We start from the raw sequence: 72,089 nt of genomic DNA, 5'->3' as shown, positions 1-72,089 counted from the left end.
TGAAAGCAACACGGGAAGGACATATTCTACATGAATCCCAAAGCCAATAAAACCATACATCATGAAATCACTCAACCAGCCTCAATCTGAGAGTTTGGATTCTACATGAATCCCAATGATGTAACAAGACCAAACATCATGAACTCACTCAACCAGCGTCAATCTGAGAGAATGGATTCTACACAAATCCTAGCGTTCACGAAACAAAAGCAAAGGTCTAAAAGAAACAATAACACCAGGTAACAAATCACTCAACCAAACACAAAGTTGAGAGTACAGGTGGGACATGTATCCTAATGCAACAAAAAGTGCAATAGTGGTTTGATTGATATCCAAATGGATAATCTAGGTCCATGACCCACATTGTGCCAAGAAAACTCGAGAAAACAGGGTGAGACACAAAACGAAGTAAAAACCCCAATTTTTGGAAAACTTCAAAATTAAAACCCATTTCGCCTTTAGGTTCAAAAACCCCAAAAATCAAAAAATAAAAGGAATCAAACACCGTATGCAAAAATGGATAGCATAACGGTGCAAAACTCCAAACCCTCATCCCAAAAAACATGGAAATATTCATACTTGCCCAATCAAGTAGAACTGACATACAGAAACAGAGGGGAACACTAGTTCTTAGCCTCCAAACAAACAACTATAAAAAATAGAAGTAGAAATAGAGCCGAAACAATAAAACGAGAAATCCCTACCTCACAACCAAAAGGGCAAAATGAAAAATTGAACCAAAAAATAAAACGCTCGCAAAAGTGGCTGAAAATCATAGCAATCCAAGGTTTCTCCGATTTGGATCCAACGAGCTCAACCTTGCGATAATCCCATGCCCATAGCTCCCACAACGAACAAAATAGTAAATCCTCATGAAGAGGATTTTGGGTTTTTCTCTCCAACTTTCCAATTCAAAAGTGAGAAGTGAGGAATTAAATTCCTTTTTGGATACTTATTCACTTTTTGAGTGAATAATCGATTAGGGAAAATAACCAGCCAAGCTAGTTAAACCCCGAATCGACCCAAACAAAAATAGGCTATTCCTATAAATAGGAATTCATTTATGGAAAAGCTGCCAAAATTAAAATAAAATAATTCAAAAGCCCAAAAACCCAAAAACACATAAATCTCCTTAATAAAAAACTTTCTTAATGCACAAACACGCTTACTGGTCTAATCACATAATGCAAATGAGTTCAGATTTAATAATCACCGAAAGGTTTAATTTAAAAATTTAATAAAGGATACGTTGACCATATAAGGATGACATTGGTAAAATATGAATGGCTGAATTACTAACTCCATGTGCCACTATTAGGAATATAAATCCTGCACACTAAACAACACGATCAAGTGCAATTGTATATAATAACATAGTCGAAGCAATAAATGCATTAAATCACCTAATTTAACTATTTATTTAATTATATTAAAATAATTTATTTACATCACTCATGTTCACATAAAGCATAACAATGCAGGAATGAAGTAAATAACCATAGCATTAAATTCATCACATAACGAAATCAGAGGTATGTCCAAAAAGAAGATAACCAGATATCATCATAAAACACACTGTCATCTCAAAATGGCATCATCATGTAGTATGATTAACTGAACAACATAGTAGTCTAATATCTATGATACTAAAATCAAGGTATAACATCTGACACTCGGGTCGTCTCAAATGTAAACATAACATGAGTAACAAATATCTCTCTAATCAGAAATATAACAAGGTAAATGTCTGCAATACATAACCAAAGAATCCAACATGAACAATCCCTTTAATTACTTAAGCATTTAATAATGATTGTTTACTTTGCATTAAAAAGGCATTTAAAACACATAAACAACCATAGTCATTAACATGACTAACCACTGGTACAAGAACCTAGTCCAGTGTAGCATGGTAATAGTACATAGTGCAATCTCTGCACATATCTCAAGGTAATCATGAAACAACCTCATGATACCACATTGATCCTGGTAACCACTGGCACAAACCTCAGTGAACCATAAATCACATCATAATCTCATAGATCAGACAAAAGCATAATCAAAGCAACTTATATAGAAACATAAATCCAAACACCTCGATGGTGTATACCACTCAGAGTCACAATCATGATCCCATCTCAACAAAAGATCAGCAAGGTTGCATCCATAAGGATGACTCACAAAAGTCAAATGGGAGAGGCACTACACCACATGTGTAGGTTTGAGGAGAAGAAGACACAGTTTTAGGATTCCTTTTCTTTATTTCCCATATGGAATTTAAAGAGTAACTTTAACATAGTAGATATACCAAATAAAATTCTAAAATAAAATCAAACTTAGGATTTAAGTCACTAAACATTAGCTTATTTTTTATCACCAAGCTTTTGTTATGAATAATAAATGTTGACATAGTGCTCACTAGCTAGATTATCACAAGGATATCAATATGATTTTTTTCTTTTGTTTGTATTTTGATGTTTATGAATGTTGGAAGTAGACATAATCATCAAGGCACAAGTATCCGGGATGAGTAGAATGTTCTTTTCTTTTTATTTAGCAAGCTAACATAAACATCAAGGCATAGATTCCAAGATGAATGGAATATTTCTTGCATTAAAGAACATTAGGTACACTAGAGTTATTTCTTTTTCTATGTAACTTTACTTTTTCTATTGTAATAGCCTTTTATTGTTCATGATCCAAGACAAAATTTAGCTTTATCTACCCATATGACCCATACTTTCACATCCTAGGGTAGTATTTGGATCATAATATCAATGAGAAATCACTCAAATAGAAAAGTAGTTCTAGCCTCACCAAAGTGTCCAAATAAAATGAGTTGAGGTATGCATGGCCATCCAACATATGATGAAAGCTCTCATAGTGGACAACCAATTTACTTGGACCCTAAGGTTCATGCCCCATGTCATCACTCCTCTAGTGAAGATAGACATCTTGAAGTCATTAAAGGGATAATGATAAGCAAAAATTAATACAAAGAAAATTCTAATATTTATCAAGCATATATTTTTTCTGTTTCATGTTGATAGGTTTGATTGCCTATTGTGTTTGATGTTCAAAGTTTCAGTGTACAAAAACCCTTTAGTGGTTAAGAGGCAGGTAACTAACTCAAATTGGACAAACATTAAATAACAAAAGGATAATCAAACTTAGATGCTTAAGACATTGCCCATTAGTACATGTTTGATTGTCCCATAATTATAACATTGATTGGTTTCAATCCATGATTATCTTAGTAGGGTCACAAAAATGACTGGAAGTTATGCACAAGCTAAAGAAGAAGATGAATATGTAAATGCGTGAAAGAAAAGTACTCAAAATAAAACAAGACCAATATGTAAAGGAAATTATTTTTTATGTTGTCAGGATGCATGTTTGCCAGGTTTTCATCAAGACAATTTTCACATTTTTTGTTTTTGTTCTCTCTCTTTTTTTTCATTTAAATATTTTGACTTAAAAAAATTATTTTTCAAGACTTTGTAGCATATACAAAAAATCCTTAGAGCATCATCTATAGAACTTCTTCAAATGAAGGGTGTTGATGGGTTCTAGATAATTTTACCTTCCCTTGTTGATAATTGATATGCACACGACCCAAAGACCTCAGTAACAATGTAAGAAGCAAGCTAGTTTGGTTCAAATCTAACCTTTTGAATTCTTTCTTGGTCAAATGATTGTTCTAGAAATTAGAGCTTCATGGTCATGGATTGGACATCCAAAGTAGCATCCAAATGTTTCATTGAAGTAATTTAATTATCAACTAGGGACATAGACTTGAAATGATGTCTACAAAGCATATGCTCTAAACCCTCTTAATTGCCATTTCTAATCTATTGAGACAAGAATGCTTGAATAAAGATTCTATTTCTAAGTGCAGGTTTGAATTAACTTAATCTAGAATACAAAAATATAATTACAAATAGGATTCTACATTTTTTGTCTTTGTTGAAGGAACAACCAATGGTTTTGTTACCAATGATGCCAAGATAAACAAAGTTCTATCTAACCTTAATAAAAATGAAAAATAATCCTACTAACTAAATTCACTTCCCCAAGTGGCTCCCTCTTGTATAAGTGAATGAGTATGAACTTAGAATGAAGTTCTAAAAAATAATAGTATCATCTTTGTTGAGATAAAATCATGAAAAGTACAAACTAGAAATAATAACTATATTGAATGTTGTTACATGTTACCATCCCTCCTATACCATGTGAGGTGTGAGTTCACACCCTTATTTATAACATTTGAAAGAAACAAACTTCCTAAATCTAGCCTCAACAATAAAGAATTTAGTAGCATCATAAATAAGTTACATCAATGTGAAACACATTATTCTTATTTGAGAAAGTCTTCAACAAATGTAGTGCACCTTAATATATGGATTTGTGCAAGAAGTTAACAATTATGAAATGTGTTGACCTTATCTTCAGTTTACTATTGGTATAAGGTGGCTACATGATCATCTCATTACTTCACTTTCCCATGCTCTTCCTTATTTTCTTTGACTTGTTCCTACAACATATTAGTACATATGAAATATATCAAAACATATATTAATTCCAATAACTCATGGAAAATACTAAATGCGCACATAGACTATTTCTTTCTCATAGTACTTGGATGCAGGATCCTACCCATTAAAAGTTTAATGGAAGAAAGTATATTATTTACCAATACGCACATAGGATTTCATTTATCACATATAAGTTCTAATTATACCATTATATCTATAAAACCATATGATGCCTTCAACCATATAAAAGTAGAGTTATTATAGGTTTATATACAATATATAATAAAATGTCTTTGAACATTTAAAAGGAAAAAACCCTACAAATAACTATACAACCCATAAAATTTATACTATTTCCTAGTCTCATAAATCCTATTCTATTAATTTTTTGGATTCTCCCTTAGAAAAAGATCACCAACCTAAAATTCCCTCAATTGCACTATATTTTTTTTAGCTCTTTGAGATTCTCTTTTGGTCAACTCTTAAGTGATCAAATGCCACTTGGTGATGTTCATCCACTAGTTCTAGTTGTTGTATCCTAGATATTCAATACTCATTATTAGTGATACGACCTTTTAGAGAGACCCTCAAAGTGGGAATCTCAACCTCAAAAGGTAGTACATTTTATACTCCATATACCAATGTAAAGGGTGTTTCTCCAATAGGTGTTATAATACTTGTTTTATATGTTCAAAGTCTCAAATTAAGTTGAAGGCATCAATCCCTTCATATTTTGTTGAGTGTTCGATGCAAGATCTTGTTAGACTATTCAAGATAATTGGGGGGGGGGGGAGTGGATTAGTTACCCAAGGTCCAGATGTAACAATTAAATAAAAAACACTTAAATAACTTTAGATCTTATCATTCAATACCTCAGTCTTTGTAGTATACATTTAGTAACACCAACTAGTAGTTTACCTTCCTAAATATAATAGACTTGAAGAATGTAAACATTAACAATAAATCATCACAAATAACATCCACAAGTTTGACACTAGGATTTAACATGGAAACTCAATTTGGGAAAACATGTCACCAATTTTTCACTATTACAAAGTGAGCTCTATTAGGAATCAACCTTGTTAAAGGTTTCAAAACACACTATTAAGTGTGACCTTGTTAAAGTATTTAATCACCCTATTAGGAGTGGCCTTCTTAGAAGAATTTAGAACATTCCCTTAGAATGTCACCTTGATCAAAGGATTTACATATTATTGTTAGGTCAACCTTCGTTATAGGATTTCAAATTAATACAATGGTTAGAAAGTAACATTAGGTTTGATCTAGAAAATAAAACTTATTTTGCAATTAGAGATCTCAATTTTGCTCAAATAAAGATTCACTATTTGGCCTTCATTTTCATCTTAGTCTCTATTTTTCTTAGAAATCCTTCAAGCAATCACTCTTCACCTCTTCTCAATTCAACTCAACTTTTTTTTTAGGTTCTTTGGTCAATAGCATCAATAAATGCCCCAACCTTCAACAACATTGAAAGTTGGCCCTTGTACCTCCTTAAATAGGTAGTTCTAATCTTTTTCTACTTAATCATCACCGTAGATATTAGGTTTAGGTCAGATTCATCAAATCCTTCCAACTTTTCATCTCTTTTCTATTCTAGAAACTTCTCTAATTTTTTTTTTTTTTTTTGCATAAAAATATGGAAACACGGTTTCCCTTGATTTAAATTTTCCAAGTCATCCATCCTTACCTTCAATACACTTTACATATCCCAAGGAATCAACTTTGTTAGCTAGAAATTACAATTTCTCAAAAATATTAAAATGATGTCCCTTGACAACTACTGTGTTCTAACACTCGATCATCATTGGATTACTCGATTGCTACTAGATTTCTTGTTCAAAACATATACTTTCACTCAATCAATATTGATGCTCGGCTAACACTATTTATTGTTGGCACTTACTATGGCTCAGTTAACACTAGCATCACTCAACATGTATTGCAAGTTCCTTAATCTTCTACTCTATTTCCTGGTCAAGCCTATGCATTTGATCTATCTTTGATTGCTTCTTCGGGACTTCAGTATAACTCTCTTCTTCTCTTCTAGTACAATTAAACAATCACTTTATCTTATCAATTTCTAACTAATCAAGTGTCCATTTTTCAATTTCTTCTTCATAACTCAACCTTTCCTCTAGGTGCTTTTTTTATGACCAACTTCTCAAATCCTCTTCATCAATCAAATAGATATGACACTCAAATCATATAGAAAACCATCTCACCAATAAGGTTTGACATCAATGAAAAAATAACAATTATTCCAATTGTAGTTTCCAATAACCTCCCTCTTTGGCATTGATGGAAACACCTCTAGTTACCATATAATCCAAAAATTGTATTGAATCAAGAAAACTCCCTCTATGCATAGTATCTAATCTACATTAATATCCTTAAGTTTCATTGTAATTTTTATGCATTCAACACCTTTAGTTCTATGAACTCTAGTTTAATTCTTTCATCTTCTCCCTCTTTTTTTATCAATATCTCCCTCTTTCATTTTCTTTGGTTGCCTTATGGTGAATTTATCAATATCTCCTTCTTTGAAAACAATTCCAAAGATAGTTTTTATCTCATGCATGCATCTTTACTATGTAGATATTTTCATGTAAGTTCTGAATTCATCATATATCATCTATATATGACTGATACAACTTTCTATCCTTCTTCCTTATTACTACCTTAGGAAATTCCTAAAGTAGGACTATTTGTATCAACTTGTAAAATAGTCTTATCAACACATTTGATGTAGAATACCATTGCAGCTTAAGTAACCTTGTTTAGGGGAATCATCCCTAATTTAGCTCTTAGATATTCATGAGCATATTTAAGTAAATCTTTAGTGAATATATCATTTATTTTCTTCTTAATATTTACATACTCCAATTTCACTTCTTTTTCTTGATCTAGATCTCTCAAGTAATGATACTTGATAGCAATATGCTTAGGCTTTATGTGCATTACATGATTCTTTGCTATGTTAATAACACTAGTGTTATTATAGTAGATATAAATAGGATCATTGATTTATTCCTTCATACCTTTCAACAATTGCTTGATCCATATAATATTTGAACAATTCAATGTTGTGCTATATATTCAACCTCAACTACAGATTGAGAAAAGTAGTTCTTTGAAAGAATTCACCTCCACTTATTCTCTTTCAACTATCATCAACATTTACTTCCTAATCTGAGTTAGTGACCACCTTTAATTCAAACTTATCACTCTTCTTATAATAGAATCCATAGTCTTCCGTTCATTTTAGGTATCTTAGTATCCTTTTCATTGTCATCATATGATTCTCCTTAGGACTTGCATAAAATCTTGCAACTATCCCAACTACTAATGTAATATCAAGTTTTCTATGAAAAACATATAGTAGCTTTCCAATCATCAATATGTATAATGTTTGGTTCACATCAGTAGAATCATCATTCTTAGATAGCTAATGTCTAGTGTACATAGGTGTACTAACTGGTCTTGAATCTTCCATTCCAAAAGTTTTCAATATCTCCTTGATATATTTGGATTGATTAATGAAGATACCTTGCTTCATTTGATACACTTGTAATCCAAAAAAAAATTGATCTAAGCAAACATTGACATTTCAAATTCCTTCTTCATTTCATCAACAAATGATTTTCACAATGCTTCCTTGCCTCTAAATATGATATCATCAACAAAAAATTTAGGTAGCAATACCTCATTGTTCTTACCAGTCTTTAGGTATAGATTATTGTTACCATTTATTCTTGCAAAACCAATCTTCACTAGATAATTATGTAGCTTTTCATACCATGCTCGACGGGCTTGCTTTAAACCATATAAAGATTTTTGTAGCTTACAAACCATTTTCTTCTTGCTAGGGTCAACAAATCCTTTAGGATATTTTATGTATAATTCTTCAAGTATCCCATTCAAAAATTTATATTTGAGATCCATTTGAGATCCATTTAATATACCTTAAATCCTTCATAATAAAAACACACAAGTAGTGTTCTAACTCCTTCAAATCTTGCAACAAGGGAAAATGTTTCCCCATAATCAATACCTTCTTCTTGTGCATGTCCTTTGCATACTAGTCTAGCCTTGTTCCTTGTGACTTCACCTTTTTCATTCAAATTATTCCTAAATACCAACTTTTTTCTAATAAAATTTTTATTTTTAGGTCTAGGTACTATTGTCCATATTTTATTCTTCTCTATCTTCTCAATTTCTTCATTCATTACTTGTATCCAATCCTCATTTTCCAATACATCTGTCATTGATTTGGGCTCAAGCTAACTAATTAAACAAGTTTCACTTCTGGGTCTCTTTCTTCTCATAATAGTAGATTATTTATCTCTAATAATTTTCTTAGGTGCATGCTATCTTCTCACATATTTTTCTAGTACATGTTATTTTCTTCTTTTTTCTTCTACAAGTTCATCTTGAAAAATGATTTGAAGTTCATTTTCTCTTTCTCTTGTTTGGTTTATGGTTCATGTTCTTCTTCCTCGACATTGTGCTCCTAATTTTTGGTTCCTTTTTTCTATGACTCTATATCATTTTTCTAGTGCTCAACACCCATAGTCTATTGTTCAACAACTAGCTCTTGTAGCTCGACATTTCCAATTTGTCATTGACTTGCAACTTTGTCTCTTATTTAGGTAGGGTGTAGGGAGCTCCTTCATTCACATATAGCAATGTATTGTAGTCTTCAACTTCTATTTTACAATCAACTTCATTGTTTTTTGCATATTCATCAACTTTCACATTTTTTCTTTTCACAAATTTATTAGTGTTAGAGTTCAAACACTTATAATATTTGCTCTTAGTGGAAAAGAATACAAATATGCCTTCACTTTTAGCATAAAAATTTATATTTCTATTATATTAAGTATATAAAATTTTCTTCCAAAAACAATAAAATAGTTGACATCAGGTGCATACCCATACCATGATTCAAAAGGTGTAACATCTGTACATTTCTTGTCTTGTACTCTATTGAAAGTATGAATAGGTTTTCTTACAACTTCTCTCCAATATTTCTATGATACTTTCTTCTCCATCATCAATGGTCTAGAAAAATCCATGATTTTTCTATTTCTTCTTTTAGGTATCCCATTTTGAGGAGGGGTCCTAGGTGTTAACATCTATCATTTGATTCCTCTACCAGGTCTCAAACATTTCAGCTTGTTTTCTATTTCCTTTTCAACTCTAGCCAAATACCATTTAAATAACTAAAAGGTGTTGGAATTACAATAGGAAAGGTAAACTCTTGGTGGTGGTGGTGGGGGGGGGGGGTGGTGAATTAGTACTTCAAAATTTTTCCCATAAAAACATTCACCATATATCCATCTCACAATTTAACAAGTAAACTGAGACACCATATAAAGCATATATATCTAAAGTATGTAAACAAGTGAGCATTCACACATATATGACATAAGATATGATTACCCAAAAAACCTCCAATGAGAAGGTAAAACTGAGGTGGGAATGACACCCACAAATCTTCACTAATGTAGTAATAAAGTGTATCCGATGAAGGTTACAATGTTTGATCATGAAACATGATCTACCCTATGAAAGGTCTGCCTTAGTAAAAGCTTACCAAAACTTTTAGGTCTTACCCTATTAGAATGTCATAGCAATGATCACATGATTAGCACTCTATTACTTGATGTCAAATCACCTCTATACTGATGTGTGCTTGATCCTTTCTAATCAAATATCTCTCTGTTGTCCATTGTTTCCTTCCTCTATTCTCCTTTAACTAATTCTGTAATTTAATTCAAATCATAATACCTTGGTCACCATGAATTTCCTATTCTCCCATGAAATCTCTCCTTCTCTACATAGAACATTTAGGGTTTGTCCTTCTTAAGAAGACCTAGGTGACTTAGGATTAGGTATGAATCAATGACTATGTTTTACCCATATTGCTACTTAAACCTTCCCTTTTTCTAATTGGATGCATGTAATACATAGGGATTCACACTTAAGATTCATCCTTATGAACAAAAGATCATATTTTAATCCTTAAGTTGGCTCAAAAATGGTTTACATAGTAGTTTATGCCAATACAAACAACTATGTCAAAATTGTGTTACTCAACATTTGAATGACTTGACATTTCACTACTTTCTTGGAACCTAAATCACTTGGCCCACACTATCTGCTCATCACATGAGTGACTCAACACTCACTATTTACTCATCATGCTCTCACTTACATGTTGTGCTCAACATATGTTACTTGTTTGGCATGAACTAAGTAAATGACTTAAATGTGTAGACACTCACTTGTGAAAACTAATTTAAGATCAACAATCTTCCCCTTTAACATGAGTGTCAAAAACACTTGGTCATGTATTAATGTTCTTATCCTTATGAGCATAACATGGATGGTTATTTGGATTCTATACAAATTTTCAAAAATATCAAAATTTTGCAACACATGACTTACACCTCAAAATTTCATAACTCCCCTTGAATTGAATATTCATTTTTGTTTTGTATTTGTATCAATTGATACACTTACTCTATGCCTATCTGAACTAATGTTTTTATTGTGTTTTTCTTTTACTCCCCCTTTTTTCTTTGTCTCTTATTACCCCTTGGGTATAGATATCTCTTTGCTTTCTTTCTTTGCTTTCTCTTCCATGTTCTCCCATTACTCTTACTCCCCCTTTTTAACACTCATGTCAATGGGTTATAGACTTATATTGTATTTTTCTAGAAAATATTTATGGACCTCAAGTATAATCTTAAGAGCTACATCCCAATTATTAGAAGCTACCTCAAAAGAATTTATTTGGAAGACCAACTCAATAGCAAGGTGGACTAAGCCATCCAACATAGAAAGATTGGGGTCTTTCTTGATAAGTGTTTCTACATAGCCTAGCTCCTTATGTAATATCTCCATGTGAGGAGTCAATTTCATTTGAATGCTAATTAGTTTTGCCCTTATGTTGGCTTCATCTTCTTGTAATAATGCTAACTGACTTTGGGATTGCAAGAGATTCCTGAAATGTTTCTCACTTTGAGTTGGAGACTTGGGCAAGTTAGCACAAGATGACTACACATGGTTCTCCAAACTCAAGATGTGACTCCTTGTGTGAAGAGTGTAGGATTACATAGTTTTGTGTACAAAGAGAAAATGTTCTCTAGTACCTTCTTCAAACTTTCTGTCTTGGTTTCTAGCTCAACTTGTGTTAATATAATAACACTCATATCCTCTTGTTTACCTTGTTTTAAAACTTCCTTTCAAAACCTTTCCACTATATTGGTTAATTCTTCAATGATTGACTTGTTTTGATTTGGAGTTAGCAGACTGAATGCATCTAGGAAAATCTCTTTGATGTTAATCAAAGCTTGCTTCTACCTATGCTCCCTTTTGAGTAGTTCTTGATTTTTCTTGCTTGTTAGGTCCTCTTGTAATATACATATTTTCTCAATTGTGATTGTTGCCAAATCAAACTTAGGCAATACAACCTCTTCATCTAGGTTAACATCTCCATAAGTAATTATGTCTTCTACCTTAGATGAGCTAGGGTTTGGCCTTGAGAATTGCAATGGTGTAGCATCTATGCTCGGCCTTTGAAGAGTTTGATTGGAAGGTGTACCAAATTTTAGTAGTGTCACTAGTGCTTGAATTTATAGTATCTCCTTTAGCTTGGGTGTCAAACTTGACTCTTTAGTCTTGTCCTTTTCTCTCTTTGAGGCTTCAATTGCACCTTGATCTTGTGCTAGAGGTGTAGGTGTATCTACCTAAATTTTTTGGTAGTGAGTGCCATCATTATCTGGTGTTTTTATCTTATCTTGTCCAACTATCTCATCATTTTCTTTATCATTTTCTTGTACATTCACTAAGATTGGAGAGTCTTGAATAAGTGTATTGATAGTGAAACTTGTTGTCTCCTTCCTTTGATATACCACTATTGGTTGTGAAGGTTGTGCATGTGACTTGAGGAGTGATTATAAATGTTTCTTGTGTTTTCACTTCCTTGTAGTTATTGTTTCTTTCTTCTGAATTTCATCTACACTCACCAGTACAGGGTTGTCACATAGTTTAGCCTAGAGAGTGGACTAGACAAGTATCCTTTTCAAATCATCCTCTATATGGGGATTGATGTTCTAATAAATAGTCTTAGAAACATCCTTTACTTTAATAATTTCAACATTTAGACTTGTCTCCTATAGAGGGCTGACATTTGGCATTTGTATGTCTTGAACACTTTGTTATGTTTGCTACTCTTCCTTAGCTAGTGCCTAGTTATCAATATTCATATTTGTGCCTCCCTTAACTATTCCTTGTTTAGTATCATCTTTTTCATCCTCTCCTACCTCAATAGGTGTCTGCTTAGCTTCTCTAGATGTTGATAATCCATATGTTATCTTCCACATTTTTTTGGACTTGTGTATAAAACATGCTTCTTAATGGCTTTAGACATTTCAGCCTTACTAAGTTTTGGCATAACTTGAGAAAGGGTTGTCTCTCTAATTTTTTTAAGTGTCTAAACAATGATGTCATTTTTACTCAACTCTATCATATAAACCATTAGGTATGGAGTTGGCAATTTCTAGAGGAGTCTTTTCAAATATAGCCATCATGGCATATATTGACTCTTCAACTTGGTTCTTCTCAATCTTCCCAAGACTGTCAAACTCAATGTGAGAGAATCCTGATAAGTCAACATTGTTCCTAATGTTCTCACATAAATTATCTAAATATAAAGAAGGGCTATGACTTACCACTTGAAATTGGTTGTTGTCATCTAATTCAATCTTTTCTTCATTAGATTTAGCTTGAGAAATATACTTCCACCTTAGTCTGTTATGTGCTCCAGCTTTCTTCTCTTTATACTTGAATACTTCTTTTGCCTTTTGTGTAGTGACTCTAGTACTGGCCCTTGTGGTAGGTGTTGTAGGTTTGGGCTGATTAGGTTTTGCAACCTTCTTTGGTTTGTTTACTGCTTGAGTCTTTGCTTTTCTCTTTTTCTTCTTAGTAGTATAGGTGCTTCACTGACTTCTTCCTCAACACCTACAATTTGCACTTCATCTTCTTGTTGGTCTTCTACCTAACCTTGTGTCAATGCCAATATTACTTGAGCTTGTGTTTCCTCTTCTTCCTCTGTGGCTCCTCGACCAAATCTTTCTTTCAATATCTTTACTAGTTTGTCCTTTTTCTTGATCACTAAAGTAATCTTCAATTCCGTAATGATCTTTGATTTGGCCAGGTCATAATTTCCAAATTCTTTGGCTTCCTTATCCACTTCTTCTACAAGTAATTTTATGATTGCTAGAGAGGCCTCATCAACATTTATTTCATGTCCTAATGGCCTTAGCCATCTCACTTTGGGAATTAATGCTTGTACATATGTAAAATCAATATCAACTAGGAAGAAAACATCATCAAAATGTTTCTCCACTAGTGTGACTGGTATCCTTAATCTTTTCTTCATAGATTGTTTGAAATCTTCTAAATAACTTGTCATGATAGATTCAAAGTTATCACCTAATTGCTCAATAAATTCTCCTATGTGAACTTCAATAGGTCTATTCACCTTCTATGTAACCTTACCAAATGTGGGAAATATATTCCGCACATAAAAGAAAATGCATACAAGAATAGATCTAAATTTACACTATGCACTTTTGGTCTTCCTTATATCTCCCAAATTCTCAATCAATTGTTGCAACTACAACCCAACAAGATCATAAGTATGATCCTTCTTCACAATTCTGTAACCCATATCAATTGCAATATAGGGTACACAATTTAATCTGCTAGATTGATAAAACATGTGTCTTATGACTCTCATTGCAAAAACTATCAGGGGCTCTGCGATAGTATCAATTTTAATTCCTATTTTATTCCATACAACCCCTATGTTCCTTTCAATTATTTCCTTTGCTTCACTTCTTATTTTCTTTGGCCAATCTAGGGTTCGATACTTTGTTGCTCTATGAACAATCTTTTTAGGGATTTTTATTGGCCCATTCTTAACCATATAGAGCTATCATGGATTCTACTTAAATTTTTTTTTATCCACTCTATGTTAAATAAATTGGGGAAATCTAGGGCACAAGTAAACCCTTTCTTCTTCATAATCTTAAACTATTCCTTCAACAATCTATTTTCACATAGTTTCCCATAGATTTCCCTAATTTCTATATCTCCTATGCTTCCAATTTTGCACGAGTAACAACTTTTAACATCTTGAATCATCAAGACTTGTGGTGGTGTCATGGATAATGTACTGGAGGGATCCTATTTATAAGCTATATCTAGGATAACCTTAAAAATAGGTTTGATTTCATTACTTATAAAATGAACATTTAAAACCTCTTTTCCTTCTACAACTTTGGCTGCTAAAGAACTAGATGTCATTACATGAAACTAGTGTTTGCAAAATTTAAAACTACATAGCTTGGCACATGGTAAATACCTTGTGGATCTTGCTAGAATGATGTCGAACAACCTTTTAAATCTCTTACAAATGCTCAGATCAAATTCTCCAAATCTCCTTTATCTCTTCACACACTTCTTCAAATTTGAGTGATGTCAAATGAATTTTTTTTGATCAAGTAGCCCTCAAGACACTGCATTGAATGTTAATTGCTTTCATAGTTATAAGCTTGACTTCAATTGAATTTCTGGCTCACTCTGCATTCATGTGTTTTTCCATATGATTGACAACCACTATGAGCTTGACCTTAACTAATTTTTTTTATAGCTTGACATCTACTAATATTTCACTCGACAACCATATGAAACTTTGCATACTCAACAGTAACATGAAAACTAACAAAACTTAAATATTTATTCTTGATTCCTAAAAACACTTTGTATCTTTATTCATTCATATGTAATCTTTTCAAAACTAAATCTTTGGAACTAATGTATGGTATATCTTTTAAATATTAGTCTCACATACCTCTTGATTGCTTAATTTGATGAGGTGTGATCACTTGACCCATTGGGTGAAGTGATCCCATCTACACTTGATGTGTTGAAATCTTCCTTTCTCTTCCATGTCTTGTTCATCTCATCTCTAAAATTTTCAATATCTACCTTTCATTTTCCTTTGTTTAACTCACAATTTGGTGCTTTTGACTTTGTTGGACAATGTTTGCTTATGTGACTAGTCTTCAAATAACTAAAACATGTGGTTTGACTCAACCACCTTTTGTAATCACTTTTTAAATGTATTCTAATACAATTCTTAGGAATATGTCCATACTTTGATAGAAATGATAACTACATGTTGTATTATAATCCAAATTATAAATGTTGTCATTGTTCTTTAGCTTTGTTTGCTTGTTTGATGATCACTTGGGTTTGGATTTGTATTCAAAATCTCCATGTCCATACTTTTGATAGTTATAGAAGTATCCTTCAAATCTTTGATTGTGCATGGTCTTGGTTTTATATTCATGTATATGATGACTTTGTTTGTTGCACTTATGGCCGTGACCCATATTCTTCTGCTTAACATTCTAATTTATAGTCTTGCTCCTGTACACATTAGTAGTATGTCCTTTCTTACCACAATTATGACAGGCGGGTTTTTAGTTCTTACCTTTTTTAATTCTTTCTTTAGCACTTTTGGATGATTCTTCTTCTCCAATATTAGTGCATCCTAGTCTAGATGTATCATTGTTAGATCTAGAGGATCTCATAAATTGTTCAAAGTACTTGATGTCTTCACTAGGTTTATTGAAACATTTAGTAAACTCCTTTTCCCTTCTTAGATCATTGCTGAATTATTCATTCTGCAAATTTAGTGTTGTGATCTCAACGTCTTTACTATTTATTTCCTGATAAAAAATCATGACTTAATTCATTATTTCCAATTGCATGTGAGCAATCCTATTTATCTCTGATGATTTCTCTTCTAGTCTTCTAGTCAAAACTCTTTTTTCATCTTCAATCATGAATTTTTCTTTTGTAGCTTTCTTTTTATGTTCAGGCACCTCACATAGTAGTATGGCTTGTGATTCTTGCACCATCTTAAGATTTCTGATATCTTTAGCTAGAGTTATGTTCTTTTCCATTAGATCTACAACTATTACATCAAATTCATTGGAGTTTCAATTTGCAAATAATTTAGTAGTGTCCATCTCTTGGTATTGTGTGTCATTCTCCTCAATGGAAATTTCCTTCCTTCTTCTTAATGATTTCTTTAGATCTTCTCTTTCTTCATTCATCTGATGTAGAATGAGTTGTATTTCAATCTCTTAGTTCTCAATAATCTTTTCCAACTTGTAGACTTCAATTTCCAAGATCTTTCCTCAAAGATGCAAAACTTTACTTTTAGATAACTAAGCTTTGATACCAATTGTTGGAATTACAATAGGAAAGGTAAACTCTGGGGGAGGTTGAATCAGTGCTTCAAAATTTTACCCATAAAAACATTCACCATACATCCATCTCACAATTTAACAAGTAAACTAAAATACCATATAAAGCTTAACATCTAAAGTATGTAAACAAGTAAGCATTCAAACCTATATGTTGCAAGATATAATTACCCAAAAACCATCCAATGAGAAGGTAAAAATGGGGTGGGGATGACACCCACAAATCTTCACTACTGTAGTAATAAAGTGTATACAATGAAGGTTACAATGTTTGATCATGAAACATGATCTACCCTGTGAAAGGTCTTCCCTATTAAAGGCTTACAAAGATTGTTAGGTCTTATATTGTTAGAATGTCTAGGAAATGATCCTATGATTAGCACTCTATTGCTTAATGTCAGATCACCTCTATACTAATGTGTACTTGATCTTTTTTGATCATATGTCTCTCTATTGTCAACTATTTCCTTCCTCTATTCTCCTTTAATTAATTCTACAATGTAATTCAAATCATAATACCTTTGTCACATGAATGTCCTACTTTCAAATGCAAACTCTCCTTCTCTACATAGAACATTTAGGGTTTTTCCTCCTTAAGAAGGCTAATGTGACTTATTATTAGGTATGGATCAATGGCTATGATTCACCCATATTGCTTCTTAAACCTTCCCTATTTCTAATTGGATGCATGTAATACATAGGGATTCACACTTAAGATCCATCCTTATCAACAAAGGATTGTAATTCAATCCTTAAGTTGACTCAAAAATGGTTTACATAGTAGTTTGTGCCAATATAAACAACTATGTCAAAACTATGTTACTTAGCATCTAAATGACTCAGCATGCATTGCTTGCTTAACACCTGAATCACTTGACACATACTATTTGCTTGGCACATAAGTGATAGGGCACTCATTTTTTTTACTCAGCATGCTCTAACTTACATGTTGTGCTCAACATATGTTACTTGTTCAACATGATCTAAGTAAATGAATTACATGTATAGACACTCTCTTGTCAAAACCAATCTAAGATTAACAAAAGGAATCATTTTTTTCTTTAAGAAACATCATATTCTTCATTCTAGAGTAGACTTTATCATGAAGAAATGGAATTGAGTACCATATGGAAGCATAAATATATTTAAAATGATCATTCTCTCTCTGAGTACTTGAATCACCTTGGGATTGTTACCTCTTCTTCTATCTGTAATGTTGTTCAAGGAGTAAAATATATTCTTCAAAATGGGTGTAGATGGAAATTGGGAGATGGAAAAAAGGTGAAGTTTTGGGATGATATCTGAATTCTGGATGTCCTATTGAATCAAGTTTACTTTCAATTATTTTATATTGAAAGAAGTAAGAAGACATATGGGTGTTATGTTTCTGACTATTGAAGGACTGATGGATGGGTGAATCTTGTGGAGATTAGTCTTGACCATTTGTTTATCTATATCTCTCTCAATGTCTTTTGCCTTAATATGGAAAAGGAAGATTCCCTAGTTTGGGGAACTGACCCAAGTAAAAATTATAAAATGGCCTATATTTTCAAATCTTATTCTAATGTCATTCACCCTCCTTGGTCCAAAGCTTGAATGAAGGGTATTTTCCCTAAGATTGAAATTTTCTTTTGGATTTCTCTTCAAAACAAAATCCTAACAATAGGAAATATCCATAACAGGGGTATCTATATAGTTAATAGATGTATACTATGTAAAAAGGAAAATGAAGATACTAATCACATTGTCCTTCATTATAATTTTAGTCAAAGTGTCTAGAATATCCTTCTAGAGTAATGGAATATTCAATGGGTTCAACCTAGTGGATTATTTTCATTGCTGGAAATTCCTTACAAATGGTGCATTAGTTCAATCCCTTTGGAACATTTTTTGTGCAAGAGTGCTTAGGGTAAGGTAAAACCCTAAACTAAAATTTTGGTTTGTAGATAGTATAATATAACATTGATCTAATAAGGAATAAATATAAAGTCCCAAGGTAATTTTAGGTGGATTAAATAGATAAGATTTGGTATGTGAGTCAAATCTTTTCAATTAGGTCATGATATGCAAGATTACTCAAAAGTTGCTCTATGTGGAAAAATGTGGTAAAATGAGTTAAGAAGGGGAAAAAATTGTGTTATAGGGGTCCTTAGGTGTAATAAGGTAATTTTAGGAGGTTTGGAAACATACTAGACAAGTTTGGAGGTCTAATGAGCAAAATTGCAAAAGTTGTCAAAAGTTGTATTAACAACTTTGTAATTTTGAAAAGTTGCTTAGCAACTTTTTGTGCAATTTTGGAAAAGAGAACTACTTGGGTAGTTATGGTTCCAAATAAAGGAAAATATGGTGAAAAAATTCTATTTAAACCTTCTTCAACTCATTTTTAGGGGTTGGATAGTTTGATGTACGGAAAACTCTTGGAACAGAGCAATTTTGTGAACTGGAACGTGATTTTTGACGACTGAATAGGAGAATTGGGAAGAAAAATTGACTATTTTTGATGGAATAGAGTCTTTTGGTCATTCTTTGAATCTATGCATAGCTATTTTGGTTTCAAGCTTTCATTTGGTAGGGTTTAGAAAATTAATTAGTTTTAGGGTCCCTATTGTCTAGTTTTGTATTGCCAACATGAAAATGGCTATGGCTTGAATGTCCTTGGTCACAACACCATGGATCTTGGAGACCAAGAAATAGCCTTTTCATATAGTTTAAATAATGGTTTTTGATTTTGTGCAAGGCCAATAGCTATTTTTACAAGCAAGCCCTAGGCAAGAAAGCAAGCTTGGCAAGGTGCAAGGAAATGCTTGTAATGGACTTTTGTGGTGAACAAAAGATTGACACAGGTAAATATTGAATCAGAAATGAATGAATAGTGTGTCAAGGGTTCATAACTCAAAGGATGATTTTGGATATGGATTTTGATTCCTATAGTGAAGGATACATGATCATTGCCTTTGAAATGCTTAAAATGAGGGTTTTTTGAAACCATACTGTACGATCATCATGTGAGCATAAAAACTAGAAAATGTTCAAGTCTATGACATTAGGAAACTAAGTATTTAAGACACAAAGTATCCTTGTTGAGGATTTTTTTTGAGTTATTTCACATTGCTTGTTTCTAGGAGAGTTAATAGGGTCTCTTAGGGCTACAAGGGTTAACTAGGCAATTTGGGGAAATATGAGTGGGAAATTTGAATTAATGATGCACAATGGTAAGGAATGAATCAAGAACTACATAATGAAGGTTCAAGTTTTATTTTGATCCTTTGTAGTATAATTGGTGAAGATTTTACAATCTAGGCAAAATAGTGCAAATTTGGTGTATTGGAGGTATAGTATTGAAACTTGAATTTTTGGGAGAGTTTTTTGGAGAAAGAGGATTGGAAAGGGATCCTCTAGGATAGGGTTAGGAGAAGTAACCCTAAGTAGGATAGGAGTATTCTGGGAAGAGTAAGAAATCTCTTAGTTAAAGAAGCTCCCCATTAAAGTGTTCGAATTAAAATACTTTTTCAAAACTTGAAACAATTACAAATTATAAAATTTAATACATGAGAAAGATAGTTAATGAATAAAAAAGTTACACAATATTTTAACATGGAAAATCCCTTAGGATAAAATACTACTTTGAATCTGAAACTTTATTGGCTTCTTGGGCAAATCTTTTAGAGCTACAACTCTAGTGGGAAGCACCAACACCCTGTTTTAGAAACACCAATTTCGAGGAACACCAATTCCTTACACCTAAAGCACCAACTTCATGAATAAAAGAAGCACCAAATTCCAAAGTAAAAAAATGAGATATAAAATTATAGGATTATCTATGTTACAAAATAAATCATGAATCACTAGTTTCAACTTCTTGTTGAAACCATAATGCAGGATATACTTCTATTATCCTCAAAACATCCAGTATCCAAACATATTTTCCTTTTCCATTAAAATATTTGATCAAATACTGATATGAATGAATGAATATACCATATATAACCCTTTTTATACCTTTGATAAGCTTCTACAATGAAAATCAAATCACAAATATGAAAATAGAACCATAAAGCAATACCCTCTTCTTTGTTGTTACAAATCTACTTGCAAACCATTCAGTCTACAAGGAATTCCACACAACTCCTACAACTTCCATCAAAACCACCTATTAGATTTTTCAAAGGAATGTATCCTCTACTTATAAATAATGAAAGTCAAAATTTTGGAGGTAGGTACATACCCCAAACTTCCATTAGACCCAAAGCACTCAAAATTGCTAAAATTGTCATAACAATTTGGTGACTATTTCTATTAAACAAACCTTTTCTCTTTCCATACACGTGATAGGAAAAAACTAAAAAAACACATTTTAGCTAACTCAAAGACCGTTCCAAAGAGGTATGATCATTTAGGTCTAACTGATAAAAAAATTTGACTTTCTCATAGAACACAACTATTTTCTCATAGTCATTTTCTTAACCAGTGTGAACATTAAGTGTTAATTGTATAACACTTAAGTGTTTGTCTTGAATATTTCTTGAACAATATTGAAGGACATCAAATAAATTAATTACATGATGTTAATCATATCATATGCTCATTACAATTTCATTACTAACATCAATGACAACAATCAAAGACCAAATACCAAGGGTTCAGAATACTCCCCCTTTGGCATTGATGTCAGTACCAACTTCCACCTGTATATCCATGTGTACTTGTATATCTTGTATCTATACATGTATATTCATGTGTACTTGTATATCTTGTATCTATACCTATACCTATATATCCATCATGTAGACTTCTTCATCTTCAATTTTCTTCCCCTTTGACATCAATGAAGGAGATATGCTAAGGTTTTAGTGTAACAAAAAGATAAGAAATATATGCTCCCCACAAATCATATCACTCATTTATGAACTATGCAAGAGAAGAGAGGGATAAAACCCCCTTACAAACCAGTCTAGCCTTGTTCCTTGATATCTTTCCATTTTCATCAAGTTTATTTCTAAAGATCCATTTGGCACCTATTACATGTTTATCTTAGGTCTAGGCACTAATTCCCAAGTTTTGTTCTTTTCAATTTGAATTAGTTCATCTTTCATAGAATTAACCCAAAACTCATACATACTAGCTTCTTTATATGATTTAGGTTCAATTTGAGATAAAAAAATAGAGATTAGCACATTCACTGGATGTAGTTCTTGTTCTTGTTTGAATACCTGCATGTTTATCCCCTATAATCTATTCTTGAGGATGATACTTCTTAAATCTTGTTCCTATAGCCTTTGTACCTATAGGTTCTGGTGTTTCTACTGGATCTCTTATGTCTTCTTCACCTTCATCAACTTTATTATCTACTTCTTTCAAGTCTTTATCATTGTCTTGTAGGAAAGTATTATCTATTCTTATTTCCTTTTTATCATGCACAACTTCATCTAGTTTCACATGTACGGTTTCAATAAATTTATTCATCCTTTTATTAAAACATTTGTAAGCTTTACTTTGAGAAGAATATCCTAAAAATATTCCTTCATCACATATTGAATCAAAGATGATTATTTTATCATCAAAATTCTTAATGAAGCATCTACTTAAAAAAATTCTAAAATGCTTAACAGATGCAAGATGTCCATACCATAACTCATAAGGAGTGTACTTAGTTTTTACTCTTAGTTGTGCCCTATTTAAAATATATATTTCTATGTGCATTGCTTCTTTCCAATGCCTATTTGGTACTTTAGATTCACCTAACATAGTCCTTGCCATTTCATTCACTATTTGGTTCTTTCTCTCAACAACTCCATTTTGTTAAGCTGTCCTGGATGCTGCATATTGTCTTTTGATGCCATATTTTTCACAATAATCAACAAATTAATCTAAAGTAAGCTCACCATCTTTATCTAATTGTAATCATTTAAGATTCATGTTTGACTCATTTTCAACCATTTTCTTGAAAATCTTAAACTTGTTAAATGCCTCTGATTTATGCTTTAAGAAGGTTATCCATGTCATTCTTGTATAATCATCTATAAAAAGCACAAAATGCTTTTCACCATTTAACGATATTATCCTTGTAGGACCACATAAATCAGTATGTACTAATTGCAATGGTTTAGAAGAAAAATATTATTTTGAAGGAAAATATACCTTTTGTTTTTAACCATGTTGACACCCTACACAAATAACATTCTTTTGCTTACTTATGCATGGCATACCTCTTACTTTTTGATGCTTACTAACTTTTACCAAGTTGTCAAAATTCAAGTGCCCAAGCCTTTTGTGCCATAACCAACTTTCATTCACTTGTCTCATAAGACAAAAATCTTCATGATTATTAGTATTTGTGATATATTTTAAATTGTATACATTCCCTTTAGATCTTTTACCTGATATAACCAACTATCCAGATTTTAATTTGATTTGACAACCATGGTCATCAAAAATAATTTCATATCCATGATCACAAATTTGACTAACACTTAGAAGATTGTACTTTAATCCATCAACATAATACACACCATGAATGGAAATTTTGTTACTAAGCATCAAAGAACCCAAACCTTTTATTTTTCTTGAAGAATCACCACCAAAACTAACATTGCAACCTTTGTAGTTAATCAATTTGTCAAACTTCATTTTATCTCCTGTCATGTGTCTAGAAAAAACACTATCAATTATCCACAAGTCCTTTTCTTCAAAATGTAGATTTATTTGAACAAACATAAACTTATTAATCTTAGTCCTCCATATCTTAGTCACTTGAGTATCAAATTCTTTTTCAACTTGTAGATTAACATAAGATTGATCATTTTGAATTGACTTAGTTTTGCAATTACTCATAACATGACCAAAGAGATTGCAGTTGTAAAATCTTAGACCATTCATTTTAGGAAAGGAATAACCAAAATAAAACTTTAAATACCTCCTTGACATGTATCTGCAATTACTTATTCTATGTCCATATTAATGACACATGTAGCAATACCCATCAAAGAAACAAGTGAACCTATTTGAGTATCTTTTACACATGAATGAAGTGCTTGATTTAATTTGATTTTTATCATTACAAATCTAATTAAAATCTCCATTTTTACCTACATTTGAAGTGGTAGTATTCTGATTTGTATCCTTACTTTCAGATTTAAATATCTCAAATAAAGATTTATCTTTCTTGTCAGTAGAACATTGTCCAAGTTCAAAATAAATTCCTGTTTGATCATCAGTTCTTCTTTATTTTCTTAAAATATCATCCAAAGTAGTGTTCTCATATTTTTATAACTTTCTTCCATATGATACTACCTCATTCATTTACCTTTTACATTCTTGATCTTTATAACTTAACTCTCCCTTGGTGACAAAGACAATTCTCTTTTGTTCCTCAACTTGTAATTTCAATTCTATAACTTGTTGATTTAATTCATTAGTTTAGTTTTCTAAGTTCTCTTTTTCCTTTAAGAATTGATTTTCTTGAATAGTTAAATTCCTTTTTAATTCCTTGATCTTTTTCAGTGTATAAAGAAATTTACATTATAAATCAACCTCAACAAGTTCAACATCATCATCACTGTCCAATTCTTGAAAATTAGTTTCTATAGCCATGAATGAAACTTCATTTTCATCATAGTCAAAACTAGTAGATTTACTATTTGATACACCAACAATAAAACTCTTCTTCATAAATAACTTCTTTTTTTTTAAAGAATTTCTTTTTACTTGATTTCTCTTTCTCATCATCTACTTCATCGTGACTATTATAAGGACATTTAGATGCAAAGTGTCCTATTTTACCATAATTAAAGCATTTGAAAGGAAATTCACCTTTGTATTTGCCTGATCTTTTATTCAATTTCCTTGATAAATGTGCTTCAAGAACATCAAGATCTTGTGATTTTGAAGAGACTTTATTCACTTTCTATTCTACCTTGAATGTTGCTTCTTTGCTTGTGGATTCTTGCTTGCCAAACTTTCTCATTTCATAAGCTACAAGTGCTCCATGAATATCTTCCATTGTATACTTGTTAATATCTCTAGTTTCTTTTATAGAACATATCTAGAACATATCTTAGAATCAAATTTATTAGGAAGAGATCTCAAAAATTTCTTTACAACATCAATATCATCAATTTTTCTACCAAGTCCTCTTCTACCATTTATAGTTTTACCTATCTTAAGGAGATAGTCGTCTACCTTTTCATCATTACCCATCTTAAGGTCTTCAAATCTTGATTTCAAATGTTGTATCTTGGATTATTTAACTCTATCATTACCATGATATGTGTTTTTCAATTTGTCCCATACTTCTTTGGAAGAACTACAATGCATTACCTTAACAAAAACATCTTTAGATAAATTGTTAAGTAAAGCAAATTTAGCTTTCATATCAATTTCATACTTCCTCTTTTCATTAGGATCTATAGGTAAAGTATTAGGAGCTTTATAACCATTAACAAGTGAAGCCCAAACATCAACATTAATAGATAACAACTATGTTTGTACCTTTACTTCCCAAACAACATAATTTGATCCATCAAAAATAGGAACCTTTGAAGAACTATCTTGAGCCATAAAAGATAAGTATTCCACTCAACCAAAATCTACCCAAAGTTATTAAACTTGATATTGGGAACTAGGTTCCCCATCAAAGTGTTGGAATACAAACACCACTGAGAGAGGAGGTGGGGTGGTGAATTAGTGGTTTAAAATACTTTTTCAAAAATTGAAACAATTACAAGTTATAAAATTTAACACATGAGCAAGATAGTTAATGAATAACAAAGTGAAAAAATATTGTAACATGGAAAAACCCTTGGGATAAAAGCCCACTTTGAATTTGAAACTTTATTGGCCTCTTGGGAAAATCTTTTAGAGGTACAACTCTAGGAAGTACCAACACCATATTTTAGAAACACCAATTTCAAGGAACACCAATCCCTTACACTTGAAGCACTAAATTCATGAATAAAAGAAGCATCAACTTCCAAAATGAACTAATGAGATACAAAATTAGAGGATCATCTCTATTACAACACAAATCATGAATCAGTAGTTTCAACTTCTTGTTGAAAACATAATGCAAGATACACTTCTATTATCCTCAAAACATCCAGTATCCAAATATATTTTACTTTTCCATTAAAAGATCTGATAAAATACTGATATCAATGAATGAAGATGCAATATATAACCCTTATTCTACCTTTGATAAACTTCTAAAATAAAAATTAAATCACAAATATGAAAATAGAAACATAAAGCAATACCCTCTTCTTTGTTGTTAAAAATCTGCTGCAAACTATTTAGTCCACAAGGAATTCCACATAAATCCTGCAGTATCTATCAAAACCTTCTATTGTATTTTTTAGAGGAATGTATCCTCTACTTATAAACCATGAAAGTCAAAATTTTGGAGGCAAGTACATACCCCAAACTTCCATTAGACCAAAACCACTGAAAACTACTAAAATTGTCATAACAATTTGGTAACTATTTTTGATAAATAAAGTTTTCCTCTTTGCATACATGTGATTTGTAAAAACTAATAAAGTGTCATTTTAGCTAACTCAAAGAACTTTCCAAAAAGGTATGATATTTGGGGTTTATCTGATAAAAACTTTGTCCACTTTCTCATAGAGAAAAATTATTTTTTCATAACCATTTTCTTAACCAATGTGAACATTAAATGTTAATTTTATAACACTTAAGTGCTTTTCTTGAATATGTTTTGAACAATATTGAAGAAAATAAAATAAGTTAATTAAATTATGTTAACCATATCATATTCTCATTATAATTTCATTATTGACATCAATGGCAACAATCAAAGACCAAATATGAAGGGTTCAATACAAAGTGGTATCAGAGTCATAAGATTGATGTTTGTGCTGGTATGTTGTATTCCATTGAGTCAAGTGTGTCTATAAAGATGGTTACCAATGAAGAGTTGGAAAAGGAGGTAGATGAGAAGAAGAATCTCATAGTAGAGAAAACTAGGGTCCTCGATGAGGCCAAAGAGGAGATGAAAGATAAGATAAAAGAGATGGAAGATGCAACCCAAGCTAAGGAAGATGAAGAGATACATAAGGTTAAGCATAAGGTTACATAAGGGTAAACATAAGGTTACTTCAGAGGATGAGATACCTAAACTAGATGCTTCAATTGGTGAGAAAGAACCATTCCTCAAAGAGCTCAAGGCATTTGGAGGAAAGATCCTAGAGAACATTTCCCTATTCTATGGCATGATGGATGTAGAGGTGGTCCTAGAGTTGATAGAAAGCATTGAAAACTACTTTGAGTATGAAGGGACAAAAAAGGCCCAAAAGGTGAGATTTGCAAAATCTTGATTGAAATGTCAAGCATTGATATGGTGGAAGTTTATAAAAGAGGAAGGAAAAAGTGAAGGGAAGAAGCCTACAGCTAATTGGAAAGCTATGGTAGAAAAGATGAGAGAGACCTATTTAACATAAGATTATGAGATTCATATTCATAAGCAAAGACAAAATCTTAAGCAAAAGCATCTTGATGTGGCTACCTATATTGAGGAGTTTCAAAAATTGGCCCTAAGATCAAGAGTATAAGAGTTAGAGAGTATCAAGGTGGCTAGATATCTAAATGGCCTTAAGTGGTCTATCCAAGATGAGTTGAGTTTATTTAGTATCAACACTTTGCAAAGTTTTTTTCAAATGGCTAGAAAAGTAGAAGATAAATTGAGGAAGAAAGGGGACTCAAGTTCCTAGAATAGGGGTAAAGGAAAAGATTTTAGAGGTGGCTCAAGAGGGGGCTCTATTGGAAGGGCTAATGACTAGAGAGGCTATGGAGATTCTAAGTGGAATGAGTAGGCCAATGAGACCAGTTAGAGGTGAGGCTCTAGTAGGGGTAGAGGATCCAACAGTGGTGGAAAAGGGAGATATGGAAATGATAGTAGATGCTCACACTTTAGTAACATAAAGTGTTATAACTATTGAAAGTTGGGACAACCTACATACAGATGACTAGAGAAGGCATCATCATCCTATGGGGAAAACAAAATCACATACATCCAAGAAGAAGATAACCAGAAGGTAGGAGAAGTGGATCTTGATGTGGAGAAGAGGGAGAACTTCATGTTGAGGAAGTATTAGTTAAGAAGCTAGGAAAAGATGAGCTTAAGAAGAGAAGAGCATTATTTATAACAACATGCAAAATATTGGGCAAGGTATGTAGAGTGATTATAGAATTAGGGTCTACTAATAATGTCTTGTTAGAGGAGGCAGTAAAAAAGCTTAGTTTGACCAAGAGTCCACATGTATGTCCTTATAGGGTGACTTGGTGGAATAAAGGGTAGCATATTCTAGGAAATTAACAAGTGTGGGAAGACATCACCATTGGTAAGTATCAGGACAAGATCATATGTGATGTTCTTTCTATGGATGCTTATCACCTATTTTTTGAAAGGCCTTGGCAATATGATGTGGAGGTAGTGCATCATGGGAAGGAACACAAGTATTCTTTCAAGAAGGATGGAGTCACTTATAGGATACAATATATAGTGGAAGAAGACAAGATGGAGAAAACTAATACTAAAAAATTTCTCATGAGTGGGAAAGAATTCCTTAAGGACTTGAAGGAAGGTGAAGGGGTAGGATATGACATTATGTTAAAACCTAAGGAGGATAAGTCATCTTCATCCATATGTATACCTGTATAAGTGCAAAATTTATTGGACCATTTAAAAGATATAATTTGTGATGGAGCACTACCAACATTACCTTCTAAAAGAGCCATAAGTCATCAAATTATCTTCATACCAGGAGCATCACTATCAAACAAAGTTGCATACAAGATGACTCTAGAGTAGAACAAGGAGATTTCCAAGCAAGCCCAAGAGTTGCTTGATCACGGGCTGATTAGGAAGAGCATCAACCCATGTGTTGTACTAGTTTTCCTAGCACCCAAGAAGGGAGGTAAATGGAGAATGTGTATTGATTATAGAGAAATTAATAGAATCACAATTAGGTATAGATTTCCTATTCCTAAGATAGAGGATTTAATGGAATGTCTACGTGTGGCTAGGTATTATTACAAAATTAATCTTAAGAGTGGCTATTATTAGATTAGGATGAAGGAGGGGGATGAATGGAAGTATGTATTTAAGACTATTGAGGGTCTCTATGAGTGGTTGAAAATTCCATTTGGTATTACCAATGGACCAAGTGTATCCATTAAAGGTACTTGGTGCATTGGTAATACCAAATGGAATTGTCAACCACTCATAGAGACCCTAAATAGTCTTAAATACATACTTCCATTCATCCCCCTCCTTCATCCTAATCTAATAATAGCTCTTCAATCACATCATCATAATTTGCACACTCTCTTGCACTTCCATACTTTCACACTTACTTGCACATATTGAAAGCACAACTTGAACTTATATTTATACCTTCCACTATGTCAAGTTGACTCAAATAAAACTTACAATAATCGCTATTTATCACCTTAGTTGGATAGAATCAATAGATAGATTAAATACAAAAAAATAGGAAAATCCCTTGTTAGTCGACCTTGCTTGGTACAAGCTGACTCTAAAGAAATTTTCTTCATTAACCAATAGAAGCTTGGTTAACACTAGTTCCATCCAATTTTCCTTTGTTACCCGAATGAGCTCGGTCGACACTACCTTCTGAACTAGGCAAACACAAGAATGCTCAATAGACACTAAGAACTATCTTCAATGCTTGAGTGAGCTCAGCATACACTGACTAATAATGATTATGAAATTTGTGTAACATCAAAGACAACACACAATTAACTAATTATATCCAAAAATCTCCTTCTTTTTGCATTGATGGCAACACATGTCATAGCACAATGAAATTTTAGATTTGAAAACTCCCTCAATCAGTATGAGCTCTTCCTTTCACTTAATTTTGTTCACAATAGTTGATACCAAGTTCATTCAGAACATCCTCCCTCTTTCAACATACTTTACCTTTTAGAAGACTTCTCTCTCTCTAGTATCTAACTATATTTTGATTCCAAAAAAGAATTCTCAGAGATATGACAGTAAACTTCTCCCTCTTTGATAATACATGCCAAAGATGATAACTTGGTAAATACCAGTGTACCTTAAGTACTGATTTATTTGCAATAGGCCCTTGCCAATTCTACACCAACTGATTGATCTTCAACAAGTTCTAGTTGATACATTCACTAAACTTCATTTAGTGAATTTTAGATAGGGGAATGACCCCTAGCTTACCTCTTAGATACAGAAATGCAACCTTAGGTAATGGCTTGGTAAATATGTTTGTAATTAGTTCCTTTGTATTCACATATTCCAATTTTACTTCTTTATCTTGCACCAATTCTCTAAAGAAATGATATTTTATAGCAATATACTTTGTTTTGGAATGCATTATTGGATCTTTGATATGTTGATTGTATTGGTGTTATCACAATATATGACAATTGGATCTTTGATTTCTACTTCATTACTTCCAATAGTTGTTTGAACCAAATAATGTTAGAGCAACTAACTGCTACTGCTACATATTCTACCTCTACTATGGATTGAGAAGTACAAATTTTCTTCTTGCTTGTCCAAGATACCAATCTTTTACCAAGAAAGAATGCTCCACCACTAGTGCTTTTTATATCATCAAGACTTACTGCCAATCAACATCAGTAAATACTTTCAAGTCTAAATTGTCTCCAAGTTTGTACTATAAACTATAGTCTTCAGTACCTTTCAAATACCTCATGATTCTCCTAATTGCCATCATGTTTTTTTCTTTGACATTTGTTGAGAATCTTTCTGCTATACCAACTGCTAGAGCAATATCATGCCTTGTGTGAACCACATACTATAATTTTCCAATCATTGATCTGTAAGTAGTCTTATCTACTTCTTTGGAATCATCACTTTTAGAAAGCTTATGTCCAATAGACATAGGTGTTCCAACAAGTCTTGAATCTTCCATTCCAAATTTCTTTAGTAACTCCTTGATATATTTAGATTGAGTGATGTAGATACCATTCTTGTTTGTTGTCTTTGAAATCCAACAAAGAATTTTACTTCACCAAACATGGACATCTCAAATTCTTTACTCATTTCTTTTGAGAATGCTTTTCATAAATCATTTTTTCCTATAAATAGAGTGTCATCAACGAATATTTTTGCTAACACAATCTTCTTATCTAGTCCTTCCTTTATATACAGATTACTATTATCATTAGTTCTTTGAAAACTAATATTTACCAAGTAATTATGGAGTCTTTCATACCATGCTCTGGGAGCTTGTTTGAGACCATATAATGCTTTGTGTAGTTTGTAAACCATGTCTCCTTTCCTAGGATCTACAAAACCTTCTAGTTGTTCAATATGGACTTCCTCATCAAGAATTCCATTCAAGAATGTAGATTTAACATCTATTTGATATACTTTAAATCTTCTATGTGTCGCATATGTTAGTAAAGTTCTAACACCATCAAGTCTTGCTACATGAGCAAAAGTCTCACCATAGTCAATACCTTCTTCTTGAGAGTAACCTTTGCATAGTAGTCTTGCTTTATTTTTTGATACCTTTCCATCTTCATTCAACTTATTTCTAAATACCCATTTTGTTCCAATTGCATTTTTATCCTTGGGTCTAGGAACAAGAGTCCAAGTTTTGTTCTTTTCTATCTCTTCTATCTCTTCATTCATTGCTTCAATCCAACTTTCATTTTTTAGAGCATCTTGAAAACTTCTAGGTTCAGATTCAACAAGTAAACATGTACCTTTTAATTTTCTTCTTGTCATTATTCCATCTAATTTATCTCTTATGATTTGATCAGGTGCATGGCATCTTCTGACATATCTTGCTAATACAGGCTCCTTGATCTATGAATGAGTTCCACCATCTTCTTCTTGAATTTCAATCAATCTTTATTTCTTCTATCTGTGACTTGAGTCCATCAATTTTTTTTGAACTAGCTCGTTAGCCTTTGATTGTGACTTGGGTCCTTGCAGCTCAGGTTGCATTGTCTACAACTCGATAGCTATTGGAGTTTCTTGGGACTCAGGAATTGAAGCATCTTTTCTTTCAAATAGATTAGGAAGGGTATCAGGTTTGTATTAAACAAATCTTTTGTAGTCTTTAAGTTCCTTGTTACTTTCTTCTTCACTCTTTTTTGCATATTCATCAATTCTGACATGTGTACTTTCTATAATTTTGTGAGTGGATAAATTCAAACATTTGTATACTTTACTTTTGTAGTAGTATCTTAGAAATATGCCTTCATCACCTTTTACATCAAAATTTCCTTTCCTATATTCTTTCAATATGTAACATTTGCTGCCAAATACCATAGTTAATAAGGTGTCTTGTTTGAATCTTTCTTCAACTGAACTCTATTCAAGGTATGAACTACAATGCTAATGGCTTCCTTTTAGTATTTGAGAGCAACATTCTTTTCAATCATTAGAGTTATTACACAATCCATGATAGATCTATTTCTTATTTTTTCTATACAATTCTATTGTGGTGTACCAAGGGAAAATACTTGTCTTTTGATTCCTCTTTCAATGCAAAAATTGTTGAATTTATGGGAAATGAATTCACCACCTCTATCCGATCTTAGGCATTTCAGCTTCTTTCTAGTTTCTTTTTTTACTCTTGCCAGATACCACTTGAATTTTTGAAAGGCTTCTAATTTCTCTTTTAGGTACATTACTCTCATCATTCTAGAGTAGTCATCAACAAAGAGAATGAAATTTTTTTCTCCAGTATAACTCTCTATTCCAATAGGTCCACATAAGTCTATATGAACAATTTCCAAGACTTCTTCTAACTGATAGTCTTTACTTTTGAAGCTTGTCTTACCCATCTTACAAATTTGGCAATTCTTGCATAGACCCATGTTAGGCTTCTTCAAACTAGGAATGCCTCTTACTCTTTTATGTTTGCTTATCTTAACCAAATTATCAAAATTTACATGGCATAGTATTTTGTGCCATAATCAACTTTCCTCTACTTGAGCAATAAAACATGAACAATCATTGAGATCAAGATAAAATAGATTACCTTTTGTTTGCTTAATAAAACCAACCAAAATTCCTTTCTCATCCAACAGTTTGGCCTATCCATTCATGAATTCTACCTTAAATCCAATGTTATTCAGTTGTGACACACTTAGTAGATTATGATTTAGTCCTTCAACCCAATAAGCATTATCACACACAAGTTCTTTAGCAAAAAAGATACATCCTTTTCCTTTTATGTTACAAGGTTCATTGTTTCCAAATCTTACACTACCTCCATCATAATATTCCATATGCTCAAATTTTGTTTTGTCACCAATCATATGATGTGAGAAACCACTGTCAATAATCCATATGTCATTTTTGCTAACATGAGAGATAAGTGCCATCTTATCTCCTTCATCATCAAATTCATCTTTCAGAACAATATAAACCATTTTATTTTCACTATTATCAGAATTTTTAGCTATGAAACAAGATCTCTTACCTTTATCCTTGAAGTTCTTGTAGTTCTTAGAGTCCTTCTTGCTTTTATGCTTATTTTTTTTCTTCTTATCCTTTATTTCCTTGTTTGGACACCTATCAGCAATGTGACCAATTTCTTCACAAGAAAAGTAGATCAGAGGAACTTTACCTTTGTACTTTCCTCTTCCTTTGGAATACTTCCTTGCAAGTAGGGCTTCAACAACTTCAAAATCACCATCTAAACTTTCTTCTGATGTTCCATCTTCTTCACTTCCTAATTGTCTAGATTTTGACTTTTTACCCTTTTCTTTGAGTGAAATATTAGCTTTAAATGTAAATTCAATATTCTTTGAAGTAGGAACATGGTTATCATAATTGTCTAATTCAAAAGCTATTAATCTTCCAACTAGAGCATCCAACCCTATCTTATTAGTTAGATCACATCTCATTTCTTAAATATCAGATATTCTAATTGCATAAATGGGAAGAAGAGTTTTGAGCACCTTACTTACAATATCTTCCTCCTTGATGTCTCCTCTAGATGCTTCAATTTCACTTACACTAGCCTTGATTCTTTCCACATATTTTTCAATGTTTTCATCTTCTCTCATTTTCATTTGATCAAATTGTCCTCCAAGGCTTTCTAATTTGGCTCTTCTTACATTGTCATCTCCTCCATAGATATCTTTTAGTTTGTTCCACATTTCAAAAATAGTTTTGCAATATTTTATGTCATCAAATTCTACATAACTAAGAGTAGATGCAATAGCAATCATCATGATATTATGAATTTTCTTTTCAACAATGTCATCAACTGATAATGTTCCAATGGGAGTCTTATATTTAGAATTAAGATACTTGAAACCTAAATTATTGATGGTAGGTAGATTTAATCTCATAAGTTCTTTCCATCCTACAAAATAATCTCTGTTTAGCTTGTGAATCTCTCTTTTGTAAGACATCTTAATCTTTAGCTTAGGTCCTTGAAACCTTCTCTACAAGCACCAAAAGCTCTGATACCAATTGTTGGAAATAGAAGAGGATTAATTAAGAGGGGAGAGGTAAATAAATCACTACAAAAATATTTCTTAGATCCCTTAGATGTTAGTATGAAATGCAAACATATAACTAATTATTGTTGAAGTTTAGTATACACACAGAATGTTGTAACTTAGTAGTAATTGGATTAGATCGGCAAAAGTTTAACACATAAACCATTAGATGTTATCTATGATTAACATGACTTTAACTTAGCTAAAAATACATAAAGAAAATAACATGAACATATTTGACACCAAGATTTAACATGGAAACTTAATTTGGGAAAAACCACCAATAGCAACTAGTTACTAATTTTCACCCTTCTGAAGTGAGCCCTGTTAGGAGCCAACCCTATTAAATGTTAAAAAATACACTATTAGGTGTGACCCTATTAAAGGATTTAATCACCCTATTAGGAGTGTCCTTGTTAAAGGTATTGAGAATAATTCAATGAAATTGTCACCTTGTTAGAGGATTTAAAAATAGCTGTTAAGCCAACTCTCTTAAGAGATTTAGACACTGCTGCAATGGTTAGAGAGTAACAATGAGATGACTTGATTTGACTGCAAGTAATTTTCTAATTTTAGATCTCTATTTTGGCTTGTACTTGATCCTTCCTAATGGAATATGATTTTTTTGCACCACAAGGATATTCAGCTTATCCTTCAAATTTTCTTCCTCTACTTACCAATAGATCTTCAATCACATCATCATAATTCACACATTCTCTTGCACTTCCACACTTTCACACTTACTTGCACATATTGAAATCACAACTTGACCTTATATTTATACCTTCCACTATGTCAAGTTAGCTCAAATACAACTTACAATAATCACTATTTATCACCTTAGTCAACTGGAATCAATAGATAGATTAAATACAACAAAATAGGAAAATCCTTTGTTAGCCGACCTTGCTCAGTAGAAGCTGACATTGAAGTGATTTTCTTCATTAACCAATAGAAGCTTGGTTAACACTACAAACTTACAAAAATCCTTTGGCAATTGAGTGAGCTTGGTTAACACTGGTTCCATCCAATTTTCCTTTGTTACCCAAATGAGCTTAGTAGACATTGCCTTCTGAGCTAGGCAAAAAAAAGAATGCTCAGTAGACACTAAGAACTATCTTTATTTCTCGAGTGAGCTCAATATATACTGACTGATAATGATTATGACATTTGTGTAACATCAAAGACAACACACAATTAACCCATTATATCCAACACTAATGATGATACTACTAGATTGGGATACACCAACACTGAGGAAGGAGAATCATCTAAGAGTGGTGAACAAACAGAGAAAAAAAGGTAAGAACTAAAAATCCACTTGTCATAACTATGGAAATTTAGGTCATACAAAAAATATTTGTAGGAGCAACAATGCAAAACAAAATCCTAAGAAGAAATTCATAGGTAACTGTCATAAGTGCAACAAGAAAGGACACCAGGCACATGAATAGAAGACTAAGATTACAAGCGCACAAATATTTGAAGGTTACTACTATAAGTGTAAGAAGTATGGACATAGAGCATATGAGGGTAGATCCAAGCCTAATTGGTCATTAAATAAGCAAGCAAAAGTAAATCATACTGACTACTCTTATAGTTGGGATTATAATACAAGGTATAGTTGTTACTATTGTCAAGAGTATGGACATGTTTATGAAAATTTCATTAGATCATTTTTTAGAAGTAATTATAGTAGATGGTTGAGTCAAACTAATGCTTTAGCTTTTTGAAGACTAGTCACATAAGTAGAAACTATCCAGCAAGGTCAAAAGCACCAAGCAATGAATTCAATAAAGGCTAAGATAATATTGATGCTAAGAAAGTCAAAATGTAGATGAAAAAGACATGGAAGAAAAAAGAAGATTTCAGCACATCAAGTTTAGATGAGGTCACTTCATCCAATGGATCAGGTGATCACATCACCTCCAACTAGGAAATCAAAAGGTATGTGAGACTGATATTTTAATGGTATATTTTACATCAGTTCCAAGAATGTAAGTTTTGAAAAGAATATATATGCATGAATTAAGATGCAATGCATTGTTAGAACTAGGAAGAAATCTATAAGTTTTGTTAATTTTCATGTTGATACCGAGTGAAAATAAATTTTTAGTTGATGTTGAGCTATTAAGGGTGATAGTATTGGTCAATCTCATTGTGGAGATTGAGAAAAGTGAAAATCATGTGTAAGAGGAGTGAGTTGAAATTAGAGAATTGTATGGAAAACTATGTGTTGATGGAGTGTTGAAAGAGGAAAACAAAATAGTACAGAGAAAAGGGTTAACCTATGCCCCAAAATTTCCAAATGTATTCAAAACATAATAGATTAAGATAATGTTGAGCAAAATACATGATCACTCTATATGGTTGGAAAATGGCCCTACCAAGATCACAAAAATAATCATTTAATGAGTAAAAGGGTATCCTTCACTAGATAGACCCAAGATAATGTGAATTGATGCCAAGGAGGTAATTGAAAAGAATACATGGGTTGTATGGAATAAAAGAGGGATGAAAATAGACACAATTTCAAATCCCCTAATTGCATTTTTAGTGAGTGTTGGAGCTTCAAAAAACTATTGAGCAATAAAGAGCCTCAATACCAAACTGGTAATACTTATGCAACTTAAGGATTAGCCATTTCATATTTTTAGTTACATATGCATACCATTTGGATCCAACACCAACAAAACCAAGAATTAGTTTTCTTCTCTTTAGGCTTTGCAAAACCAAGGTGGGTGTACCTAAGGGATGACTCAATCTGACTATTGTTGTATGAAAACTACCTTAGTTTCATTCTAATTCTCATCCTCAATCCATAAACACACAACTAATTGTGATATTTAAACATAATACATCCCATATAACAAATTTTGTCATAAAGTCTTTTGTAGATCTGTAGGTATTCTTTGCAACAGTGGCTAACAAAGGCTAGAATATTTCATGCAGACAAGTATTGACCAACTTTGAAGATCTTTAGGAAATAAAAAGTAAAATTGATTGTAAATTTTGCATTTGATGCCCATTTATGATCTATTTCTCTTTCAGCTGAATCAATTTGACTAGTGCCTAATCCATTGGGGTTCAGAGTCTACTACAAATCTATAGATTTAATTTGTTGTATTACAACAAATATTATCAGTAGTTCTTACTAGAATCCATCATTCACAACATCCCTCTCATTACTACAATAACCTTATCAAATTCATCAAAGCATTTACTCAATTCATTGAACTAATAACAGTGGTGGAAAGATATACAACCTAAAGGATTGCATTCAATTGCACAAGTTTTACTCATACAACATCAAGATGACTAAGTAACCAAAATGGGACAAAATTCAAAAAGAACTGATATGGGGATATCTCATAATTTGTATTCATTTTCTTTGAAAATTGTATACACTTTGCAGTAAACTCAAAATGACCATAGGAAGAAACATAGAGATCATTCTGTATTAATTTATTCCTATAAACTTACAGAGAAAATACATTATAAAGCTTGTTCAAATTACTTGGACCGAAAATAGACTAAGTATGACTAAAAGCATTATAAATCGGGCCATCACATTGCCTTGAAAACACATTTATATAGATATGAGTTGCAACAAGCAAAGGACAAATGTGATTGACAAGTGTCCTTCAAAAAGACTCTTACATAAACCTATCACAAGAAAATAGAAAGTGAATAATAGAAAGATTGATACATTGTAAACTCCTTCGTGGGTCCCTTTCTATTATTTCTCTTGGAAAGACAAAAAGAACTATGATCAAATTATTTTATCATTTGGGTTCCTCAGGGTAGGTGGCCATCAAATGTGAAAGTGATGAGTCATCTCCTGCTACCTGAGGATTCTCTTTGTCTTTATCATCAATGGTAGGGGTGACTTCTATTTTTGTAGCTTCTTCTTCTTCCTCATCATCCTCCACCTCATCATTGCCTACTGTCTACTCTATAGACATAAATTTTTCTTTCCACTCATTGTAGGTAGTGTCATCTGGCCAATCAAAACTCAGGACTTCTCTTTGTACAATTATTAAGGAATTTGCAATTGCCTCCATATCCACAAGATCTTTTCTAACGATGTTGTAGAACAACTGCACCTTTACCAACTCTTCATTTCTCATTGCCCATAATAGATGGCCTGGTTCATTTACAACTTTATTGATTCTTTCACAAAATATTTCATCCAACTCCTTCTTCTATTCTTCCTTTTCCTTCACTTTCTCAATTGTCTTTAGAGCACAAGGGAATAAATCAAATTTCTCTGTAAAATACTTGGAAAAACAAATAGTTCATCTTCTTTGGAAGGAATCTTGTTTATCATCAAAACCTTGTAATTTATTTAATAGATCAAAAATATTTTCTATTTTATGATAGGTTAGCTAGATAACAGACATACACATAGTAGTGATATCCATTTTTGTATAATGGGTCTAAATACAACTTCATTTCCTTTTAACTCATCCCTGATAGCTACAATCCTTGCTATTAAATCAAAAAATGATGGCCATTCAATTCTATCCACTAAAGACATGATACACTACCTCAAATTTTCTTCATATTGATTATTAATTTCTACATGTAATGCATATAACTTATTTTTCTCCTCTTCAAAATCCTTTGTAGTATAGAACTGAGGCCTTTCTAGGGTATCTGGTATCTCAATAATTGGTGTTGATTTAAAAGGCTCAACAGGGGGAATGCAATCTTGGGTTTACTAGATTCTCCTAATTTTCTTTTCCTGAGAATCTTCTCCATTTGAGTCACTTTATTTTCTAATGATTGTATTTTCATACCCCTCTCCTCATATGCTTTCAAAACTTCTTCAAACCTAGCATTGAGTTGGAAAAATCTATCTTCTTCTTGGCCAGACACCACACTACCAAATTTTAGCATTTTTGATGCCATTCCCATTATTTTTTTACTACCTACTTCACCAGCCCTAAACCTTGTCAATGCACTAGTATCCTCTGCAGTAGAAATCTCATGCATTCTAGTATTGTTCCTTTTTTCCATAGACCAAATAACAAGGGCTTGGTGGTCATCACTAAACTTGACTCCTCTATTAGCCTGTAATATCTCTTCCCCAGTCCTTAATTAAACATCCTTTTGTTTTCCTATTGAGTCAAAAGCAATGGCATTCACTATATCCCATTTTGGCAAAAGGAGGACTCTTGATTGTTTGAATATCTTCCTCCCAGCTTCAAGTATAAATTGAGCAAAGTCATTCAAAAATTTAGACTTTACCTCTTCCTTAATATCAGAGTCAAGTTTTTTTTGGCTATTTTGCCTTTATCTTCTCACAAGTTTTCTCAAAATTTCCCATGTTTAATCTCCACAAAAATTGAGCAAAAGCCCTAGATTTCACAAAATTCTCATCATTAATAAATTTCTCTAAAGCTTGGGCAACTATGGGATCAATATCTTTACCTTGATAATTAGCCATAGTGAGATCCAATGAAGGTGTAGGTTGTTCTTGAGGCTCTCCAATCTCCAAATCTATGGAAGTAACAATTAAATCTCCCTCTCCACCAATTTGTCTAAGCTGCTCCCTTAGAGATGTTTCATCATCAATTCTGATTGGGGGTTGGCTTGGGGAATATTGCTCCACTTGGGAAGAAGACCCTTGCTCTAATCTTTGTCTTTTTGGAGCACTTGGTATAGATGGGCTTCCTGGGTCTGGTCTTTGCTAAAGAGGAACCTGTTGCACATTCTGGATCATCACATATCTCACCCTTTTCTGCAAGGTATATTGGTCAGGGGCCACTACATTTCTATTGTTGATCCTCATTTGCACCTTTGCAACCTTGTTTGGATATGTATCAACATACATGACCTTTTTCTCATTCATAGTTTGGATAATCACAACAAAATTATTTATTAATGCTTGCATCTTGGCTCCCCAATATTTTTTTAATCTTTCAATGGGTCATACTGGGGGTCAAAAGAATTAATAAATTCTAGGGTCTTACTGAATACTATCCATTTCTCCTTTCTCAGTTCTTGTTCTTGCAAAGCAAAAATATTTCTAATCACATCCTCTAGATAGTAAACTTGTTGCATCATGTGAGAAGCTTTCACCCTCTCTCTTAAGAGGTCATAGAATTCTTCAAGATCAATAAATCTAGCATGAGATTCTACCATGTTATATCTATCTAGAAACAAATTTAGGTGCTTCCACCCTTTTCTCACAAAGACAAAATCATGTACCACAGTAACAATTGGAAAAAAGGTACCCTTCTTAGGCAACTCCCTCTCATATATAGTGCCTATTTTCCATAATAGCTCAGCTATTCCTATCTTCAAGGGCACATGAAATGACAACACATGTGGCTTCCCCAAAAAACCATATACTCATATTACAGTTGAAACATTATAAGGGATTATATCCCCCCAATTATGACTAACCAATAGTCCTTGTGCATGGTCCTTAGGTCTGACCAATTCTAATAGTGCTTGTGGAATTCTGGGGTTTTCCCCTTTCAAAAGTAATCTAAGCTTTGATGCAAAGTATCTATCAAATCTCACATAACTGGCATTTGTAGCCTCTGAAGTCATATACACACTCCAAATCTGCACCGGATTCCTTTCTCCATCCATGGTTATTTCCAACTCCATACCCTTGGAGAAAAAAATAAATCCTTTGTACAAGCATACATACATAAGCAATGAATACCAACAGAATGGTTTATCCACTTTTCCTGGTGCTATCCCCACCAAACCGTTGTGAATTTCTTCTGCAAGAAAAGTAGCAAAATCCAAAATAGTGCTCATCTCGAATTGAAGGGTTTGAGCCATAAAAAGGACAATTGAGCCTGGGATTTGGTCAACTTCATCCATCCCAAAAAAAATTCAAAGAGAAAAATATAATGCCTGAGCCCTAAGGTTAAAATGTCTTCTCAGTAATAGCTCTGGGGTGCTAGCAGTAATCACAAACAAAGTACCAATTTTAGCAACATGTTCTTGCAATGGCCTTGTCCTTAAGTAAATCCTTTGTGCATCATACCTAGCTTGAAGGTCATCTAGATCAATGATTTCATGCACGGTGTAGTTAGAGTTGAGGCTGAAAACATCACTAATCAGTTCAAGGAAGACTTGAAAAAGATTCACTCCCGCACGATTCTTTACCCACCCTATAATTGGATCATATTTTTTGGCTAAATCTATCAACAAATCACTATCAAAGAAAATTGTGGGGACTGTTAATTTCCCAATATCAAACTCCCAGACATTGCTCATAGGTGTATCCAATTTTTGTTCTGAAAATCACTTCTTGAACAACTCCAAACCCCCCATGGAAACTTGGGCATCTCTTACCCAATTTTCTTTATCATAGAAACTTTTTGCTACAGTTACCCTAGGATGTTTTGGAATGAGCTCGCTCCCCTTAGTTATTTCATGTATTGATAAAGGGAATTATTCAAGAAAATCATCATGTATAGAATGTTTCAGATAATCTGTTTGTCCAGTGAACTCTTTTCAGGGAGGCATTTTGAATAAACCCTAGAAATTTTATAACAACAGATACTTGATTTTCAAAGAGTCATAGAGTACTTACTTGCTAAAATTTGCACTTCTACACTATGTGATTTCCTCTGCAACTTACTAGATCTCTAGATAAAATTTTCATGCCCTGGCTCTGAAAATTTTGTATGCTCTAATGTTCTTTTTGTGCTTTGGTGATTCATTAATGGTGAGATCATGAGTTCTCTTCATACATTAAAATCACACGAATGAACTCTGCACCATATTTACTCTCAGTAATCGTTGCCTCCAAATTGTGCCCAGATTTGAATCCTATTCATAGATTTTCATCAGATTGGACGACTTTAGTTTAAAAAAGAAACAAGCTTTATGTCTTTAAAAAAAAGGCCATGTGTTGCAATACCACTTGCCCACATTCCTTAAATTTCTTGCACCTTAGAATTGTGGGGAAGCACCACTCGTTGATCAAGATAAGATCAATGATCAAACCAATTTTCAATTGAACAAAGTCCAGTCAGCTACGCTGACGAATAGGAAGCCTTTATATGAGTTTGTGCCTCTTGACAACTTCCATGCCAGTGGGTCCCACATCTTCTTCTGAGCAAGCAGGTGCTTGACATCATTCCTTCCACGTGTCAAGCTGTTGCATTCCCACTTTCCTTATTAGATGAGCATCTTCAAAATGTGGGCCTACACCCATTGTTGATCAAGACAATATCCATGGTTTGAAGAACTCTGCATCTTATGATCGCAACATCCACTTGGACCAATGGAATAACTCCTCTCAACCCTCACTAATACATTAGGGGTCAATTTGTGATGCCAATTTGCGACGACGAGCAAATGTTATGTGTTTTTGGCTTTTTTTTTTTTTTTTTCAATTATAGCCCGATGACATCACAATTGCAATGTCAAGAAATGTAGGTGTCAGAATTGCGACGTCGTAGGGCTATAATTGAAAAAAAAAACATTTGGCATGTGGGTTTTTTTCTGCGGCATACAATATATGCCATTTCAAACATTTGCACCCTTATTCCATCATGTTATATTGATTTGGAGAAGGGTGCACCACCAACATACTGACAAAATCGAAGGATATAATGAGGGCATAAAAAAGAGGATATAATGTTGTTGCACTAACCCTCTAGTACTAGCTACGAAACGGCCAACATACATTTCTTCCTCCAGAACCTCAAACATACTCATATTCTTCATAGAAATCAAGGGCATCTTCAGGAAAAGGGAACAATCTATGGATGAGCTATGAGGGTGCTGGAGCTATCTCTGTTCTGATATTCTGTAATTACTCTATCAATGGTCCACATGACATGGGTATGTTTTCTTCTATGCCTATGAGGACAACTGCAATCAATACTTCCAATGAAATTTCCTCTTTGTTATGCCGTGTTCAATGTCTATACTTTATCCCAAAGCTTCCATTTAGGTTGCAAGAGTTTGAATAGAATGTGAAGCTAGGCTTAGGCTGATGTTTGTTAATGGTATTTACACATTTGGCTTAGGCCTCACTTTTGGTTTGTGGTTCTCTTATCAACACATGATGACAACGTAGGCTTATTAGTCTGATTGGCCAAGGAAGATACTTTTGTTTTAAGTTTTAACCAATATAAACAATATCTTTCTATATCAACACTTCTCCTTTTCATTTCTTTTGGATATGCATTTCGAGTGTGATTATTAAGTTTGATAAAGCTGGCATATACAATATCCATGCATAATAGCATTGATGAGCATAAAAGAAATATATGCATTCAATTTCTTGAGTACAAAGGAAAATATTGAAATGCTCAGTCCATCAATCTCACAAGAATAGGATTATAGAACAAGAATAATGTCTATTTTAAAATATTGAAGAATTCGACCTCAAGTTTGAAACCTATAGTAGCTAGACTATTGATATTATTTGAATTTTACATGCATTTTGGTTTTCAGTCAAGTCAGAGTTATTTGCTACAATTTTAGAACAACAATATCTCTCACTCTGAAGGTTATAAATTGCCTTAGAAGTTCATCTTATTCCAAGACTTAAAGTCATAGTTGCATCAACAAATTTCATAGGGTATATCTTACATTAATATTAAGAAAGGATCGAACACATGAACATGCATAATCGTTCACAAAACAACCATTTTTACATTTTCCTTGTTGATGGTTGTTTGATTTCACATTCCATGACATGTCAATGGTCTAAGGATATTAGTATATCTCTATAAAAGCACTGTGAATGTTTTGAAACCATTGTTGCTACCTTGGTTCATTCATTTGCTGACAAGGTTAAGGAATTTGCTTTCTTTTTCTAACTAGTTTTGAGTTTCTACATGGAAGAATGATCATTCCATGGATGTGAGAGTCTAATCCTCATGGAATGATGAAAAATTAATTTTTCAAATGTGTAAATAATAGTAATTTTGTGGAAAGTGTTGAGGAAGTTGGTGATATCTCATTGTCTAAGAGATGCGTACTGTCTTAAAGCACTGTTGATATCACTGTTACATTGAATATCACTATTCCATTGAATATCACTGTTCCATTGACTATCACTGTTTTCTATCTTTGACATATTTCAAATCAATGGTTTGATCTTCATTTTATGACTGCACATTGCCCTTCACCCTAAGACCCCACGAATTCACTTTGATCAATTGCTACCAAGAGAAATAAATGTTGATGTTAAAAAAGAGCCACATTCAAGTTCAAGTAAATTAATAATACATTCCCTAAAAATATTTTAAGATTACAAAATGAAATTACCTAGTGGGGATCATTTGGGGTTCCTAAAGAAAGGACAACAAGCTGGCCATGGGTAGCCATGAAAAAATTGGGGTTGGCTTCACAATAAATCCTAACTGTAGGACCACGAGGTTCTTCCTCTTCAACTTGAGGGTATAATGAATGATGCTCAGACCCTCCATGAGATAAGCTCACTTATCACATTTAGAAAAACATAATTAAAGGCTAGTCCTCATAAATAAGAACATATAACAGTTAGAGAAATAAATCAAATCTTTTGCAATAGATATTAGAGACATTATATAATACTTTCAGAAATATACAAGTTTCTATTGGAAATGTTTGGATGACCTTTCTTTGATCAGCTCACTTGATGTAATAGAGACATAATACAACATATAAAAAAATAGATAAGACTTTCTTTAAGATTTTGCAGTGACCTCTCCTTGATCGGACCACTTGATCCAATGCAGACATTATTGAACATAGAATACTTCCTTGATTAGACCACTTGATCCAATGGAGACATTATTGAACATGGAACATTTTCTTGATTAGACCACTTGATTTGATAGACATCATAGAACATATAGAGAAATTGATAAACCTCTTTGGAATTTTGAGATAACCTCTCTTTGATGCTTGATCCAAGAGAGACATGTTGGACTATTTAGAAAAATTGGTAAAACTTCTTTGAGATTTTCTAATGAGCTCTCCTTGATCATTGATCTAATTAAGACATCATAGAACATTTAGAGGAAAGATAAAACCCTCTTTGAGATTTTGTGATGGCATCTCCTTGATTACACCACTTGATCCAATGGAAATAACACAAAATATATAGAATGATAGAACCCTTCTTAATTTTGTGATGAGCTATTCTTGATTTTGGTCCAATAGAAACATTATAGAATATTTAGAAAAATAGATAAAACCCTCATTATAATTTCCTAATGATTTCTCATTAAATAGATGACTTGATCCAATAGAAAATAATCCAATGAAAGAAAATTAAATGAAAATAGTTTTTCGATTGAAAATATATATTTAAAATATTTTAAAAAATAGACTACAAAGAAGAACTAATCTCACTTCTCAAATAAACTCTCTGATTTTAGACAAGGATACATAAAAATAAAGAAGATGGCTTAGCCAACATTAATTTTGGTGTCTAATTTAAATTTTTAATCATTTCTTTAGAGGGAAAGACAAATTCCAGATGTGTAGAACCTTCACCTTGCATTTCACGCTTATCCTCATCATGAGATACTAGCTCAATATCTCCTATGAAACTATCCAGATTACTTGAAGCAATCTCAACATCATCTAATTCAACAAGAATCTCTCCTTCAATATCTGGTGTATCAGAGATCTGACTACCTTCAATGGCTTCAGCAGAAAAGTTATGTCACATTTTTTTCATTCTGAACATCAACACCAGAATGTACCCCTTGAGACTCGGGTTCTTTAGAAGCAGAAGCATTAGCATCAACTCTAGCAACCAACTCCATAATTAGTAACCCTTCTTCTTGCTGCTTCACAATATCATCACTCTGAGATAGTGGTGCAAAGCACCTAAACAATTGTTTTTTTGTTTTTGTTTTATGTTTTATGCAATGTCATAAGGCCTAGGATTAATAAATATCCTCAAGGCCATCCACCATTGTAACAGACACAAGACCCCAAGTAACAATATGAACCTGGGCATCAATTGGTCCTAGGGTGGAGTTGGATTTATTCCTTGTTTTCCAGGTTGTGTCAGGGGTCTAAAGTATTAGAATAAGCATTTGGAAGGTTTAGAACATTTTTAGAATGGTGGGTAGTTAAAATATTAAAAAATGCACAAAATTGCAAAAGTTGCATTAGCAACTTTTTGCAAAATGTTATAACTCCTAATGAAAACCACTCCCAATGACTGCAACTACCATGGGGTGGTTCTTCCCACATTGTACAAGCCTATAAAGCCTCAAAACATCCATTGGATGCACATGAATCGATGTACTTGCTTTGAAATCAATAAAATTTGCTATTTCTTGGCCATTTTGACTATTTTTTCTGTACTGTACGGACTCCTGAAGGTTGTATGGTGGCTATTTTGCATTGAAAAGTTGGAGGTTTCATTTTAAGAGGTTTTGGCATTGGTTTCAAGGAAAGATCAGTTTTCATTTGCAAGATATCTATTTTTCTTCCTTGCTTCCTATGAAACCCTCAAAAAAAGGGTTTTGGCCAAAGAAATGGCCCTAGTTTGAATTCCCACCATTGGAATTTTCTCTAATTTGGCATGGAGCAAACTAGGGCAGTGTATTATCAAATGTCAAAAGCTCGAAGGTAGGAGATTGCAACGGGCATTTTTAAGAGCAAGCCCTAGGTCTAATAAGACACATGTATTAGACCTTGTTTTTGCAATTTGACGAGTTAGAGTGAAAAGGGGAACTTGGGACTTGGTGTGGATGCAAGGAATCTTAAAGTTGACTAGGCGAACATATTGGAGTTGAAGAACTAATCCATACACCCATATTTTTAGCCTTTTCATTGTAGACCAAGCCTAAAGTTGCTAATTGGGCCTGAGTGCAAGATTAAGGTTATGGTATGCTAGAGTGGAGTTGGGTTTTGAAACTTTGGAGTCTTTTGGTACTTTGAAAAGGGTGCTTGAATGTGTCTTTTTTTTTCTTGGTCCTTTGTAAACAATTTGAGTTATTGGTGAAAAATAGTGCTAAGAAACTTAGGTACTTGTTTGGTTGGTTGTAGCAGTTTGCATGGTAAGTGATTGGCAGGGTTTCCAACCTTTGTTTCACCTTATTTTGGTCATGTTGGAATTGTTTTAACTGTCCAAGGTGTTTAGAATCCTTGAAGTGTCCAATTGCATTCATGGTGTGTGTATGGTATAAGATTCAAGTGCTGCAATTTACCTTATGAATGGTAACAATAGGTTTGTCATAAGACCTGATTTATTTGGGTGTATTGATGTTTGTTTTGGTTTCCATTTATGCTAGGAAGGTTGGGGTTGCTTGATCACCTTGTGCCAAGGTTGGTGTGTGATGCTTGGGTTGTATAAGTGAGAAGAAGAAGAGTTGCAATATTTCATGAAGTGTTAGGTCTATGAGTTCAAGTAGCAGTAGCAAACCTCAGTAAGGTCCTCCTTTTAAGGTGAGTCAAGCCTTGTATAACTTGGTGGAGGTTGTAGAAGACTGGGTGGTGATTTTAGTTGCTTTGTTGTTCCAAGGTGCCAAAAGTTTGTTGGTGCTTCCAAAGCATTTTACTCTACATCAGATAGGATCTCAATTGATGAATGAACTATGGTTGGAGATTCCTACTTTTCCACAGGTGCATCTCAACCTCTTCAGTTATATCTTGTTGCACGGGAGTTTCAAAATTTTCAAGTCTTTTTTCACTAGAATCAACCTTAATAGAGTCATTATGGTTATATGAATGGATTCTTTGCCTTAGAACACTAACATCTTCAAAATCCCATATGAAATCTATATGACCATTTCATTTCTTCAATATGCCCTATGGATGTCAGTATCTAACTGTATATCTTTTAATTACATATAATAACTAATTTATGTGCTTTTTCATGACTATGTTTGACTCATATAATTGTGACTCTCTAGCACTATGATGTCGTTTAATATGTCTTGCTAAAGCTTGTAAATTTTGTTCCTTTTGCCATGTCATGTAATATGTCTTGCCTTGTATGTAGCTTATATGTTTTGAATTTTTTGTTAGGCCTTGTAGCTTGTATAATTTGATTGTTGGAGAGCTTCTATAGCTAAGAAAAAAGGTTGTTGCACGAGTTATAGCCGCGCACTCGGCCGGTATGAAAATTGTATATTTTTTTGTCTAATGTATATTTTAACTAGAATTGTAGCTTATATGTTTTGAAATTGTTGTTAGGCCTTGTAGCTAGTATAATTTGATTGCTAGAGAGCTTCTATAGCTAAGCAAGAAGGTCGTTGCATGAGTTATAGCCGTGCGCTCGGGTATGAAAATTGTATATTTTTTAATCTAATGTATATTTTAACTAGACTTGTAGCTTATATGTTTTGAAATTTCTATTAGGCCTTGTAGCTTGTATAATTTTATTGCTGTTAGGCCTTGTAGCTTGTATAATTTAACTAGACTTGTAGCCAATTCAAAATAATGTTGAAAGAAACATAGAACTGGAATGAAAAGGAACAAACTCAAAGCAAATGTTTTTGGTTGATTCAAGATTGCCAAGAACCATTTATGCTCCTACATCACCTTTATAAACTTCTAAATTTGGCATGAGCTTTAATGGACATCCACTCATCAAAATTCCCATTTGGCACAAGCATAGATTAAGTTTATGAGAATAAAACAATCATGTGTCCCACAAGATGACATATAGTGAAGAAACCTTTCAAATACTTCATACAAACATATGTCCCACAAGATGACATCTACTGAAGAAACCTTTCAAATACTTCATAGGCTTGCAACTCCCATTCCACATCTAGTAAAGAAACCTTTCAAATACTTCATAGGCTTGCAACTCCCATTCCACATCTAGTAAAGAAACCTTTCAAATATTTCACAAGCTTACAAATCTAATTCCACATGCTCTAATAATGGTCAAAAGGTTGTAGAACTTGGCTTTATTCTTGCTAATGGCATTTGATTGTTAGTTTACCATTAACTTGGTGAGTGAACTTTTTGGGTTGGGTTAGGTGTTTGAGGACCTTGGAAACCATAGTAGAAACCTCGTGAAGTTGAGTCATTGTATTTGTATATGTGATCCATTAGTAGCCCTAAGGAACATTGTTAGTTTGGATTGCAATTTGATCTTTTGGCAAGACTGCCTAATAGTTGATAAAGAGCCCTTACCCATCTTTGCATCATTCCACTCATCCTTAGTAGGGATGAATCTTCTAAATAGTACCACGTAGATTTTTTTGTGACAAAACATATGAAAAGATTAGATAAATTCCATCTAAATTAACCAAAGTAGATATATAAATCCTATTTTAACTATAAGTTTGCACATAATTATAGAAAAAGACTATATTCTTATCTCCTTCCTAAAGCCAATCAACCCTTACCTTCTACTTCCTAAAAATAGTTCTCATTACTTACTTAAGTTCTCAAACAACTTGAGACTCCTCTCTACTCAAATCCTATGAAAAGACAAGATCTTGAATTTTTGTAAGTGACAACACATGATCTTGTGCCTACCTCTTCCTAGCATAAATATTACCAATACATGACCATTTCTTGATATGCCATTTAAACATATTGCAATTTCTTACTTCTATCATATGCTCATATGGCAGGGCTCCATCTCAGAACCACAAAGCCATGAAATCAAGCCACATTGGTTGGAACTTAAAAGGAGGATTCTTAGGAATTACAACTTGAGTAGCATAAAACTTAATAGGCCAATTATCTAAACCGCTCCAATGAAGAACTTCAAAATTTGGATAATGTACCCAATTTTGCTGGATTACTAATCTCTGACTACTGTTTCTGATCTTCCTATCCTCTGACATCGATATTTCTATTTACTCACTATTTCCATGTCACTGTTATTCACATTCATTTTTTATAATTTATTCATAACATCAATCACTATTTTGCATGTATATTCACCAATATCTTTCTCTCTGATGTCATTGTTTTTTTAATTGTAGTAGCGCTATTTGGATGCATATCTGCTCACTATTTCCTTACATTGTTTGGTCACTATTTTTTCTCTTATACATATATTATTTCTGCTTTTATATGGCACACACATTGTTTCTACCCTTGGCCACCTTACTGCTCTTTGTTGTCTGATAGCCATCATAATATTCTTACTGCGTTTCTAGGTCTAGTTTGTGTAACCAAGAGCATCGTTTCATATAATTGCAGATATTGTATCTTCACCAAAAGTGTTGTACCATTATTAACAGAAAATGGTCTTTGACATTAGTGCTTGGACCCCTTAGACAAGTCAGTAAATTGATGATCATTATATGGTGAATATCCTTCAAATAAAAGTTGTGAATGTATCCAAGAATAGTGAATCGCCTTGCAAACACTCTACATACCTTTAACAAAAAGGTGAAATTATCTCTCTTTCTGTCCCTCATCATATGAGTCATGCTGTCTAATATTTATCATAGTTTTGATCTTCTTCTTCACTGAAATTAATTGCGATCATGTTATTTTAATGTCATTAAATATACTCATATCATTGTTGATAGCTCTTCTGTAACCTCTGATGATGATGCTCCTCTAGACAATGGTAAATGTACATCTTGTCATGTCCTATCATCTCTGAGTTTCTATAATAGTCCATCTCACTGTCTCGTCATCACTGTTATGGATTCCATTTGATGACATATCTCTTTTGTTATTTTCAACATTTACTATTGTTCTTGATCTGTACTCACTAAACATACGTATAAAAGTGTGCCAAAATTTCTTCATCACTATCCTTTAATGTCGTATTTCTTTACCACTATCCTTTAACATTGTTCCTAGATAACAGTGACTAATTTTGATGACTTCTAATTGATCTCTGATCAAGATATCTCCAATTCCTTCTCACTATTTTTAGTCTTTTGCAGCACTTGTGTTTGTCTTTGAATGAGCACCATTTAATGACTTGGCTCTTGTCCATTAATTTTCTTTTTACTATCTTAATTGCATGATTCTTGACTGTTACTGTCCTTTAATTTGTTGATCACTATTTTGCACTAGAATTCTCATTCTTTGGGCTTTCCTTTTAGATTTCAGTATTCATCTTTTCAACAACAATGTTCTTGTCTTATTTTATGTAATGCTTTGCTCTTAGACAAACTTGTATCTTTGTCTCTAAGACACGTGCCTTCCATTATCTCTTTCTTACTACTATAATATTCACGAGACCTTATGCTCTGTTGAACATCCTTTTGACTGAGTTGTCATGACCATCACTTTTTTTTCAAAATTCTATAGTGGTAAATATCATTTAGGACCTAATATTCATGTAAAATCCCTCTGAGTCACAATATTTTCCATGGATGTCTAGATTAGCCTAATCATCCTACATTTGATGTAAGGTGCCATTCTTACCCAACTGCCAATAGTAAGTTTACCAGAATCATAAAGATTTTCTTTGCAAGCAATGCAGCCTAGATAGATCTTCATTTATATAATGAAGTTAATAAAAATGGAAAACTATTATAAGAACTCCTATATTGGAAATATTTGTGTAAAAATATATTTCATTTGCTTCATATCTTCTCTAACAGCTATCACATTCTTTCGATGTTTTCATCAGTGCCCTTGATATTGTCTTCATTTCTTAGTTTCTTTCCTTTTGTCACAACTCTTCATAATGCTGCTCCTAACTGCTCTTATCATCTTCAAGATCTCTATAATGTAAAAGACCTTGCTTGTCATAGCAGTGACATCTATTGAGCATCACTGTCTTTTATTGATATCTCACTGTCTAAGAGATGCGTACTGTATTAAAGCACTGTTGATATCATTGTTACATTGAATATCACTATTATCTATCAAATTTTTTTCATTCTGAACATCAACACCAAAATGTACCCCTTAAGACTCGGGTTCTTTAGAAGCAAAAGCATTAGCATCAACTCTAGCAACCAGCTCCACAATTAGCAACCCTTCATCTTGCTACTTCACAATATCATCACTCCGAGACAAGATCTCAATTGATGATTGAACTATGGTTGGAGATTCTTGCTTTTCCACCAAGTGCATCTCAACCTCTTTAGTTATATCTTGTTGCATGAGAGTTTAAAAATTTTCAAGTCTTTTTTCACTAGAATCAATCTTACCTAACTGGCATCCATCTTCCTCAAGTGGTTCATTCGTTTCCTTTGGTTTTTCTGAAGACTCTGGTTTCTCTACTTCACCATGTTCCTTAGTAGCACTTGGATGAATGGTTGGCATATTAGCGGCTATAGAATTTGAGGCCTCTTCAATCATGGCTCTCTCATCTAATTGAGCCTTAGCAAAAATCTCACCAAGTGATGAAGCACATACCTGTGATAGACCATTCAATATCATTCTTCAAAAAAAGCATAACCTTAATTTACATTGAAATTAACTGTAATAAAATTAGAACAAAAGTGAATATAACAAATTTGAGAGCATTTGGCATCCCCAAATTTTCATAACAGAAAATGAATTGTCTCTTAACATATGAACATAACTCTCCTATACTAAATGATAATTGTGTGGTTTATTTTATTTAATAAGTATAATTATGGAGAGGAAAAATTGATAAAATTTTCTGCGAAAATTTTGGTAAAAGTCATAGATGATACTCATCAATGGCAAGTTAAAGCAATGTAAAGTTCTTCTTTTCCTGCAACACATATAACAACAATGTAAACTTATCTTGAAACTTCTTCTTTTTCTGCAACACATATAACAACAATTATAAGTGCTTTCAAGGTATATACTTATGAATAAATATTACATCCTAATTTAAATGTATGAAAACAATTTTCATTCCTTTTAAGCTTCATTCATCTCGAGGTGCAATTCAAAAACTCAAGAATAGTGGCTTTTGTTCTTCAAGATACCTTTAGGGGAAGAGTATGTGAATGCCCCCTCGTGTTTGGAGTCCAGTTTAGAGGAGATGGCTATTTACACTGCTAAGGTTTGTTGAATCTAATTTTGAATAACATTGCTTGCTATTGTTGAATCTAATCTAATGTATATTTTAACTAGACTTGTAGCTTATATGTTTTAAAATTTTTGTTAGGCCTTGTAGTTTGTATAATTTGATTGTTGGAGAGCTTCTACAGCTAAGCAAGAAGGCTGTTGCAAAAGTTATAGCCGTGTGCTCAGGTATGAAAATTGTATATTTTTTATTCTAATGTATATTTTAACTAGACTTTTAGCTTATATGTTTTGAAATTGATTTTAGTGGCTTAATGTTGTAAGGTCTCTTGAAATAAGACCTTCAGGAGGTTGGTCAAAGTTTTACAAATAATCTTATCCAAAAATTTGCCTAGAGAAATTGATTGAATGTTATAAAAGGTGATTGGGTTAAATGTCTTAGGAATAAAGTCAAAGAAAGCATTTTTAAAATATTAAAGTATTTAGCTAGGTCTAAGAAGATTTTTGTACTTTTGACAATTTTTCTTAGTTTTTGAAAGTTGTAGACCGAAGTTTTCATAGCCCAATTTTTGCTTCCTGCAAAGAACGATCATGTTAGATAATATAAGTGAAGAACAAAACAAGGACACAATCGCTAGATTGTGGTCTAACTTGAAAAGAAAAGGTGATGGAAAATGTTATTGTCCTTGCAATATTTGTAAGGGCTTAAACCGTAGAAGACTGCTAATCAAAACAGTTAAGAGACATTGTAGGGAGAATGGCCACATTGAAGGGGGGCATGACTATCATCCACTGATAAGTCATTCAATATATCATTTTAACAATTTATATACATATGAAATCACTTGATGATGAGTTGATGATCATGGTTTATTTATGTTAATCAATTTTATATAGGTTTATCTCCCCAAGGAAGTACATGATATGAACCACAACAATCTGAAGAATATGGTTTTTGAAGTGGAGGAACATGGAGGTGCAAATATCCAAGGTAAAGATAATGATCCCATGGAAGATGATGATCATGCACTAGAAAACACAATTGAAGATGATGGTATAAATACATTGATCCATGACACATTTAGTCCAAGTGTATCTGATCATGATGATGATGATAGCGTCAATGTACCTCTACTTGAGAAGGCATACAAGCCCCTATACAAAGACTCCCAAACAACTCTTCTCTCTGATGTATTGTTGTTGTTGAACTTCAAGGTTATGAATGGTTTATCCAACATAACAATGTCACGTATGTTAAGGTATGTTATATATGTCTTTATAGTTAAAAAAGGGTGAATAATGTACCACTAATATTATTTATATTAACAACTTATATTTTTTGCTGTAGATTGATAGGCAAGTTTTTGTTACCATCATCAAATATTCTACCTTGCTCATAGCGATAATTATCTGCTGTTATGAAAGATATTGGAATGGAGTATGAAGCAATACATGCTTGTCCCAATGATCATATTATATATTATAAAGAACATGAATTTGCAACACAATGCCCTGTATGTCATACAAGTAGATATTGAACAGATCGACTAACAAAAAAGGTGCCTCAAAAGGTTCTTCGTTACATCCCAATTATTCCACAAATGCGACAATTATTCAGGTGTAGTAGCTTGGCTCAATTTATGGATTATCATGCACGTAATGGAATTCGAGATGACATTATTCAAATCCCTATGGATGGTTCAAAATTTATGCACATAGAGGAAAAGTGGCAACACTTCAAAGAAGAACCTCGTAATCTCAGGCTTTCATTGGCAGCAGACGGTGTGAATCTATTTGGAGAGATGAGATCTGTTTACTTGGTGTGGCCTATTTTTGTTATCAACAATAAAATTCCTCCGTGGATGTCAATAAAGAGAGAGCACATTATGTTGGCAATGATTGTTCCAGGTATCTTATCATTTTGATAGTTATTAATATAAATGTACTTACAAATCTTGTAGTAAAACGGTCACAATAATTATGTAATGTTACTGTTCATTCAAGTAGGTAAATATCAAGTAAAAGATATGAATATATATATTGAGCCTCTTATAAATGAGTTGGTGGAGTTATGGAATGGTGTCACTATGTATGACATGTCTAGACCAATAGGACAAAGACAATTTCAATTCCATGCAATACTTGCATGGACAATACATGATGCCCCAGGGCTAACACATTTTTGTGGTATGTTATAGTGAATTCAAGTTGCACACAATAATTCTAATTATAAAAATCAACATATTTAATAATACAATTATATCATTATCTTGTAGGTCTTCAAACAAAGGGAAAATTTGCATGTCCAGTTTGTGGTCCAAAGATGAAATCTCATCATTCAAAAAGTTTAGGAAAGCAGGTGTTTGATGAGTGTAGACACTTCCTCCACAGGAATCATAGGTATCAAAGTACGGAAAAACATCTTTTCAATGGGAAAGAAGAGACTACATCAAATCCATGAAGAATGACATCTTGCCTATGGGAGTTGGAATATAATAGAATTAATCATGGAGGTAATGCCGTTCCACGTAATGGTTTATGTTTGTAATTTATATATTTCTATTGTGATTTTTGTTTACTAATTGTGTAATTGATGATCATGAAGGTCATCAAGGAAATATTGGCAACCTTCCAAAGGGACTAAAAAGCTATCCCACACAATTTATTAGCTTGCCCTACTACGAGCACTTACAAATTGTGCATTTGTTTGATACTATGCATATTGGAAAGAATATAATAGAGACAGTGTGGAAAATATTGGATGGAAGGCGTGACAAAGAAAAAATTGTCAAAATTTTTAATGACATAAATGAATCCAATCATGCATTAAAGAATTTCATTCACTCAAATAGCAACAGAGATCAGATTAATATAAGTGCCCTTCCTTGGTTATTAACGGAGCAGCAAAGTGATGCCATAAAAGAAGTCATATGAAAAATTTGATTTCCCACAGGATTTGGTGCGAACATAAACAATCTCATATCAAAAAAAAGTGAATTTGGGCTAGGGCTCAAAATGCATGATTGGCATACTTTCGTCAAGGTAAGTTATGTTCTATATTTACAATATATTCATAAACTACTTGTACTGTTCGTTATGTTATGTTAGAAAACAATGAAATGATTGGTTTATAATTACTACAGTATGTGCTTCCTCTATCTCTCCTAGAGCACTTCAAAAATAACATCAAACAAGTGATATAAGATCTTAGAAAATATATGAGGTAAGTAATTAATATCTATTCAATTTTTTGTATATATTTATTATATTCGTGATTTGTTTTTCTTGCTATGTAATCTATTGTATATTATTTTCTAAAGTCTCATATCTATATATTTTTTGTGACTTGAATCTCTTAATGTAGGTGGTTATCATCTAAAGAAATCCATAAAGAAGATATAAACTATTGGAAGAGAAGAATTCCTCATTTATTGTGTGAAATGCAAAAGTGTCTACCTCCAACTTTTTTCAATGCACAGGAACACTACCTCATACACCTAGTTGAGGAGATTGAATTGTGTGGACCTGTACACACTAGGTCAATGTGGATGGTTGAGAGGCATTTGAAATCTTTGAAGGCTTTGGTTCGACAAAGAGCACATCCTAAGGGTTCTATGGTAGAGGGATACATGGTATACCAGACTATGGTGTACATTACTAAATATCTTCCTAAGTTTGCATCAAATATCCTTGTAGATCGCATTTGGGATCTTGAGCCTTTTAAAAAATTAGAAGGGGAGTACTTGATGGGTAATGTACATTGAGGAAAGTGAGAGGTAATAAATTATAAGATGTTATTGTAATAAATTATTTCTTAATCTTCAAAATAAATCGATTGTAAGTTGTCTATTTTTTTTTGTACAGGTGCTCGAGAGTGGGATGCACTATATTTGTATATTGCAAACAATCTTGATTGGATGATAGTATGGATTGAATGATGTCAACATTCTAGTTGCACATTAACATGGGAAGGTTTATCTTCATTGGTTAAAAAATCTCATCGTAATGGAGATTCCAATGTTATGCAAAGGGAAATAGATTTAGCACATGGTTCAAGAGATTTCTATGTACATGCAAATTTATTAATCACCCGTATGTTTATCAACTCACGATACAATAATTTTGACATGTTTCACATATTATTGCAGGTTAAACACCACAAGGCTATGTTCTGTAATGGTCAAAAATTTTGTGTCAAAGTGTTGGATGACATGAAGAAAACTTGTGATTCAGGAATAACTGCAGTCTTTCAAGTGACTAATATTTCATCTAGAAACGACTTACATCCTCAAGAGTCTGAAAATTGATACTATGGCATTTTGGATGATATACTTGAGTGTGACTTTAGTTCCTTCAAATTAGTACTCTTCATTGTCAAATGGTATAGGCTACGACTTAATCCAAATGATCCTGATAGAACTATTATTGAACATGATAATGGATTTACAATGGTTAATACAAAGTCATTTGAGCCAGTTGGGGATGAGCCTTATGTTCTTCCAAGCCAATGTGAGCAGGTATTTTACTCAAAAGTTCCACATAAACTAGGTTGGTCATTTGTTTTTAGACATGAACCGAGAGGAAGGCCAATAAAGTATAATGCGATGGAAGAAGAAGATACCGAAGAAGTAGAAGATGATGTAGATGGTGATCACGATCGACAGTTATTGGATGATGTTCCTGACACAAATTTTTATGAAGAAGAAGAAGAAGAAGATGATGATGATGCTACTAATGATGATGATGAAGATGATGTTGATGTTGATGATGATGATGTTGATGATGATGACGATGACGATGACGATGACAACGACGATGGAAAGGATGATGATGATGATGATGACGATGATGATGATGATGAGGATGATGATGATGATGATGATGACGATGACAAGGATGATGATGATGGAATTTAAAGGTATGCCATCAATCCTTAATCTATTTAATATTCATTTCTTGATAGAAAAATATTTGTCTTATTACGCCGAGAGGCGTAAAACTACAATGGCATTCGACCCTTCTATAGGAGATCATTAAAAAAAATGGATGAAAGGATAAAGAAACCATTCCCATTCCATTATCAACATGCAAAAAAACCACTTCAATCAATCAATAAGTTTCCATAGGAAGTTAAAGCGTCCAACGGATCTCAAACTGGTTGCCGATTAATAGATCATTCAATTGATGAATAAATGATGTAGCTGACAGCAATGAACGTTACCTTAATATATTTTATATAGTTTTATAGTTTTATGTGAACGTTACTGTAAATATGGTTTATATAGTTTTATAGTTTTGTATTGAACAGATTGTAATATCTTTTATTGCCTTTTTGGTTTTTACCTTTTGCCTGGAACATATGTTACACTAGCAAAGGAAAGACAAGTTTCTAACGTTACGACTCTGTTAATGCATCAATTGTAAATAAATTTTGCATTGTCCATTATGGTAGCTAATGAAGCAACACAGAAGAATTCGCCAAGCTTCTATATATATATGGGTTTTCCCATGGTCATTTCTCAGATTTAGAAGCAAAGATTGCTCAGCTTTCATCATCAAAGTTTTTCACAGGTATGCTTTATTGCTATTAGTTTTTTACAGTTTACAAGTTTTGTTTATCAGACACAGACGTCCATATGCATCCTTCAGTTTTTAGACTAAACTATATAGATTAAGCTTTTAAATGTAAGTTTCTAGCATTTTTGTTTTATTCATTGCATGCAAAGGATTGACAAAATGTTTATTAACCATGTTAAGGTTTATCCACTCAAGTAAATTCAACCTTCGAATCAGAGATTTATCACTCATATAGAGAAGTAGCATATTACAAGGCATCATTTTTTCAGTTCTTAATCTAACCAAAAGGAAACTTGTTTGAATCAACAGTTAATCGAATTTGATTCTCTCCTAAATGAATACAGATTTTAATTTTCTTGTATTAACACAAATGCTCAAGTCACTATGTGGATATTATAGGACATTACCATTTTGGAAATTTTTAATGCTGCACTGACATCCATATCCAGCCATACTTCTGTACAATTTAATTATCATCATTTCATGTATTACCCAAATATTAAATTGAAAGTTAGCTTATTTTCCCCAAAATTTTTAGTTGCATCGGCGCCCGTATAAAGATCACATGAATTGCATTGAGAAAGTTCAATGGAAACTGATGAGGGATGGATGATAATATAGTTAATGATCTAATTACGTTTAAAAAGGGTGAAATATCAATTGATGTCTTAAAATGAATGAATGAATATTTTTAATAATGTCTATAAGATTAGATAGTTTACAGCACCAAAGGCATTTATTCGAATGGCTACAAAAGAATACTTTTATTCCAATGAGAACAAAAGAAGAATGGAATGTGCAAAGCATTGCATGCAAAGGATTGACACAAAGCAATCACTTTTATCTACCTGCTAACAGTCATCTGCAATGTCACCCACTCCTTGATGTTCTTGAGAAAATGAAACCTCCCTGTAACGGCATCGAGCTTCTCATTATTGTCCAACTTTTGTCATTATTTGATTGTGTTTTGTATATGGATAAGTTAGTAGTTTAGAAATTTGTTATTAGTAGATTGATTTAAAAAGAGTAAGTGTATTAATAAGTAAAATTAATATTTTTGTGTTTTAAATTAATGTCATTAATAATCACTATTAGTTTTTTAAAAATTAGTAATTTCTTTATTGCAAGTTTCTTCTATTTCATATTTTAATGTTTTTTTTTTTAATACTAATATATATATTTTTATTTCATACTTTTTTTCAAATTCATAACATCAAATATTTTCATCTATACCATTCAAAGTAATCAGTTCTCAACAATTTTAGTATCTTCAACAAATTTCACTAGCCATTATGATTTGATCAGGTACGCCTATAACTTAAACTTCATCTTTCATTTTAGATACACTTTTCTTATTTTTTACATTTAAGTTAGTGAATATTATGTTTGTATTGTAAAGTTTTTATGCAAAGATTTAAGCCCTACTAAAAATTATTCATGAATATTTGTTGCACATTTATGTCATAAATTTATTTAAACTATTTTTTGATATATTATATAGAATTTATTGCTTCAGAATTTTATTTTTATGTAAGTAAATATTTTTAATATTAAAATTTAAATATTAAATATAATTGAATAGAAAGTTAATTCATTTATTATTGTTAAATCATTATTTTTCTTGCTTTCATTATATATCTTAGGTCATGGAGAATCCTATCAACAGAATACAAAATGCTGAAATCTGAGATCTGGAAAATGATGAAGATGTTGAAATTATAGAAATAACAAATACCACTTTTGAGGATTCCGCAAAGACTTATAAATCAATTTCCAGTCCTTCAGTATCAAGTGTCAATTCAAACAATTTCAATCAAACAGAGGTCCAAAAATTGGGAACATAAATTATGAATTTGTGCAAACAATTGATTGAAAGACTTAAAGTCATTGCCTCAAATGCACATGCAATTGAAGGGGATGATGTGACTTACATTCAATAAATAAAAGAATCATTCTATGGAACAGTTGACATATTTGCTGCTTTTGGAGGCTTCTATAAAGAGTTATTTTATGATGAGCAATATGAACAAGGGGACTCTGAGTTAATCAGGGATGGGTTTATGAGATATTTAAATGAAGTCTAATGTGAAGAAAAGTCATAATGCTCCATGCACTAAATTTTTTTTGTAGTGTCCAACACACATTTTTGTATCTACTAAATTATGTTTTTATGAAAACAAAAAATATATTTTTGCATGTATTGTGTTATTAATCTCATATTTTAGAAAAAATACAATGTAATTTTAATGTATTCCCCAAAGTAATAAGTTATTAAAAAGGTAAGAGCATATATAGTAATTCTTACATGATAAATAACGCAATAAATCAATTAATAACAACATAGAATTTTACTAAATATAAAAATATACCTAAATAGTCCTCTATTTCTAACATTTATAAAATATATTTTAAACTTTAATAAATACATAAATGTGGAATTTTAGGACATTTAGATGAATCAAAATGTAGGTTGAAATACAAAATTTTAGTAAATATGAACAATTCAACAAAATTACTTACTCTACAATATTTATAATATAAGCATTTTTTTAATGTACTTGTATCCAAAGATTCCTTTCTATTTTGAATGTTTATGTTTACATAATATTATTCTTATCACAATACTATAAATGACTATTTTTTATTTATTTGATTTCTCTATGTATTTTCTAGATTAGTTATGGTTCAACCAAAAAAACTCTTCTTTGAGACGGAGGAGCAAAGAAAACATTATAAAAGACAATATCAACAGGAATATTGTAAATGTCGTATGCAACAAAAGGCAGATGCTCAAAGTTATCAATTTGAAAGTCAGGTGAAAGGCATTGAACTAGAACAACATGGTAAACATAGACCAGATGTTACTATTGAACAATTACAAAGTGAAAGAGTACAAGAGGATAACATAGACAACCTACACATCAACACAAATAGATGTACACGTCTGCGCACATTTGAGGAGGCACATGCACAACAAGAGATAAGAGGGAGGAAAAATATTGTGATACATCCTATACACAATGAAGGTCTAAATAGTGTAGGAAACATACATAACAATGCCCACCGACAGGAAACACAAGAAATTACACATCAAGAAAATATTTCCATGAATGTACATAATCAAGATTATGAAAGGAATACACATCAAGGAATATTTGAGGAGGCACATGAACAACAACTGATAAGAGAACAAAATAATGTTGGGATACATCCTATACACATTGAAATTCAATACAGTGTAGGAGAAGTACATAATAATCTCTAGCTATAGGAAACACAAGAAAATAGACATCAGGAAAATATTGAAATGAATGTACATAATCAGGATTGTGCAAGGAATCTTGAAGAGGAAGCTTTTACTTTAGTTGAACGTGTTGCAGAGACACCAAAAAATATAAATCAAAATGGAGTACAATAAACTCCTGAATCATCTAAACATGGTTTTCCTAATGCAAATGGATTGCTAGAAACTAATTTCATGAAATTAAAATTGGCATTTTGAAATAAATTGGATAGGTTGGCATCTCCAACCATGTGCTACATTTTTCAAGAAGGCTATATAGGAATTACTGTCTCTTATACTCCTCAAGGTCCCGTTTGTACTCGATGCAAACAAGAAAAGGGCATCCATAGATTCTCAATTGAAAATAATATGGATCCAGAGGCACAACCAATAGATTTAGCAAATTCAACTCAAGTGGAAGAAATGCTCATTGCACGTGTCAGCCCAATATTACAAGTGACACATGCAACAGGTGTCCAATTAAAATACAGAGGGCATACAATAAGTTTTCCACAGAATATTGACAATGTGGCAAAGAAATTGCCTCATTTAGTTAAAGATCTTCCATTGATTGTAGTGCATAAAAAGGACCAGCAGGGAACACACTATAATTTCACAGTAAACAGAGAACGTGTGTATGCTACTTTACGATACAAGATTATGCATGATAAGTTCTACTTTGATGTGATTATTGATGAAAATTCTTTGGATAATATATCACCAAATGTAGATCATAACATTTTCAGTGAGTTAAAAATAGTGCATATAGAGTTTGATTCTGATAGAAATGATGTTGTTTTTACGGGCCCTTGAGATAAATATAATAGAGCACACAACATCAATGGAATCCAAACCACCAAATGTGCAAAGAGAATTGGAGTTAATTCGTGTATGGGTCAAAAATCCTAACATAGACCCAACAACAATAATGGATTGGCCTAACATTGGTGCATCTCCCATAAATGAATATACCATGCCAAGTTTACTTGATATGACATTTCCCTCATTATTCCCTAATGGTAAATGTGATTGGTTAGAACCACGATTGAAGAGAGTATATCTACATGAATATGTCAAACACTTGATATGATATAGAGATAACAGATTTGGAAAACATCCAAGATTTCGTTACCATATGCTGAATATGATTATGAGACATCAAGCACATAGCTCTACAAGTGTTTGCATGAAAAGAAGTTTACAAGAAATGCCAATTATAATACAAGAGTTGCATGAACATATGGAGAAAATACCACAGTCTCATTTAGTAGATAGATTGATGAGATTTGGGACCAGTTTAAGGGGAACCCGATCATATTGGACAAAGTGTTGAGCAGAATTGATAGACATGCTTCACCAACTTGGATCACCAACAATATTTTTTACATTAAGTGCAGCAGACTTGTATTGGCTAGACTTGCATGAAATGATGCCTAGAACACCACCAAGTGATCCAAGAGAAGCACAAATTGGAGGAAACAAAATATCATTGACTACCCACACATTGTTGCACAATACATGCATCTACGAAATACCATTTTTAGAAAAGAAATACTTGAAAATGGAATGAATGTTGAAGACCATTGGTTCAGATATGAATGGCAACATAGGGGATCTGCACATGTCCATGCTTTTATTTGGTTAAAAGCAGCACCAAAAATGGAAAATATTGATTGGACTAATCAAGATCAGTTGTACTATGTTGCATTGTATCTCCATGATTTGGTTCATGCATGCAATCCTAGGCGAGATACACATCTTCGAAATATACAGGTATGATTAAAAAAAATTGAAAATTCAACCTTATCTTTACTTTATTCACTTTAAAATAAATACAATTATGATGTTCAACTTGATCTAAATTTTTATTTCAGGTATATCAGAATTTTAGTCTACACCCATGTTTAAAAAACACTAGACAATTGGTTGAGAGTGATTTCAACAATGACTATGATGGGATTTTAAATACTGTATAGAGGCACACAATGTGTAAAGAAGGTGCATGCCTACGCAAAAAGAGAGGAAAATTGGTTTGTAGGTACGTGTGTTTCCTAATTGATTCAATTTATTTCAATTATTAATATTATTCTTTGTTTCTATATCATTATATTTATCAAAATGCTATATTAATGAAATATAGGTATAATGCACCATGGCCATTGAATTTAGAAGGATCTAGACTAAAGAAAGATTTAGAAATTGGTGAAAAAATATTTGAGCCATTCAGAAATGATGATAGAGTTAACTCATATAACCGTTACATACTACAACTTTGGAGAGAAAATATTGATTGGCAACCTATTATGTCTAAACATGCGGTGATTAAGTATATTGCAAAGTATGTAGCCAAAGCTGAAAGAAGTTCAGAGACATACTATCAAATGTTATTTTGACTAGAAAATGTAGAAAATCCTGATGATTTAGCATCAAAAGCTTATAAGAGACTACTCACTGAAACATTGATAGAAAGGGATATTGGGGCACAAGAAACAAGTCATATGCTACTAGAGCTTCCTTTGGTGTAGAGTAGTCGAGTATTTGTCAACTTGAATGTTTCAAAGGAAGTATTCAAATGTGTAGACCTAAATATTGATGAAGAAAATGAGGAATGCACCATATCTTTCATCGATGCTTACAGAAATAGGCCACACTTTATGGAAGCTTTGTGTCTTATTGATGTTGCAAAATCATTGATATACAACAAGAAAAAGAGAGGTAGCGATAAATGGAGTCCAAGGAAAAAATCAGCTATTGTAGGAGTCTTTCCTAGATTTTACTCAATTCTTGCACGTGACTTAGAAAAATGGATTGATTTTTGCTATTCAGAATTATTTCTTTATAAGCCTTTTCATGACATTCACATAGATATTGGCAATAATGATGATTCTATAGTTGCAACATGGGATAACTTCAGATATAATCCATGGCACATTGAAAGAAGACAAGATTCAGATAATAATGAAAATCAGTTTGATTCGAAATCTGAAGAAAATGATAATGCCCAAGGCACTACTATAGAGAATGAATGGGAGATTTTATCTAAACTTCATTGTGCTCAAATTATGCAAGTTTCAGAGATTGATATGTTGGGGAGAAGAGATATTGATCAACAAACAAATTGGTCTCAATAATTTCAAAGTGAACAATACACAAATGAAGCTATAAATTTCATTAGCTTGATGAGAAATGAAGGTTGTCTTATACTAGATGAGATGCCACAATGTGTGGACTATGAAAAGCTCAGTGAACAACAAAGTAAAGTAGTTAACATTATAATGTCACACTATTATACATGTCAAGATGCATCACCCTTACGCATGATAATTCAAGGGACAACAGGAATAGGGAAGTCATATTTGATTGGTGCAATAAGTCAAGCATTACAAAAAGCATCCTTTCCACAATGCTCTCCTCTCTTGCTACTTGCACCGACAGGTGTTGCAGCATTCAACATTGGTGCATCAACGATCCATTCCAAGTTGAAAATACCTATTAAAGAATTGACTGAGCTACAAGGAACAAGACTTGCACATTTCCAAGAGGAATTATCTAATGTAAAATACATATTGGTATATGAAATGAGCTTCCTTGGAGAGAGGTTAATCCAAAACATAGACTCTCGTCTTCGACAAGCATTCCCAAAAAATAGCCATAAAAATTTTGGAGGTATGTTTAGTATTTCATTTTCTTAGAGTAAGAGATTCACGTACTAATTTACTTTTTTTCCTTACTATTAGAAAACTAAAGCCAAAATAATATTATTTCATATAACATGTTTTCAATATTTTTCTAGGGATATCTATCATATTGGTTGGAGATTTGGCACAATTGCCTCCAGTTGGTGATAGACCAGTATATGAAAGTAAAGGACTGTAGTTACTTTAAATCACATATTTAGACAAGATGGACAAAGTAATGGGCAAGAAAGATTTCGTGTTCTTCTATCAAATATAAGGGATGCAAACCCCACACTAGAGGATTGGATGATACTTATGTCAAGATTTAATTCAAACATGAGTATTATAGAAAATGAGGAATTTCAAAGTGGTGTTCATCTATTTTCAACAAATGAAAATGTGTACAATCATAATAAGAAAATGCTACTATCATTAAAAAACCCTATTGCACGAAGCATTGCTATTAAAACAACATAGAGTTCTATGGATGGAGATAGAAGTGATGAGTTGGACATGGAACTACTACTTAGCAAAGATACAAGGTTGATGCTAAATTCAAACCTATGGATTGAAGTTGGTCTTGTCAATGGATCATTAGGATATGTTAAAAGTATTGTATATAGACCTGGAAGTGCACCACCTCTACCACCATCATATGTACTTGTGGATTTTTATAGTTACTCTGGAATTCCTTTCGATGATCATCATCCTTAGAGAGTTCCAATTCCTACAATTGATAGGGGTAACACAAAGCAAATTCCATTGAGATTGGCATGGGCTTTAACTATACACAAGTCACAAGGGCTAACACTGCAAAGAGCTACTATTGATATAGGTCCCACTGAAAAAACTGGTCTCACATTTGTGGCAATATCACGTGTCAAATCTTTGCAAGGAATGAATTATGACACCCTTCACTTATGACAGATATGAAAAAATGAAGATAAGGAAGCAAGTTGCTAGAAGAAAGGAAGAACAAAGCTGATTGGGAACCTTAGAAGTTATTTGATAGATTGTGCATTTTTTCAACACATTTTTGTAATTTTTTTGATATATTATAGACATTATCAATAAATTTTAGTGGTTTGTACTTCTCAAAATAATGAACAATATTATTATAATTTGTCTCTTGATCCAAATCATTGGTGATAAAATCTAATGCTCATTTATTTATATTATATAAGTTTGGTAATTCAAATACATTATTTTGTACTTGAGTTAGTTATTTGAACGGTAAAAATTGCATTTTCATATTTTTACTTGGTAAAAAAAAATCTCTTATTCTAAGTATTTTTAATATTTCTTGCACAACATGTAGTACTAAATATTATTTATTTTAACTCTTACTTTATTACAAATTATGGTTAATTTTAAACTTATAATTTTGAAATACTGACATTTTCTATTTTTTAGTTTTTTTTGCAGTAAAGAACTGAAACAATGGATGCTTCAAAAAATAAATCAAAAATCATTGTTGGAACCCCAAATGGCTCTGTAAACTCTAATACATTTTTTGAATTTGATATTGATAAATGTGTAAGATTGGTTACAGAGTACTGCAAAGGTATTGTGAAAATTCTTGAACACATAGCATTAATGATTGATGATCGTGATGAGTTAGAAATATGGAAAATGGTGGATGTTGCAAAAAGAGTACGTGAGGCATCTCATTATGCAGATGCATTTCCATCAATGATGAAAGAAGTTCATCATGATCATTGCACAAATAAAGGTCGTAATACCAATTTGATCACTAAAGAATATGTCATGTACTTACATCATTATGGCGAAGTGCTTTACATATAGTTATTACTTCTTTGACATGTGGTACTTATTAAATATGATTATATCATAACATCTCTTTTCTCTTTGATTTATGTAAGTTTGACAATCAACAACTTGTTTTTTTTTAAATATATGTGGTTTTTATGTGGTTTTATAAATATCTTCCATATTCTTTTTTAACTTATACTACAATAGAATGAAATTCAATTTTTTTAATTCTTCACATAATGCGTATAGTTACTTTCATAGCTCTATATTCAAAACATGTGTAGGCTATACTTTCATAGGTCTATCTACATAACTTTCTAATATGTTTGGTATCAAAATATTACTTTATATGGAAGTGACAAATATGTGGTAACACAAATATATCAAACATTAGATTTATTTATAATAAATCTTAATTCTATGTATAAACCTAACCATCATGTATAAATCTTAAACCTAACCATTATTTTTTGTATATATTTATATAATATGTACCATTAATAAAATTCTAAAATAGATAGCATTAAATGGACGTGAAAAATATAGATGGAGTGTTATTTATAATGTACACACCAAAAATAAACTGAAATCTACATGTCTCTCGAACCAAAATTCTAATTATATGTATAATCCTTAACATAATTTAAATCTCAAGATTGTCCATTATCTGAACTCTAAAATTAACATTAATCCTAATCTTAAGTATTTGAAGTATAATAATTGTTATTGTATCATAAACATATTAATAATATTCTCTATCCTAACTGTTCAATCACCCTAATTATAATTCTAATCTTAATCTTGACCATAACATTAACTTTGATTTAAAGGAAAAACACAATCATAACCATAAAAATAAATTATGACCCTAACCATAAATCTAACCTTAATAATAAACCTTAACATAAATCTAATGCTAACAATAAACCTTAACATTAAATTATAAATATATCATGATCAAAAATTTATTTCTAACTTGACTAAATTTTTATAATCATAAATATAAGTACAGGTCCTGACCCTTACCCTAGCCCTAACTTTAATACTAACGCTAAGCATATTTCCATTTTAAACAAGATGATAGACCCAACATTAACACTAAACCTTATCTCTAATTATTATAATAAATAATATATGGTAAGAGTAATCCTAATACTAAACCTAACCATGATATAAATTGTAAAGTTGTATTTGAAACATAATCAAATAAATATATAGCAAGAGTATTCCTAATAATAAGTTATATTTGAAACAGAAATATTTCCACTCTAAACAAGATGATAGACCCAACATTAACACTAAACCTTATCTCTAATTATTATAATAAATAATACATGGTAAGAGTAATCCTAATACTAAACCTAACCATGATATAAATTGTAAAGTTTTATTTGAAACATAATCAAATAAATATATAGCAAGAGTATTCCTAATAATAAGTTATATTTGAAACAGAAATATTTCCACTCTAAACAAGATGATAGACCCAACATTAACACTAAACCTTATCTCTAATTATTATAATAAATAATATATGGTAAGAGTAATCCTAATACTAAACCTAACCATGATATAAATTGTAAAGTTTTATTTGAAACATAATCAAATAAATATATAGCAAGAGTATTCCTAATAATAAGTTATATTTGAAACATAATTAAATTAATTATTCAATTTGTTATGCATGCCACGACTGCTACTAGCTAATATATACTCTATATGTAGAATACGTTGAGATGCATCGAGGCATTGAATTTTTTCATTATTCACTTTTAATATACATTTAAAAAAATTCAACGCCTCGATGCATCTCAGCATATTCTACATATAGAGTATATATTAGCTAGCATATATGGTTAGTTTATCCATTATTTATTTAAAAGCTACAAGTTTCAAATACAAATAGAATACTGCTAATCTAAATTAACTATTAATCTAAATTAATTAAATAAAACTATTTAAAACACATATTGATGTGTGAATGTATTGAGCCTTATTTTCTTTTAGGTCAAAAGCATTTGTAAGTGTTTAGTTTAGAAAAGGGAATTCATTAAATATCTATAAAAGGGAGTTGTACCTAGAATAAAATTCATAGGGAAAACATAATATAAGTGCTTATCCAATTTTTTGGTTAATAATTTTGCCTCTGTATGTGATGCAGAGACCCTAGGTGGACTTGCAATCATTCATAACAAGAGGGATTTCCATAGTGTTCTCACAACACCAACCAAGCATCTTCATAAGATCCCTCTCCTTGATCCAAGCCAACTCCATAACCTATCAAAGTGAACACCAAATCCTTATGCCACCTTAGGTTCTACATCTTTGGAATAATCCCATGAATGTCCCTCAATCCACCCAATGGATTCATCCAAGCAATCTAATCAGCAAACTATCAAATGCTCACAATGCCTCAATAGGCACCAAACTTGACTTCACCTTAACTAGGTGTCTCCTCCACCTCCACACACATCAAAAAACTTCAAAGAGAATGTCCCCAAGGTGACTAAGCCCTCAACTCATCAGCTGATACAAAAACCTAGTTTTAGCCCTTCACTAGGCCTACTTCCATAGTAGGCTTATAATGTGAGCCTGATTTAAGTGTTTTATTCTATACCTTTTAATGTTTTTAATTTTTATGTGATGCTAATGATGGATGTGATTATGATTATGATGTGATTATAATCATGATAATTGAATTACATTTGCAGGAAATTGAACCCCTTTCAGGAGCATCCCACACACTCTCATGGATCGACAGGTGTAAGTCAATACTCCTTATAGATAGTCTATTTAATACACTTATCAATAGTAAGATTGATTTCTTCTAAGATCTCTCCCATTTTTAGGTACCAACGAATAGGTATTTGTCAGAAGTGTCTTCCTTGAGTGAGGGAAATATAGGAATAGAAGAGGAAAGTGAGACATGTAGTTTATCTAAAATAGGGAGATTAACTAGAGGTCAAAGGACTAGAAGGAAATTCAATAAATGCATGAAATTTTTCCTTGCTCAAGGGGATTCATGTTCTTATGATGATGAGATGGAAGGCAACATCGAGGTAGCCAAGGAACATTGGGTAGCCAAGGAACTTCCTCCAATAAACACTTATTTTTGTGTTAACGAGAGGATATATCGCATAGCACCATCATCATTACATGGTTTGGGCCTATTTTCTATGGATGGCATAAAGGTTTCTTACAATAAAGTTTCTGAATTGATGGAGTATGTTGGACCATGTTACGATTACAAAAGTTGGATGCATATTGTTCAATAAAAAAAAAGTATGCGTAGGTATGCCCTCTCGGAAAATTATATACAATAGCAAGACAATAATCAAAGTAAAAGTGTGGCTATATAGATTGATGGAAGGCCAAAAGCAACAGGGAATAATATTGTAGGTTTTATAAATAGTACATGACCAGGGTCAACTATAAAGCAACCCAATTGCATATTTGAAGCGCACGAGGAAAATCGTGTATTCATCTATGCGATAAAATCAATACGTGTAGGGGAAAAGCTTCTTATTGATTACAATTTGAACTGTATAGATACAAATTAGGCTACTATCATGGGGGTGGTACATACTATTAAACCAACTTCTAATCAATGACTCCAACATACCATTTAGTCAATAAATTTTTGGCTAACATTTTTATATTTGATCTTTGACATAGGGGCACAATATGGAGCAACTACTCAGAGGGGATGCTGGCGATGTTCTTGGCTCATCTACACATGAGCAGGTAAAACTCATTGTAATTGTGCAAACTAGATAGAAGAAATTTTTTATTTTTTTAATGTTGTTTTCTTCATTGTTTTGGAGTAATTTTGATAATACTAATACTATTGTTGTCACAGAGGGCCAGTGGTTGGAGGGAGGGAAAGGAATCTGTAGTCCCTAATCAGTAGCCCCTCCCTAAGGAGGACCCTTTCTATATTGATTTAGTAGACACCAATGACCTGATTGGTTCAACTAAAAAGTTGCTAAAGAAAATTGGCAGAGAAATTCTACGTTTGACAACCATAAAGCCTACTACTTAGGAAATAAGAGATAGGGGATCTGAATTGATACACACCTCTGAAACCTTAAAAGTAAGTATTAATGAAATTTTTAATTATAACAAGAGCTCAATAATGGTTTTTATGTTATGCTATTTTATGGCATTAATTAAAATATGGATGCGTTATCTTTACAGAGTTTTTTGTGTGATTTTGAGCCTCATTCCCATGATGAGGGTGCTAATGGTGGTTCAGGTAGATTGCATGTTCCATTCGACACTTGTGTTTTCCACTAAATATATATAGGAATGATCATAATCATTGACAATACATGCTCAAACAGTCCTTTTTTTTAATGCTCTAACAATCTTGTCCATGCTAGTCCACACATTCTATATTTATGCATGCTCAAACAATTTTATTCTTTAGCTTCACATCAATTGAATCCTATGATGATGCCGCCTCTATCCAGGACGACCACAAATCTCTTTTTGACTGCTAAGTCGATAACACGCAACTTATAGGCATCGACTGTTGCAC

Source organism: Cupressus sempervirens, chromosome 8 (genome assembly GCF_028749045.1).
Source record: "Cupressus sempervirens isolate cs-2001-9-10 chromosome 8, ASM2874904v1, whole genome shotgun sequence".
NCBI lineage: Eukaryota > Viridiplantae > Streptophyta > Pinopsida > Cupressales > Cupressaceae > Cupressus > Cupressus sempervirens.
This window is presented reverse-complemented; position numbering follows the sequence as displayed.